A 72089-nucleotide genomic window follows, 5' to 3' on the forward strand; every position below is an offset into this window, starting at 1 on the left:
TAATTTCTTTTTGAACAAGAATCCTCCCTAAAAAATTTGTCCCTAACAAGTAACCATCGACCCTTTATGAAGGAGGATGAGTCTCCTGAGATAGCCCAGCAATAATTAGAAATAATCCTGCTCCCCCCTCATCCATTACCTGTGTTTCCTTGTCCTCATCCTTCTTGACCAAATCTGCCCCTAACATCTCACTCAAGTTCTACTCACCCCTTCCACTGTGCTTTCTGTAACACCTGCTTCATAAGAGACAAACTTGTTTTCACCTTAAACCTTTTCCTTTCTCAATCCTTCCTTCCATTTCATTGCATTCACTGAGACTGGCTCTCTTAAGGTAGAGGGGCTTGAAAGACCATCCTTTCAAGCATTTGCACTCTCACTTATGGCCCCTCCCCCAATTCATTAGTCATGGTAGAGAAGTGGGAATATTCCTTGCTTCCCATTTCTACTTCCAAGCTCTCCCCTCTCTTGCTATAATTTAGTAACCTCTCCTCCTTTGAAGTTCATTCAATCCATGTCTATCACCCAATCCAGAATCTGATACCTGTTATCTACCAACCTCTAGAATACTCTTCTTCCTTTCTCAATGAGTTCAATGACTACTTCACAGTCTTTCTCTTCTTCCCAACTGCTAATCAATATACATATTGATACTCCTTCAAACAACCTAATTTCCCAATTCCTCAATTTACTCATTTCCCATGACCTACTTTTCCACCCTATATCAGCTACACACAGAGATGGTCCCTGGATATACTTGAAGCCTTTCCAGTTTGTCAGAACTATATTAACTTCTTAGTACCCAGGATCATTTCCGCACCATAATGAGGTCTTCCATGGAGGAAATACTTATTATTCATTTGAAACTATCTTTGATAAGGAAGTATGAGCTCCAATTAGAATTTGAAGATGAAACATGATTACTGCTACCATAATTGCATACAATCAGAAGCATAATAATTATGTTAATTATGTGGTTGAAAGGTTCAAGAGGACATCATATAATTACCTCTAGGTTCACTTCCACCTTTGCAGGAGACAATGAGTGAAGAGAAATTGACTAAAGTTTAATAGAAAAATAAGTAGGATAAATAGAAATGGAAAGCAAATAAATGGAAAATCTACATACTTTGTAACATAAGTGGTCCTTCTATGGTGTCAAATAGCAAGAGTTGAGTCACTGAGTTTGACGCCTTAATTTTACAGCTAAGGAAACTGAGTCCCAGAGACATTAAATGACTAGACCAGGCAGGGTTAAGCAGCTAGTGCCTGAGGCAGAATTTGAACCCAGTTAATCAAGAGATTTAAGTTCCAACCTGCCCAGTTCCTTCTGACTGATGCCTAGTGTCAAAGATGTGTAAAACTTGAGTCCAAGCTCTTCCACTCACAAGCTATGTGACATTAGCAAAAATCACTTAACATCTCTAACAATTCCTCATCTGTAAACTGGAAATAATAATTTCTCTCCTTCCTTTTTCACAGGGTTGTTATGATAATCAACTGAAATATATGCAAAAGTACCTTATAAACTATAAAATTATATTAAAATGTAGATATTATTATATAGCTTCTTGATGTTACAATGAAGTCTGCTTTAACATAAGCACCTCAGATTTCAACATGCAATGATATATTATTTTTTAATCCTACTGCTGCATAAATAATTTAGGAGGAAATCATGCCCTGATAGTAACGCGGTAACAGCAAGTTAAAAAAAAACAAAACTTGTCAGTTTGCCTTGTAAAGTACTCCAAGGAATCTTTTTAAAGCACACAGAATCCGTGAAATATTCGTGTTTACAATTTCAGCAGTTTTCATTCTTTTCATGATTACTGCAGTGCTGATGTTATTAAAATGAGGCAAGCACATTAGTAGAATTACTATAATTTTTATTTTAAAAAAGATGTTGACTGCCATCTCTTGGATTGTGTAGGTACTGCTCTTCTTAAAAATACTCCAAATTCAGCCTCCAAATTTTATATATGTGGAGTTCTTTCAGGATAGAAAAAAAAAACTTCAATTTTAGGGAAAAATAAGACAAACATGTAAAGCTTATCTATTATAACTTGAGCACTTAGTTTAAAAATCATTAGTGTAATATAGATAAAACTATTCCAGCCTCATGCTTCTATTTAAAGCTCTTCTGGCCCTAGAGAAGGTCGCAAGGTCCAAGAAGCATGAGACACAAAAATCAGTCGCAAGTGTTCTTTTCCCAGACTCTAGTTCCCACCATATGATCCTAGAGTTATTTCCCCAGTAGATAATGGTTGTTTTGACTGCATAACTGCACACAACTGACTTAATATATAGATGTCCCAACATCTTAGGGGGCATGCATTTAGGAGAATCCAAAGTAAATAAAATTAACTATGCTCCCTAACCTCCACCACCACTCTGCCAGTTTTAATATGGAATTAAATAAGACAAGTGAGTTTAAAAGAAGTATTCCAATGGCTGTCCATTATGTAAATTATATACTGTTCCAACGGCTAACCATTATATAGATTATATATAATATAAATACATAAATTATATAAATAATCATGAAAAATTAGATATCTTAGTAAAGAATTATTTTCTAAGGCAATAAACAGGCCAGAAAAGCAGCAAGTATATTAATTTATTTGGATTACTTATGTGAAAGGACAGGTTGCTAAAACACCATTGTATTCAGGCAAATTTGTGAGATTCTCACAATAAAAATTTTAAGAAAATAAGGTTAGTGTGTATTAGTATATTTTAAGTTCAGTTTCTACTGTAAACTACTACTTAGGCCATTCTCTTTATTCAATGATTCCTCCATCACTGAGAAGAGGATGTTCTTTGTTTTTATAATGACACTGTGCTAAATAAATACTTTTACAAATCTTATCTCATTTCATCCTATAGAATCAACAAGAATGCTATACTTAATATAAATAAAAGCAACAGCCAGTAGAGTTGTCCAGACTTATTTTTATGAAAATTCTTACTTGCCTACAGATTGATATTGTGGACTATTGGCTCTAAGTTTGCTATTTTTAAAAAATACTTAATGCTAATCTTTTTATTATTATTAAGTTTCCTTCACAAATTTTCAGTAATTTTTGCTCCAATACTTGTCCAGGTATATGTAGCACAGTAACATAATCAAATCAGAACTTCGGTCCTGCCCTTAGCCAACAAGGAAGTACACCACCTTTCCAGACAATAGAGAAGAAAATGCACCTTGCGGATTCTACAAGGAACTACAGTTTATTACTGTACCATGTACTTGGAACAAAGTGAGAACAATCTAAAATACAAGACTGTACAACATAAATGAGAACCTTCATAAAAGAGATACCAGTAAAGAGGCAGCATGGTGGGTGGAAAATAAAAGAGAACAGGTCAAGAGAACTGAGTTCCAATCCAGGCCCTAACACTGACTAGCTATGTGATCTTGAAAGTGACTTAATCTCCCTAGCCTTTACTTTTCTTACTTATGAAATGAAGGAGCTGATCCCTTCCAGGATAATATTCTATGATTCTATGTTAATGAAGTTCTTTCCTTATGTTGTAGCTTTCCTGAATATTTTAGTAGCTCAGATCCTCTTACCTTAGAAATGTTTGAATCTGGTCTCACTGTTTAAAGCAGTAAAGACTAGAAAGAAGAAAATATTAAAAACCACTGTTATAGTGAAGACACTCCAATTTATAAGGAAAAAAATACTCAGAGCTAAACAAGCTCAAAACAAAAGAAAAATGTCAGAAGATTCTAAAATAAAAATGGCTTTTCTAATCTCTGTTTTTTAAATCCTATAACAATCTGCAAAAACTAAATTACAAATGAAGTGATTTCACTTTTTACAATAACATCCCATCGTGTTTTTAATAAGTGCTAATAAACTCAAACACAATAATCCCACGGCATCTCAGTGTGGGTGTGAATTGTAAATTAATATTAACAAATAATAAAACACAGTGAGGATATGAAAATAGGGCATAGCATTACCTCAGATTTGACAAGCATGATCAACTACAGTGTTTAAAACTTGATTTTTCTTGTTCCATTTGAAATTATTTGGTAAGAACAAACAGCAAAGAAAGTCTCTCATGTTATAAACATATTGATAATTCTTTTTAATCTCTAACATTAAAATAATCATTATTATATCAGTAAGTATTGATCACATAATATTGTTATTGTCTATCTCACTATATAGGTAGTCTGGGATTAGACTACAGAAATGCTATGGAATGATGAGGTGGAATATACTAGGCAACATGAAATTCCTAAGGGTAGGGTTAGAAGGGTACCCACTGATTACTTTCTAAAATGTAATTTTATGTATTTAGAAAACCCAAACCATATAGGTACAAAAAGACTTCCAAAGGCTTTTACTGAAATGAAGGAAGTAATAAGTGGTTTCAGAGTATGCCAATTGTGACATCTGGTGGCTATATTGTAAATTGCAAGAGTTAGCCTCTAAAGGTCTTGCAAGGTGAATCTAAGTGCATTTGTGAGAATGGGTAATTCCAAATGTGTGTCATTCAACTGATCATTTTTTATGCTCCTTCATTTTTGTGTTGCAATCATTTTAAGAATTTATTTAAGATTCTATTTTTATAAGTTATTGCTCAAAGATGATTTAAACTTAAGGAAACCTACGAGTAGTAAGAAATTTTTAGAAAAACCTTAGTTTAGATTAAAATCATTTCATCATATTTATCAATACCATAATGTGAAAAATAATTCACCAAGATGAGAAAAATTTTAATCATTAATGAAGTGTAATTTTTATCATATAAAATTCAAAGAAAAAATACTGGAAATCATGGAAATATGTAACATAAAAATAACATACTGCCTTAGAACTGTAAAACTATTGAAATTAGGGATTTTCTATCATAAGAGGTGCACACATCTCTTGCCTGTAGTCCTCATCCAATAGCGTAGTAAACAACAAACATACCCACCTTTCAGCACAGCTTTCCACTCAACCTTGCCTCGATTTCAATGAGTAGAATAGGAACAAAACAATAGGGGCCCAGCAGCAGGACCTAGAAGGTCTGGAATATTGGGGGGAATCCCCACTATTTCTCTTTTTAAAAGGTCATTTTTCTACTTTGAGTGATGTGAATAGGACTGTTCTTTATTTAACCTCTAGTAAATAGGTACTTTTTTTTTTGCTTTGCTCTGTTTTCCCCTATATATTCATTATATCATTGTTTTTCTAAACATTTCTTAAAGAAGATCCCTTGACCACATACTTGGTCAGAAAAGGGAGGATTTCTCTTTTACGATCTCCTTTTATTAATAATTCCAGGACCTGATTCCAGAGGAAGAGGTAAATGTTTCATCAGTGAATGGTATGAGTTCATGGCTTTAGAACATGCAGATGAGTTGTTTATTTTTAGTCCATTTGAAGTAAACATTAGTTGTGTTACTGATAGAATGGTAATTCCCAGAAGTTTATTTTAAAATAAGAAGACAAGCAGAGCCAAGATGGCAGAGGACCAGGAAGAAGTACTGAGAACTTCCCCCCGCCCCCCGCAAAAAAATCTCCCAACAAATCTATAAAGCACACCAATGAGTCAATAAACATTTAAGTGCCTACTATGTCACAGGAATTGTGCTAAGCACTGGGATAAAAAAAGGGCGAGCTAGACTACAGAGAGATAAAAAGAAAGTGAGTGGAAAGAAATGGAGGTGCCTTTTGTAAATAGCCTTCTCAAAGAGTTTAGTCCCAAAAGAGAGAAGAAATATGGGACAATAGCTAACAAGAATGAATGGATGACATGAGTTTGTCCAGAGAACGGGGGAGACATGGGTATGTTTGTTGGCAGTAGGGAACAGTCAGTAGATAAGAAGAGACTGAAGATAAGTGAGAGGGTTGGAATGATGGAAGAAAGGCAATCTGCTGGAGAAAACAGGTTAGAATGGAAACACTTGCACAAGCAGTGGGGCTTGCCTTGTAAGGAGAACCTCTTCATACAAGATGGGTGAAGGAGGAGATGCAGAAGACATCTAGGTGATTCGAGATGAGGACCAGAGAGATGGGAACTCTGGATGAATGGCCTAACCTTTTTTTAGTAAAATAGGAAGCAAGGTTCTCAGCTGAGAGGATGGGGAGAGGAGGAACCATAGTAGGTAAAGGAGGGATAAAAATGTTTAGAAGAGCTGCTGTGATGAATGGGTTAGTGAGTTAATTAAGGATATATAAAAGGATTGCTTTGCCATACTGCGGACCCAATTGAAGTTATCTGCAAAATGAATTTGTACTGGACCCAGTCAGCAGAGTTCTTTATTTTTTTTATTATTATTATTATCTCCAGCTTCATTCAGTAGTACATATGTGTAGGAGCAAATGGTGACAGTGACCGGAGGTTACAGGTTTGACCGGGCAAAATTAATGATTCTTTAAAGGGGGAACTGATTCACCAAGGAGTCAAGATGGGAAAGAGAGGAAAGTCTAGCTAATGCAGGGATAATAGCCTAGGAAAGAAAACTGAAGAGTCAAGAAACTGGAGACCACAGCAAAGATGAAGAACAGGGTTTGGGGTTGCAAGGCACAGAGGAAAATGGAATGAAAACAGGGATCAGATAGGGGAATTTCATGAACCTGGAACTGATACATTTGTGGGTGATGGCAAGTTCAACCATCCTGATAATTCTTTAGACAGGGCTTCTTAAACTTTTTCCACTTGTGACCCCTTTAAGCATTTAGGCAGCATTCGTTGGTGCTATGTGGCATAACAGCATGCACAGTGCGCATGTTTTATGTTCAGAACCAAGGTTACAGTGAAGTTGTGCGATGTACTTCCAGAAATTCCTCAAATTATTATGAATTTGATTTTTAATTAACTTTTAGTTGTTGTGCATTCAGAAACCTTTTACTGTTGCCAAATTTTTCACGATCCCAAATGGGTTCTCAACCCACAGTTTATAAAGTGGTGGTTTAGTAAATCAGAAGTTTAGACAATTATTTCACCTCACTCTCTTCCTTTTCCACTTCTTTTCCTAGCTTTCACTATCTTTCTCCCAGTGAAGCAGCAAAAGTCGGGCTCTCTGAGTCTTTTAACTTTCACCACCAGGGATGATTCTTCTCCTGGAATGTTTTCTTTTGGAGTTGACTTTGTGGTCTCAGACCAAGGTCCTGATCAGGAAATCTAAGAAAAAAATAAGTAAGACATTTTTCTGGCCCAAGTTGAAAGGAGACAGACAGAGAATTCTTTTGATCCTGGGAACAGGGAGTATTCAAACAAAGGGAGAAGCCATGAACCAGGTCAAAAAGAGGTCCCAGATCCAGGATGGAGGGATCTAAACTTGTTCAAGGTGCAAAAATTAATATTAACTGGCAGCTCTGTTGCACGCTACCCCGTTTTGTGTAATAGATACACAGCAGTTTGAGGAAAGGACCCGAACCAAGGGGTAGCATCTCCACTATTTTCTACATTTTTCTTAACCACGAGGTATGTTTAGGGTTCTCATTCTTAAGATGTGCTGAACTTGTGTTTCAGTCATGAACAACTCTGTGATTCCATTTGGGGGTCTTCTTGGCAAAGATATTGGAGTGGCTTGCCATTTCCTTGTCCAGCTCATTTTACAGATGAGGTTCCTAGTGATGGGTTATTGACCTCTGTCAGTCATGGAGAATATGGACTGCTCAGGTTTCCCATTTGAGAGATTCTATAACCTCATTTCAGTACATTACAAAGTCTCACTGTGGACCTTGTGCAGAAACCCCAGGGAAACATAGGCATATCATATGCACTTCAGATTTCCTTCTCCAAAATTTAAGTATGTAGGGCTACACAAAACATGTTGGGAATTTGGGAGAAAATCTTATTAAATCACAACTGTGCCATGATAGTATTATTCCATGAATTAACTTACTTAGCCATTCACCTCTGCCCTTTGCCACACACAGCACTGTCCACATCACAAAAGAATGGCTGTTTTGAGAAATTTTCAGACATTTTGAGAAAGGTTCATACAGCACTAAATGTAGACTAAGTTTTGTTTAAATAAATTTTCTGATTCAGGTTTTGGGAAGCTCCCAAATATCATCTCAGAGATGTTAACCCAGTTATCTTAATCAATTGCCACATACATTGCTAATACTAGTAATGCTATTTGTTGGGGGGGGGGGTGCAAATCTGTCATTTAATCGGTAGAGGAAGGTCCCAATGAGGATGCATCTTCTATCAATGCAGATCAACAACTATTCTGCAACTTGCAATATTAGTCAATTGCCTAGGACACTAAGAGATTAAATTATGTATCCAAGATCACTGTCAGTATGTTTTAGAAGTAGGATTTGAACCCAGTCTTCCTTACTCCAGTGCCAGCCCTCTATCTGCTACATTATGCTGCTTCTCTTAATGCCACTTATGGTATAATGTTGTAATATACTTTTTCTTACTGTATTCAAATATAAACCATTCTTTTCCCCACAAATTTGGCAAGTTTTAGCCTTTTTTTTTGCTCAAATCTGTTTGACTTATAATAATTGTATCATTATGCGTTATCTATTTTTTTGGTCTGGTGAGATGTAGCAGAAACTGACAGGTTACTGGTACTAAAGGCCTGCACCAAGTGATTTACATATGTTATCTGAGAGGGGGTCAGCACCATGGCCAGAGACAGTGACAAAACTGAAAATATTTTGCTGTTTCACATTGGCAGAGGGGTTATGTCCTGGCCTTTTTATGACAGTGTTTAAGACAGAACCATGAAAAAGGTGCGGCAAGGGGGAATCCTAGGAGTTAGTCATAGCAGCGCACAACAACTCTTCATTTTCCATCAGTAGCTCTGCTTGGTTTCAATTCCAAGGAACTTCTTACAAGAACGTTTTATATTAGCTGTGTTTGCCATTTTATCTGAGAGTAGCTGCCCCTGGTGACTCAACCTGCTAATTCAAGCAGAAAGTGGGGAATGCTATTATTACTATTCCTTCTTCTCCTTCTCTTTCTCCTTCTTCATCTTCTCCTTCTCCTCCTCCTTCTCTTTCTTCCTCTTCTTCTTCCTCTTTTTCCTCCTCTTCTCCTCCTTCTCCTTCTCCTTCTCCTCCTTCTCCTTCTTCTTCTTTCAAAAGCTAGGACAATTTGCTTTTGCTACATTGTTTTCATTATGATTTCTTGAAATATAACTGAAAAAAAAGACTTCTAAAGTCCACTGTATTTTAAATGCAGCTGCTTAACTACACCTTTAATCCCAAATCCCTCTGGCTTTCAATAATAGCCTCCAACCTAAGCCTCTGTGGCTCATTGTTTAGGTTCTGATGGCTTAGAATGAATATAAGCTGCAACTGTTTTCTGTTCTGGACAGAAACTCTGAGGGTTATCACTAGATTGATATCTTTGTGGTAGTAAATTGGGCTATCTTTTTTCCCAATTCTTACATAGACCTTAGTCATTGAATGGGCACGGCCTCAGACAAATTGAGCTCTGGGAAAGATGTTAATTTAGAAAAGCAAAGGTCACCCACTGCATCCTGGACCATCATCAGTTGTCTTGACTTTTGTCTTGCCACTGGACTTTGATGATTCTGAAAAAATGAGGCTGATAACTTTACACAGCTCTGCCTCACTTAAATCCAACTCATGCACAAATCAAGACATCACCTTCATGATGTCATTGGTCCTTTATGAAAATAATGGACAAACAACAGGTGAGGAACTAAGGCAAACAAGGTTAAGTGACTTGCCCAGGACCACACAGCTAGTAAATGTCTGAGGCCAGATTTGAACTCATGAAGATGAATACTCCCAACTCCAGGCTTGGTGCTTTTATCCACTGTGCCACCTAGCTGCCTTAAAAATTATTTACATTTATATTTATCAGAATTATACTTATGTCCAGAAAAGTATGCTCCTTCTTTGTGGTCATCTTGAAATTTTTTTTATTTTACCTATGACTTGTCATGTATAGTTTCACAATGAAGGAGTGCTTAGTAGTTTTAACCTAAAAAAAAATTACAATGGCATTACTTTAAAGAGTTTAGTGGAAAGTTTAACAGTGCCATATACTGTTTAGTTAAATTATTATCATACTGGTGATCTGTAATATTTATAACTTAACATCTACTTATACAAGATCATCTTTTCCTTCATATTCCCCTGTAGTTTACCACCCCAATGAAGCCAAAAGGGGACAGGAGAAGTATGGGGCTGGGAATGAACTACCAGGAATTATTAGCATAAAGGAAAGTACATGTATTAAAAGGTCATTGACCGTCATGCTGAGTAGGCATTTAAAGCCAAAGTAGTGGATTATTTTATGACAGGCACCAAGCTGGTCACATCCAACACTAAATCTCCAGCAGATTTTCCAACAGTTATAATCATAATGGGTAAAAATATTATGTGCCCTCCACACATTTTACATTCCAGGATATAATGTAGTTCCACTCCTCTTATCTATCACACTATCACCCTTGGCTTATCTCAAGCTTATACAGTTTTTCCTCCTTTATCACTTTTAAGTTTTAATTTGCAACAACAACCAACACAACACTAGTGAAATCCTTAAAAGCAAAACACTATAGCTGAAGGGATTTTGGAGTTCATCTACTCCACCCTCCAACCTCCTCATTTTACAGACTAGGAAACTAGGATCCAGAGAGATGCACTGCTTGCCATGATCACACAGCAAATTAGAGGCAAATTAGGGACTAGAACCTAGGTTCCATGACTCCTGGTCCCACATTTTTGTACCTTATCACAAAGTTATCTAAAGTCATCCCTTGGGTATAGCAAATAATAGAAACAGTCCCAACCTCTGCATTTGTGGTTGCGGGGAGGAGGGTTGGGGTTCAATTACTGAGACTTGGTGGGAGAGGAAACATGACTAGAATGTTCATATAGAATATATTCTATTCTAAAGGAAGAAAATAAACAAAACGGGCAATAGAAGCAGCTTTTTAAAAAAAATAAGAAAATATATTATTATAAGGAAAACCAAGAAATAATCAAGTAAGCAAGATAGACCATATTTGGATAAGGATGAGGGGGAGGGGGAAAGAAATGAGATAGAGTGAAAGAGAAGCAATAATGTTATAGTCGTAAAGATCGTATTATTGTATGGTTTCATATTATTGACCCCCAACAAATAGAAGGAAATAATAATGGCTATATATCGTAGGCCAGCTGTACAAAACTCAAATAGAAGTGGGGCTACTAAACTGTATATAAATATCTGTGCAGGTACTTATCAACTTATCACATATTAACATTTTTTCATATTCTATTGTATTTTTTTGTTAAATATTTCCTAATTTCATTTTAATCTTTTTCAGCCAATACTGGAACCTGAAGGCCAGATGCATGTTTGACACCTTTACTATCAGCCACCAGTAGGTTATTGCAATGGTTCAGGTGTGAGGTGATGAAGGCCTATACCAGAGGGGTGGCATTGTCAGAGGAGAAAAGGGAATGTATTCAAGAGATGTTGCAAAGGTGAAACCAACAGTCATTGACAACAGATTGGATTGGAGGTCAGCAGAGAGTTTGGGGCAGGATAAATTGATCTGAGAACTGTCAGCAGCATACAAATGGTAATTAAATCCATGGGAGTTGACAAGATCACCAAGTGAAGTAGTATGGAGGAAGAAGAAAAGCAGGTCCTAGAACAGAGCCCTGAGGAACATTTATGGTTAAAGGGCATGATCAGATGAAGATCTAGTAAAGGAGACTGGGAAGCTAGAATAAAACAGCCCTACCTGTGCTCCGAATGTGACCACAATTTCGATTTGTCAGGTCCGCAGCCAGAGTGGAGTATGGGAATAGAAGGAGAACCTGAAATGTTAGCAGAGTGGGATCTTTTGAAAATATAGCAAAATAGTGATTGAGACAGACCTAATCTACAACAGCTTTCCTGTGCTAGAAATTTAAAAGCAAAGTCCTGTGGCCTTTGTGGCATGAGTCAGATTTAAGTGAGGGTGGTACATACAACCAGATAAACTGAAGAGCAAGTCAGCAATGCGGAGGCAGTTCTTAGGAATCATAAGAGCAAGAATATTGGAGTCAGAAACCATAGCAAGCAGGGCTGGATTGGTGACTGGACCACAGTGTCTGTGACAAGGCAAGTGATTCCCAGACCATGCAGATGATACCTTTTCTGCTTTGAGGATCAAGTTCATTTCCTAACACACCAAATATATTCACCTTTCTCCATCCAGACTTGGGGCGTAAGGATGAGGTGCAGCAAAAACGAGCTTAGTGGGCTTAGGTTGGGAGATCAAAGATTGTGGTTGAGTGAATGGTTTGGGAATTGATGCTAACCCTGACTGATCTGTTTCACTTTGCTTTCACTATTTTCATTACTCAAACATTTATTTCAGCTATAATTTATTGTTGAGCAAGTGGTTAACAGTGGTGATCAGGGTGAAGGGGAAGAACTTAACCAGAATGTAGAATGAGATTAGGTCAAGTCATGGGAGAAAAACAACCCCAACCACAAAGGGGCCTAAGTACTGGAAAAGTAGTAATAACCAAATTTCTGAGAGACAGAGAGAGCTTAGTCATGACCTCAGAGCCTCCCCTGGTGCTGGGTGGTCTGTATAACAAGTCAGGCTTGATAGACAGCATCTACTCTGATACGAGGACTGGTCAAAGTCTGTTACCCTAAAAGAACTCCTGGCTTTTGTTTTCAGTCCCATCCAGGATTACATTTTCATTCCATCTCAGTTGCCATCTTTTTCATGAAACTTTCCTGATCTTCTTGGTTGAATGAAACCTCCCCCTCCTCAAAATTTGCTAGAGTATTTTGCCAGAACTCTTCTTTGCCCCCCATCACATTCTACCTTGTATCATAGTTAATCATATTTGTGATTAATTTCATCCCCTGTCCCCCCCACCCCATTAACAGATTGTAAGCTCCTTAAGAGAAGGGACTGCATTGTTTTTATCTTCATTTCTCCCAAGCCTGGCACTGTGCTTTGTATGTATGTGCCTAATAACTCTCTGAATTGAACTATCAAGGTAAGTAAAAATGTCAGTCACTATCACCTAAACAAATTTAACTAAAGTACAATATGCCTTCAACTAAGACAGCCTCACTTGAATCCAAGTTGTGAGCTAACAATTTTCAAGGAACTGTCATAGCAGAGGACAGAACCACCAACTTGCCAGAGCTGTTGACTGAAAATCCTCATTGGAAGATCAATGAACATTTGCTGGAATTCAGTGATGAAATAAACATATTAATAGTCAATAAGCTCTTCTGAAATTCATAAGGTATGGAGGCTGCTCAAGCAGCCAGGAAACTGATCAGAAAGTTCATTTTCCAAGATCTGAGGGGAACTTAATGGGGTAGGGAGAACAGTACCATGTGTAAAGGGATCTATATATAGTTCCATTTTTCTAAAGTTAACAATGAGTCCTGCATCACCCTATTTTCCTCTTGCAGTCATAATGCATCTACAACAGATGCCCCAAATAAACCAAACTGGCTAAGTTAGGCCAGACTGATGGTGCCAAGAAATTTCCTAATGAAGCAAGTCAGAGGAGACCAGACAACAGGTAATTGCAACTCAGTACTCTGGCTGAAGATTAAGGAAGGCTACAGCTATGATGGCAGAATATGGATAGAAGATTAGCAAAATATCTGCATATCAAAGCTGGTGGGAATCAGAAGTGAGAAAAAGGAGAGGGAGCAGGTGAGGTCAAGGGTAAGACAAGTAGTTCATAGAACCAATAAATCCTAAAGTTGAAATGCAACTCAGAATTAGTCTATTCTAACCCTTACCCAAAGCATGAATTCGCTCTACAATATCTACATCATTTAGCTTAAAGTAAAAGAAAGAGAGGACTTACTAACTTTCACAAGATCACATACTTAGAACTAGGAAGGACCTCCGCAGCCAACTCTCATTCTGTGTTCAAGGAAAACAACCCACAGAGGATGTGACTTTTTCTTTTTTTCTTTTTTTTTTTTGGATGTGACTGTTTCAAGGTCAGATTATAGACAGTAATTGAACCAAATTCCTCTGACTCTAAATCCCAGGTCTCTATCCACCATACCTGACTACCTCCTCAGTATGACATAACATGTTTTTACAAGCATGTAGTAATCACCTCTCCTTTATATTCTCAAATCATCCCTTGGATGGAAATTGCATCAAAGTTCACTAGCTGAAAGTTTGAAATATTCTCTTTTCCTTCTTGAAAATGAATAAGATTTGCCAACCTCCAATCTTTGGCACTTCTTACATGTGATTCTTCAAATGTCACTGATGATAGTTCAACAATCCCAACCACAAGATTCCTCAGAACTCTGGGCTATATATAACATGTCAGGGTCTGGTGACTTGAAGCCCTTTTAAGCATCTTGGTACTCTTTCACAATTTACTCACTTATAGTAGGTTTCCTTTCCCTATTAATCATTTTGTCTTTCCCAGTCTGACAATCAACTTCCTTTGTAAAGAAAAGTAAAATATAAATTGAGTGGATATACCTCTTCTCTTCATCACTCATTATCACTGTATCACTGGTCCTATCCAATGGTCCTATTCTTTTCTTGATTTTTCTTTGGCATCCAACATAACTAAAAAACAAACAAAAAAAAACCCTGTCTATTATCCTTAGTGTTTATTGAAAACCCTGGGCTTTAATCTTCCTATTTTAATAGAACTCTTTTACCTTATACTATCCATCCTATCATTTGCCCTTGCTTTCATCTTCTGTATACAAAGAGAATAGTCAATTAGTCAGATTATGACCAGATATAAACATACTACCTTAAAGTCCAACCTCAGGCTTCTGAGGAGAGCAAGTAGCTTGGAAATATCTCATTGAAGTGTGTCTATTTAACAGTGTAGCTTAACGCTTGATGGGAAGCTTTCTCCAGGTATATATAGTATGACTTGACCTTAAAAGGGTTCCCTCAAACCTTTACAAGGACTTGAGGCTTTGCAACTTCTTTGGCTTCCTCACCTCTAAAGTCAGAAGACAATAAAATGATTTCAGGTTGGACTGAGCACAGGTCTCTCTGGATACTTCACCTCTTTATGGTTCCCTGTTGAAACCTGACATAAATGCACATTATTTAACCTAGGGTTCAGTGATCTTTCAGGAGACCACTGTGGTACTAAAAAAATGAGTGCTAGATTGGGATTCAGGAGACCTAGGTTCAATTCCTATCCATGACAGCCTATTTAATTGTGGGCAAGTCGTTCAGGTCTCTTTGGGCCTGTTTCCTCATCTGTAAAAATGTGGGGTTTGAACTAGATAACCTCTAAGGTCCCATCTAACTTAAATTTGGGATCCTATAGAAGAGCTCCAGAACTGAAAGTGATAACCAAAGACCTGCCTAGAGGGCCAGCACTTAAAGATTTCACTGGTTCAAGTAGAAAGTATTAAAACAATTGCTTGAGTTGTGCTCACACTTTGGAGTAGGAGAGTTTACATTCCCAGTTTGAAGGAATAAGAGGTCTTCAAATGAAAGAAATACAAAGTTCACTTCAAAAACTTAGCAGCACTAAGAATGATGGGACTATCACTTCTTGAGTTCTGAGAACTATTTGTTTTGGCCTAGATGTGTGATTTCATCAATAGAGGGATGTCTCATACTGAGAACTCCCTCCTCTAATACAGATCAACTTATCTAACTTCAGGTCTCATGAGTTTTCTGGGACACTAAGATGTTTAATGACTCACCCCTGACCACAGAGCTGGTATGAGTCTGAGGTAAGACTTAAATACAAGTCTTCCAAGCTTCAGAACTGGTCCTATCTATATCATCCCCCTCAATACAGACTTCTGTGATTGTATCACCTGAATTATTTTTCACTGTTGAGTGTTCATCTTTAATAGCTTGGTGAACACAAGCTCTAGATGACTCAAAAAAAAAAAAAGCCAACATGATCTTCAGTTGCATAGAAAGATATACTATCCAAAAGAGGAACAGTGACAATTCCATCATGCTGCTCCGGTCAGACGTCTAAAGAACTGTATTCACTTACGGGAGACACGTTTTAGTAAGGGCACTGGCTCCTCTCCAAAAGTACCGTGTCTTAACTGTCAAGTCTAATGGCTTTTTCTCAATCCTCATCCTTTTGATCTCACCCCAGCCTTTGAAAACTATTCATCACCCTCTTCTTGACACTCTTCTCTCTAGGTTCTCATGACACTACTTTATCCTGGTCCTCCTCCAACCTAATCAATCCTCAAGCTTCTTTGCTAGATCTTCATCCAGGTCATACCCACTAATAGCTAATGTTCCTCAAGATTCTAGCCAAGGCCCTCTTTTATCTATATCATTTTGCTTGCTGATTTCATCAGCTCCCATGGATGCAATTATCATCTCTACACCAAGGATTTTTAGATTTCCTTAGTGTAGAGACTTATCCAGTCCTAACCACTCTCTTAACCTCCACTCACATCTCAAACTGCCTGTTGAAGTAGATGTGTCCTAGACATGTCAAAACAGAACTCATTTTTCTCTCAAAATCCTCTCATTTCCTTACTTCCTCCTAGTCACCCAGGCTCACAACCTAGGTGTCATCCTGAACTCGTCTCATCCTCTCCTAATCAATGAGTTGCCAAGAAGTCCTGTTGATTCTACTATCTTAACACCTCTTGAATATGACCCCTTCTCTACTCTAACACTACCCCCCACCCCGACCCAGGTCCAGTCACTTCTCATCTCATATCTTCTGGATGATCTCCCTGCCTGGTCTCTCATTACAGTCCATCCTCCACTGAGCTATAAAGTTGATCTTCCTAAAGGTCTGATTGTCACCCTACTCTATTCAATAAATTCCCATACTCAAACCCTATCTCCTGTAGGATCAAAAAGTCATTTGGCATCCAAAGCTCATCATAACTTACCCCATCCTTCCCTTTTTCACAGTCTTCTTCTGCAGAACCTCCAAGGCCTCTGTGATCGGGTGACACTGGCCTCTTTTCTATTCCTCACACAAGACACTCCACCTCCCAACTCCAAGTATTTTCACTGACTGTCCTCCACACCTGGGATGCTCTCCCTCATCTCCTACCTTCCTTCAAGTTGCAGCTAAAATTCCATCTTCTACAAGAGGCCCTCCTGATTTTAATGCTGGTAGGCTAAAGCCTTCCTTAATGCTAGCATATATTTCCTATTTATCCTGTACATAATTGGTTTGTACAGTTCTTTGCATGTATCTCTCATCAGAATGAGCTCAAGAGCAGGGACTGTCATTTGCTTTTCATTGTACCACTTAGCATAGTACCTAGCATTTAGAAAGTCTTAATAAATGGCTGTTAACTAAGTGTACAAGAGACAACCAGAATGAAGGACCTTGAGTTCATGCTATATGAGAATCAACTTAAAGAAAACAGACATTTTTCCTGGAAAAGTCTTAGGCCATAATAGGACAAGTTAAGCAAAAATAACTTTCCAAATAGATTGCATGCCATTTATAGCATAAAGGAGCATCAGTTAGGATTGAGGAAAAATGTGTAAAATGTTTTTTAAAAAATCTTTCTCCTGCATTTATGACACTTCCAGAAACTAGAAAATTCACTAATATCTATTTTAGGAACAGCTATATTGTCATTTCAATGAAGCAAATATGAAAAAAAAAATCACGTGATCAATATTGAATTCTGAGAGTAAACAAATTAAGTTGTCTTTTGGTATTTCATAATTCTAGCCTTTTATTAAGTACAATTGTTAATATTAGGCAAAAAAAAAGCTGGCATGGTTAGCAAGCTTTAATTATATTACATATCTGAAAAATGGTACATATGACATCACTTAAAAGTTACTCTGAAACCACTTTCAGATACTGGCTAACAATCAAGAGTTGGAAGAGTAAAATCTTCCTAACTACCATCAGTATGTTTTACAATTAAATGACTTAGTTATGGTATTAAAAGCATGCTTTTCCCATCAACAATTTTTTAAAGAGAAAGTCACAAATTTCAAAAATGCTATCTCATCCCTGCCTCACTAGCTCACCACCCAATGTCTGCAAATAATTTTGAGAAAAAAATAAGGGGCTTCTTGAAATATTTGCATTTTTGTTTTGCTTAGTCATGTCCAACTCTTTGTGATCCCATTTGAGTTTTATTGGCAAAGATATGGTTTGGCATTTCCTCCTCCAGATCATTTCATAAATGAGGAAACTGAAGCAAATAGGGTTAAGTGATTTGTCCAGGGTCACACAGCTATTAAGTGTGTCTGAGGCCAAATTTGATCTCAGGTCTTCCTGATTCCACGTTCCAGTGCTCACTGTGCCACCTAGCAGCCCAGTATTTACTTAGATGTCCCCCAAAGATAATAGCAGCCTTAAGATTTTTTACTAAAACATTTTAAATCTATTATTCTCATAATATAAATTATAGGCTTCAGGGAACATAGAAGATGGACAGCTGGCCTCAGGGAAAAGACTAGACCAGTCACTTAACTTCTTTGCATCCTGACCAAACCATAAAGTATTTGCATTGGGAGCTCTGGAACAAGAAGTCACAGGTCCAGCCCCTATGTGAATTCTATGATAAAGAAATTGGGGACTAATCCTTTGGATGTGACAACTCTTGAAACAAAGAAAAAAAAGTATCCATTAGCTCTGGAGGCTGAAACATTTGGTTATAGCAGCAAAGCAGCAGAAGAGGTTAAGAATCTGGTTTAGACTCATACAAATTCAACTGCTGCTAAGCTAAATGGGAAATTTTTGTCCAGCTAGTACATTCCCACAAAACAGGAGAGACTGAATCACAGTGATACTACCATTCTCATTACAAATCAAAGTAAGAAAAAGAAGGCTGCAGCTGAAATAAAGATGCCTTAATCATCTGGTAAGATCCTCTCCAGGCCTCCATTTTGGGGACGGGTCTATACTCCTACCATGCCTCAGCTTCCCTCAACCCCTGTGCACAATCTGGAATTTCCCACAAAGCTGTCTTCTCTCACTGGCCAATTCCTCTCAGAGCCTCCATTTTGGGAAGGGGCCTAGGTCTGCCATTTTTCATTCCTCCTATCTGCTTGTCTCTGGCCCTTTACCCTTATGCTCCATAGGTACCTTCCCCCCTGTCCCAGCACTACCATCCCACCCAGCTGCTTTTCAGCTCTCCTCTGCCTGTTGTCTTCCCATACTAGAATGCAAGCTCCTTAAAGACAGTGTTTTTTTCTTTTTTGATTGCTTGTATTTGTATTCCCAGTGCTTATTAGCACAGTGCCTGGCATAGAGTAAGTACTTTATCTTTTTTGATTGGTTAGTTAATAGGTGCTCTCTGAAGAAGCACAAAAAGGATCTAATAAAGTTGTGACAGAAAACATTAACAAGTATGCAGTAATTCTCATTTTATTTGAGCCTAACACAAATACTAAATTAAGGTAAGTGTAACATTGATACATGAAAAAAGACAAAAATACAATAGATGTCAACATTCCATCATCAGAATGATAAACACAATAAAGAGGTGAACAGTAAATATTTGTTGCAAACTTAAATACATTAGAATTACAAGTTATATAGAGAGAACTAAACAAGATAAACAGAGAATAAGCATTCTTTTCAAATGCATATAGAATGCTCACAAATATTAATCTCAGACTAGCCTGTAAAAGCCAACAAATTATAAAAGGCAGAAATAATATATGCTGTTTTATTAAACTAGAATAAATCAAAAGTTGACCAAGGAAATGTAAACTACTAAATAAAACCAGCCCACACAGCTATATTCCAATAAATCTGACAATACAAAGGAAACAGATAGTATCAATTACTAAAATTAACAAAAGGAAATATTTTCCATGTTATAACAACTTTATGTGATCACATATGCCATTAGTCCTCATATTCATTTATCCACTGCTCTGTTTGGCTGCCAATCTCTTATCTCTTTCTTCAGCAATGGTGAGACGGATACCTTTTCCACGGGGTAAAGAAATCCATGGCTTGTTACCTTTGCCAATAACAAAAATGTTTGAAAGCCTAGTGGCAAAGCTATTGCCATTGGCATCTTTCACATGGACAACATCAAAAGAGCCTGGATGCCTCTCCCTGTTTGTGATCACACCAATTCGACCCAAGTTAGCACCACCAGTCACCATACATAGGTTGCCAGTATCGAATTTGATGAAATCAGTGATCTTGCCAGTCTCTAAATCAATCTGGACAGTGTCATTCACTTTGATTAGAGGATCTGGATAACGGATCGTACGGGCATCATGGGTCACCAGATGAGGGATACCTTTTGTAGCTACAAAGATCTTTCTCACTTTGCACAATTTATATTTTGCCTCTTCAGCTGTGATGCGATGCACAGCAAAACGACCCTTGGTGTCATACACCAGACGGAAATGCTCTCCTGTCTTATCAATGCTGATGACATCCATGAAGCCAGCAGGGTAGGTAATGTCAGTACGGACTTTGCCATCAATCTTGATGAACCGCTGCATACAGATTTTCTTAACCTCATCTCCCGTCAGGGCATACTTAAGTCTATTTCTAAGGAAGATAATGAGGGGGAGGCACTCCCGTAGCTTATGGGGGCCTGTGGAGGGTCTAGGAGCAAAAACTCCTGTCAATTTATCAAGCATCCAATGCTTCGGGGCTGCCACACGCTTCAGGTGCTTCTTGGGACCACGAGCCATGGCTGTGCTAGGTCTAAGGAAAGGCTACAATAGGAAATTAACAATTAGACCAAGCTTGGAGAAAGAAAAAGACAAACCATCAAAGAATTACCTTCCCCCCCTCCCCACAGAGCTTAGATGGAATTCCCATGTATGTTCTTTCAAACCAAGAACAAATGTAATCCCTAAATAGCACAGGTTATTCAAAAATATCAAGATGAAGCATTACTATTAACAGAGATCTCCTTCCACTTGGGACCAGCATATGACAAATAGCAAACTCTTAATTAATGTGTGCTGATTCCTATCAATCTCCTTTCTAGTGCATCTAAAAAATCCAACTGTCTCAATCAAAAAATTTGAGACAATAAAATGAAATCAGGAAAATCACAGCATATAATAATATAAAACAAAATAACTATAAAATACAACTGAAATAAAGTTAAACCTAACAAGGACATTTAATATTCATTGATAAATTAGATTAATATAGTAAAAAATGACAACTCCCAAATTAATTTATACATTAAAAAAATACCAAAGTATCAAGGGATTTCTTAAAGAACTGGATAAAATCATCATGAAAACAGCTGGAAAAACAAACGGAAAATATTCAAGGGACATGCTGGGGTAAAAAACAAATGATTATGGTATTGCATTTTCAGACTTTAAAATAAATTACAGAAGTGGTTATCATCAAAAGCATCTGGTTGATTTTAGAGGAAAAATGAAACAAAACAAAAAAATTTATCAAAGAAATAAGATATTAGACTCCAATCAAATGTATACAAAAATATTAGTGTTTGATAAAGTTATAGAAATTTTATAGAATGAAAACTGGGAAAAGGATTTAACATGTGTTAGGGAAAACTAGTCAGGAATTGCTTTGCTATGGCTATACCTGACATCATACACACATCAATGAACTGCAACTGGACAATGGACAAAAAATATAAATATATATATATCAATTCTATATAAATATACATACAAATCTATATTGCCATAAATATATGCATATATAAAAATAAAAATATTAAGAAACTAAAATACAAAAATTTAGGAGAATAGATTTTGACTCCATTACAGAGGGGAAATTACTTTTTTCTATATAACAAATTAGAAGGATTAATGATAGAACAGCTATATTAAAATAAATTTCTATATAATAAAAATATAATCAAAAGAAAAAAGCTTAAAATATTTATGCTAAGAAAAATTAAAATATAAGCAATGGTTACAAATTCATAGAGATAGCTCCCAATTTACAATAGGTAATGGTTATGGGATAGTTAAATTTTTCAGATCGAACATAAGACTGCATCATAGGCTTATAAACTGGTAGAGACCTCAAGGGTTAGATTATTGATGATCACTTGAAAAAAGATGCTTAACCTTATTAATAATTAAAAAGATGCAAAATAAAACAACCCCAAGCTACTCCCCCCCTCAATTACCATAGATTAAAGTAAGAAAATGAGTACATTATTAGACATCGGGAGCAGAGCCAAGATGACAGAGTAAAAGCAGGGACTTTCTTGAGCTCTCCCCCAAACCCCTCCAAATACTTGTAAAAAATGACTTTAAACAAATTCTAGGGCAGCAGAACCCACAAAATGATGGAGTGAAACAAATTTCCAGCCCAAGACAACCTGGAAGGTCAACAGGAAAGGTCTGTTACACCAGGCTGGATGAGGAGCATAGTCCAGAACAAAATGCACCAGCATAGACCAGCAGGAAGCAGGCCTCAAGGGACTGAATTGCTGGCAGTTGTGTGCCAAAGACCTTATTAAGTCAGTATTAGAAATCCATCTGGCAGCTCTGCGGCAGAAGTTACAAAAATAATTATATCCTTTGACCTAATACTTCCATTGTTAAGAGTATACACCTGCTATATTTTTAAAAGTATTTTTCTCAACACATTAAAGAGTATAGGTATTTTAACAACCATTTTGCTTCAGTATTTCAAAGATCCAAAATTTCAATGGTGTCTGTACTCCCAACATCAAATGATATATACCATAGCCCTTACATACCTCAGTAGGTAGTCCTTCATGAGTATCTGTGGCTAAAAAAATTAATCATTTGGTAGCTGAGACTCTGGTGAAGAGCCTCTCTGAACTTAGCTCAGCTGATCCTCAAAAGCCAGACATTCCTCTATTACTAAATAAGTAATGACACAAAACCTTTCTAGTAGACTGCCATACTGTGCTAACTGTGAATGTCAATGTTTCTATGTAACAGAAACATCTCCAAGCACTCAGTATTATCAAACCCTATAGTTCTTTGTTCATCTACTGAGCAGATTAAAACCAGCAAAAAAAAAAAAAAATCTAGGTAGTTATCTTTATGAGCAAGTCACAAGTTTCAAATACATCAAGACCTGCCTTTGGTTTCCATACCTATGAATCCTTTCTGCCGCTATCTGTCCCACTTCTTAGCAACTTTACCCAAAGAAAACAGACCGACATTAATGACAGACTATAAAATACAAACTGAATTTTTTGTCTGAAAAAACTGCTATCTGATCACGGTGGCATGAAAAGCTGTTATATCAATTCTTTTGTCAGTGGCTATACTGACATATCCCAATTTATCTGCGATAAAACAGTGGGGTTTGGATTATATTATCTCTAAGATCAAAACTTTTATGATTTACTTGAGAATCAGGGATGTCTTAGCTTCAGAAATTGGACAAATTTAAATTAAATGAATTCAATCCAAACAACCCAACACACATTAAGCGCCTTCTGTGTGCAAAGTTCCAGGGATTACAAAAGAAAACAAAATCTAATAAAGTGGTTAGGTATGCAAATAACTATAACACAAATTAGAAAATAAGTGTCTAAGTCAAACAGAGTGGATTGAGGGCTTTAGGAAGAATCAGGAGAGGAAACAGGGAAGGGGTATAATAGTAGATGGTATAATAGTGTTGGACTTGGAGTCAGGTATGCCTGGATTTGAATTCTGAATCAGAACCTTACTAGTTGTGGGATCCTGTAGAAGCTACTTAACCCCTTAGCCTCAGTTTTCTCATCTGTGAAATAGGGATGATTACTGAATTGAAGCTACATCACAGTTATGGCATCAACTTAGTTAATACATGCAAACTTTACAAGGACTATATAAATGTTAGCTATTATTAATGGATATGGTAACCGGGACACCAGAAAAAATGATAGATTTGGGTCAAAGGACCTTGGTTCCAGTCCACAATCCGGCAATTACTACCAGTGTGAACATAGACAAATCATTTAGTCTCCAGGGGCTCTATTTTCTTCATGTACAAAAAGAGGAGGTTAGACTAGATGACCTCCAAGGTCCCCTTCAGCTCTAAAATCTATGAGATTTCAGCAGCTAGATACGTAAAGGAAATTCATTTTGTGCCAGTGGATAGTGTGCAGAAACAGACATAGGAAAGAGTCGGTCCCAGTAGATCGGGAAATGGCTACTAGTCCAATCCGGCTACAATGTAGAATGTATAAATGACGACAGCAAGAAATAAAGGCTAAAAGTTGTACTACAGTCAGATTACAAAGATCTTTGAATGCTAAAATAAAGAATGCAGATATTTAATCCAAAATGCCCACAAAGAGAGTGGCATTCATAGGATCATAGACCTACAGCTGAGAGAGAATCTTAGATCATCTAGCCCAAAGCTCCCAATTTTACAGATGAAGAAACTGAGGTCCTAAGAAGTTGTTTTGAGCAGCAAAGTAATGAGGTGAGTCCTATACATCAGGAACACAACTTTAGATACGAAATGTGAACAACATATTTAAGAGTCTAAATCTTTGAGCTTTTTGATTATACACTCCTATTGGGGGGAGGGGGGGCGCGGGACTGACGACTTTGAACATACATCCTCACTCCTTACTTATATTTACTTGGCACTGAAGTTAATACTGAGGTTCTAAATCTAGATGACTAAAAGGATGGGAAGAGGGGTGAGTTGTAGGGTATGGAAGCATTTTTAAAACCTCCTTTTTAGTTTAACTCCAAATATAAATAAATAAATATTTCTCTAGCCTAAAGTCTTTTCCAGACTTTTATCCTTTAGTAAAGTCTGTAGAAGGTCAACAAAAGTAAAAGCCCGGGAAAAGTACATTATGAATGGTAACCAAACTCAAGATGAAGAAAAAACTTTGTAATTAAAATAAACGAATTCTCTTTCGTGTTTTGAAGGGATCAGGGCAGGACCTCAGCAAAATCCCACTAACCACTGTGGGAGAGGTTTAGAATGGAGCTGAGTATTTAGAAGATATAACCTGATGTTATACTGGAGCTCTTAATTTTGTGTGTGTCACGTCACTGGTAGTGAAGTACAGCCTATGGAGACCTTCCTAGAATGTTTAAACACATAAAATAAAAGAGACAGTTATAGAAATGAATTCATTAACAAAGATCCATGAACCTCAGGATCAGAAACTGTTATATTGGATGGAGAAAAAAGTTCACTCTTTGAACATGCTGAGACGTTTTCTTTGTTCAAAATTCTTATAAACGTTTCGTCAAATTGTCTTTTAAGAATAAGATGTTCAGGGGGTAGGGGAGCATCATGTCAGTTCGGAAAGTTCTTTAAGCTAGAAGTATCTGGATTTGGAATAATGCTAATTGATACAATTTGTTTCTGGCAGACTTGTGCCTAAAAAGAGAGTACAGTATTAATATTCTGTTAGTAAAGTGTTTTCTTCAGAAAGATTTATAATCAAGTCATAAGATCAAAGGGAAGAATATGAGAAAGAAAAAAAATTAACTTTTTTTTTAGTTTTGTGAATAGTTTTATCCCAAAATATTGACTAAAAGAGTATTTTGTTCTTAAGGGCAAATAAAGTTGTAATATTCTTTGCAAAAGTTGGGGTCATAGAACATAGAGCACATGCCGTCAGACTTAAGAAAATACTTTAGTTTACTTAATTGCTTTCCCTCTTTTCAAAAATTTTTGTCATACAAGATGGCTCCACGGATCGGGGGGAATATAATACTGGAAAATGGAGGTGATGTAAAAAGATATCAATGAAATGTCAAAACTAAAAATAAAATTTCCCCCAAAATTAATACTGTTCCCCACTATCACCAAGATACATAGAATAAATATTTTTAAGTTTTCATTTAATAGGTATAATATCAAAGGTCCAAATTGGTAAGGAATGAGAAAAACATTAAAAATTTTAAAGCCTTATTTATAAGCCCTGTATATATTTAATGAAAAATACTCTGATTCTATGTTGAATATATCAAAAACCCCACCTTGAAAAAAAAAGTGCAGATGATTAAAGTGAATCTGGGGAAAATATAATGGCTTATCATTTACTGTGGTACTACATTAATTGGAATATAATTATTTTGCCTCCTATGTATAACATTATATGAGAAAATAATTTCAGTACTGTTATACATTTCTTAGTGCAGTTGCCTTTCACTGCTTTTCAATATAAGTCCAGAAAGACCTAAGTATTTATAAAATCATGAAAAGTATGGGATAAAGCAATAGGAATTATCAAGTCCAAAAATATTTTTAAAAGGACACATCTTGAAGTTCAACTAAAATAAAATCAACACTAAATGTCATATTCATTATTATTCCCATAAAATAATGCAAGCTGTCTTTTTTAAGTCCTCAAACACAGATCCGAACATACCATTCCCCTATTCAAAAGTCTTCCCTATTGCCTAAAGAACAAAATGCAGTGTTTTCTGCATAGCCTTTAAAATCCCCCATGATCGTGCTTCCATACCCATCGATTCACTTCATTTTACTCGTTTTTAGGCACCGGCCCTGCCAAAGGGGAACATCAGCCGTTCTTCCCCAAAATCTTCCATCTTCTATAGCAATGCTTCCGTGCAAAGGAGTCCAACACATCTGGACATATTCCTCACCTATCCATAAAATCCATAGCTTCCTTCAAAGCACATGGCTCAAGTGCTGGGTTCACGCACAAGGCTATCTCTTATTCTTTTTTATTTAGTGCTCTCTCCCTCAATACATTGTCTTATATATCCTGTATCTTACTTATAATCATACTATCGTACCCGCCCCCGCCCCCCATAAATATAAGTTCCTGAAGGGCTGGGGCTCCTCTAGCTTCTGTGTATTTTTCTATCCCCGAAAGCACAAAATTGGCCACTTTAAAACGTTATGTTACATTGAATTCAAAGGTCCACAGTAGGGGCAGCATAGTGAAAGGAAGCCTCGTGGGGTTCAGTCTAGAGATCAGTATTGCAAAATGAGCTCTTCCACGAACTCGTAAGCATTTTACTTCTCTGGGCCTAAATTTACATGTTGGTAAAACAAAAACATCTCAAGAAGTCGACTCCGACGGCAACACTATAGTTAAGAAATCAACGACAAGTTTTTTTTGTTTTTTTTTTTTTTTTAAGGAAGCTATAAGTTCAGGCCACGTGTCCTTATGGAGGGTGGGCAGCTAACAATCTTCCACATATCATCCGGCCTCCCAAGGTAGTATCGTCAATACAGAAAGACTAAGGTACCTGCGGACCCCAGGACCACCACACAAGCAGAGAAATACGGTCCCCCAAACCTGTTGCCCTGCAAATCAACACCTGGAATCAAGGGCACCGGCGGGACGAGTCTCGGATCTCGCGAGAAGTCCTCAATCGGAGCAGATTGGGAGCCCAAGCTGGTTCTCCACCCAAAACAGCAGCGCGACCTCGGTCTACACAATGCGCAAGGAAGGGGGTCACTCCAGAACTTGCCTGACCTGATGACAAGGGATTAAAGTTAAATTGATCGGTGGTTGTCAAACGCAAAAAAAAAAAAATAGCAATCACTCTGAAAATCAGAACCTACCTACCCGTTAATAACCACGAGGACGTCTGGGAACTTCCCCTCTCCAAGTCACGCCTTCCAGCGCATCCTTAATATACTCGCCAGACATCGCTCACGTAGGACTTCCGGAAGAGGCCTGAGGTGGCAGGACAGCGTTACGTACAGGGATTTTCTACCCTCCCCTCTCGCAACACGCTAACGTGACGCATGCGTATCCCAGCTTCCGGTTGCTTCTCCGGAGTGGGCCCCCACAATGCTCCTCGGCACCGGTTCCGACCTGTCGCAAAGGCCGCTTTTCGATCGGGCGTGAGCGACTACCCTTCCGCGCTGGGCGGCGGTGGCGGCGGTGGCGGCGGTGGCGGCGGTGGCGGCGGTGGCCTTCTTCCCTTCCCCCATTCCCCTCCAGTCGGGCCCGAGCGGTGCAGTGCCCTGAGCCTGGGCCCTCTCCGCGATGCCCCCCAAAAAACAGGCTCCGGCTGGGGGCAACAAGAAGGCGGAGCAGAAAAAGAAGGAGAAAATTATTGAGGTGAGTGAGTGGCCCCTCCCTCTTCCCTCCGGAACTGGGCCTCCCAAGCGCCCGCGCCCGGGTCCCGCAGGCCCTTAGATCTCTCCTGTCCACGTGCCTCGCCTCAGTTTCAACCCTGGTCTCTTGCAACCCGCCCTGCTTCGCGGCCTCCTCTCCACCTCTTTCCCAGCCTCATAACTTTTTTTCTCCCTAATCCCTATAGTGACGCTTCCTTTCCCATTGCTATAGTGACTATGACCAGTGGTGGCTGGGGTGAGCTGAGGATGGGGGAGGGGGAAATGGAGAGGCATGTACTGCTCTTGCTGCCCCTCCCCCTCGGACTGCTGCTGCCTTGGGCCCCCATCTTTGCAAAACACGCACTCTCACTCACTTTGTATTCTCTTTGGATTTCGCTGAAGTGTGACCATCCTCGCCCCACTTAGTGTCCTTTCCTATGCACACTGATGGCCTTTGTCCTTTCCATCCAGTATACCGGCTGCTTGAGGAGTCGAAAGGCAGTGCTGTTCTTTGGTCTGCCGGGCATCTCCTTCAGTCTAGCTATTCGCTCCAAGACTCTGGGCCTCTTCCTTCTCCCTCCCCCACACCCACACCAACAAAAAAAGAGACGTGGAGAGAAAAACTGATTGTGAGAAAGTTCTTATTTTGTCCCACTAATGTTGTCATTTCAATCTGATATCTGTAAAGGAACTGCAAAAATAACTGTAACAAGACTTTTACCCAATTTAGTTTTAGGGGCAGGGATTGGGGTAAATCAAAAATTGGGGTCTTGAAAATTTGTCCCTCCAAAGTATAAGTTGCCATAAACCACTCGATATCTGTTTATATTCATTTGGTTATTAGGTGTTAGGCCCTTGGAAATCAAGATCAAGTTTTCATATTTGGAGTTTTTCAAACTAGTGTAACATTTGTTTACATAATAGACCCATACTTGTACTTCTATAAATTAAGAAAGTCATATTGCCTTAAAGGATCATCCTAAGATTTCCATCATTCTTTACTATTAGTGTTACCCATAATTATAATTTAAAGAGAGGTAAACATTCAGCATATGTGTGTAATAGCTTTTTTTGTTACTATCTCAGAACAGCTTTTTATGAGGTGCTTATTTCTCCTAGTGCTTTTAAAAGTTTCTTTTTAATGTCAGAGAAGTTTATTACATTTTTCAATTTCTCTTAGGGGTTTAGTTGATACTATTTACTACTACTTAATAGTTAAGGAAGTCCAGTATGTGAGGGTCAAAACCATACATTCTCAATTTGAAACCTTTTTGATTTCAGTAAAATATTTATGAAATAGTCTGACCAAATAATTTGTGACAGCAGAAAAGTATTTCCACTATCAGTTTTTCTTTGTAGGAAGAGTTTGTTCCTTTTTTCAGAATGTTACAAAATAATATAATAAAGGCTCAGATCTTTTCACCTCACCTGCTGCCGTACTGTATTTCAGTTAAAAGACTTGTAGATGGAGAGTTACCTGTATTGAAAAGAATAACTCATAGACAATGAGATCTAGGTCCATTTCACTGGGAGTGGTTTTTTTTGGGGGGGGGGGGTTGTTTGGTTTTTTTCCATCTGCTTTCCCCACCTACTTCAAGCATATTACACTACACTTTACCAACTACCGTGAAGTCAGTAAAATCATTGTTTGAATAACTATACTTCAGCAAAATATCTACCAGTGCAATGTCAGCTTCATTGATAACTGACTCTAAGGACCTACATTACAAAGAAATTCTGATGCTATCATTTCATTCAACCATCTAAGTGTCTACTCTGTGTACCTATTAGCTATATAATATTCAAATTGGATTTTTTTCTAGCTTATTTGAACTTTTCTAGTTTTTAGACATTATAGTCACTTGAAATTTTCCATCTCCAACCAGTTTTTTTATGCTAGCTATGTTCTATTCAACTAACAAGCATGTTTCTCAAACCAGATTTTTATCGATTTTTAAAATCACCTTCACTTCAAAATAGCATAAAATTCTAGATTTATTTCTAGAAAGGACTTCCCAGCCCATCTAATCTAAATCTTTTTTTCCCAAATGGAAGGGCAGTTAGGATTTAACTTGTCCAAGGTCATGCACAGTGCCCAAATGTATCAAACTTGTTTTGAAAAAAAAGTTGAACTCTTTAGCTTTGTTTTGCTTAACAGAAGAGACGTCTCTGGAGGAAAATAAAAGTGATTAAAACAGCTTCATACCTAAACTCACAAGAAATATCAAAATTAAATCTAGCCAGCTGTTCACTTAAGAAAGAAGAGAATCCCTCCAAAAATACCATTTATTAAAATTAAGAAGAATAAAGTTGGTAACTGAGGTTCAAAACCTTTTTAAATTATGCCTTTTGTTTGCTTAGCCTGTTCTTTCCCCAATACCTGTTGTCTTTTGTTCAGGCAAGCTCTTAGTTCCAGAATCGTGTTTTTATCTTGATATGAAGACATTTTCATGTTAACATTTATTGTGCGGATTTTATGAAGTTTAAGAACTGGTTATGTTCAATTTTGTGTCTTAAGTAGGTGAATGAATATTTCATTCTATAGGCTAATAAATAGTATCTAATGTTGTCTATGTAAAAATAGGATTTGACAAATAACTGATATGTGAAGTGAGGTTGTTCAGTCTGTCAGTAAGCATTTATTAAGAGACTGAAAGATAGACTGAGATACTGCAAACCGTGAACTGTCTTCTAATAGATGAGGGAAAAGGAGGAGCATTTAAGTTACAAACATGGAAGATAAGAATATTGAGCCTTTGACATCAAAAGGGAATTTGAGAGAGGACAATCTTTGGGGAGAGGATATTGAGTTTGTTTTGGGGTATGTTGAGCTTGAGACATTTTAAAATGTCTAATAATTGGTGACATGGGACTGAAGATAAAGGAGATAGATTAGGGCTCTATGTGTAGATCTAAGCAATTTGCATCTAGATGATTTGAACACATGGGAATTGATAAAGTTACCAAAAGAGAGCTTAGAGGGAGAAGAGAAGAGGTCCTAGGACAGAATCTTGAGCAACACCCACAATTAGAATATATGGCAATGATAATGAACCAGCAAAGGAGATTGAAAAAAAGGAGTAGACAGGGAAGAAAATAACTAGGAAAGGAAAGGGTTTTTAGAAATGTCGAAAGGAATAGATTGGTTGTGAAGGACATGGACTGAGAAAAGACCAAGCAAATTTAATAATCTTTCCTCATTGGTAACTGAAAAGAATAGTTTTAGTAAGTAATGAGTTTAAAAATTGTTTTGAAGAGAGAAGGCAGAGGCAGCTTTTTCCAGGAGGTTTGCTGAGAAAGGAAGGAGAAATAAAGGACATTACTTTGAAAGGGATTGTAAGGGCTGATGTATTTTTGTTTGCTTTGTTTTGTTTTTTAGGATTGGGGAAAATTGGGCATGTTTTAAGGCAACAGGGAAGGAACCAGTGGATAAGGAGAGGTTGAAGATTTGAGGATGGCATGATTGGCTTTGCGTTCTGCTGGAGAAGATGGGAGGGCATGGAATCAAACACATCTGTAGAAAAGTTGTCTTGCCAGGGAGAAGAGCCACTGCCAGAGATTAGGAAAAAAGAGAGTGGGAACTAATGGGAAGAGGTTTTCAGATAAAGAGAATGGAAGACATAGCTCCATTGAATGGCATCAACTGTTTCAGTAAAATAAGAGGCAAGTTCCTTAGCTGAGAGGTGGAAGAAAAGGGAGGTATGAAAGGCTTAAGGAGGGCAAAAAAGTTTTGCAATAGCTTCTGTGAAGAGTGGGGGATTCAGTGGGGAAGATTAAAAGGACTACCTTGCTACAGAGAGGGCTTAATTAAAGTTGGATAATCCAGGACAAGTTTGGCAAGAGATAAATTGAGCATCAGGGCAGCTGAGATTAGAGAGCCAAGTACAGTGTAGAGTTAACATGGCTAATTAATGGGCAGGATTTAAAAGGAGGAAAATGAACTAAGGTAATGGCCTGAGCAGGTACTAAAAGATGAAGAATTGAAGGTCTCAAAAGCAAAGAATTGGTTAAGGAAGGGGGTGAGGCATAGGAAGAGGAAGGAATGATAGGCAGTTATCATTAGACTGTAACATACAGTGTGACTATGTGAGGCAGAGGTTTGAATACATTGGTTTGTATTCTAAATGCATGTCTATGCATTCAAATGTATCTCAAGATAAATATATACCCCCACCCCAAAATGACTGATTTAAAAAAATAATAAAATGAAACAGACATTTGAAAATTATACTTTAATCTTTGATTTTCGAAACACTTCAGGATCTTGCAAGTGCCTTGGAATCATCATTATGAAAATCAAATACGATTTATTGCCAGTGGACAGAAATGCTAGTTAATAAAGTCTAGCTAATGAAATCAGATAAGAGTTCTACTGTATTTTAAGCATTATTAGTGAAAGAAATTGTGGAAGCAGTGTCCTAGAACTGAATACGAAAAGCCAAAAATGAAAGTTTTTGCTCTTAAGGAGTTTACCTTGTATTGAAAGAACAATAAATGAGTGCATGTATCTACAAAATAAATACAAGTTAATTTGAGAGATGAGCAGCTATGGAAAGGCCTACATAGAAGATGGAACTTTGAAGGAAACTGGAGATTCTAAGAAGTAAAAGTAGGGAAGGAATATATTTCAGGCATGGGGGGAGGGAAGGAAACCTGCGCAAAAAAGGTACAGAGAGAAAAGTGGGGAACAGCAAGAAGGCCAAAATGGCTCAAACATAGAATGCCTGAAATAGAATATATAAAAGCTGGAAAGGTAATTTGAAATCCAGTTGTAAAGTTAGTGGGGAGCCTTGAATTTTAAGGAATATACATGGTCAAATGCGTTTTAGGAATAGCATCTACAAATGGTGTGGAAAGAGGAGAGATTGAAGGGAGACCAATTAGGAATCTATTGCAATGGTCCATAAGAGATGTTGAGGCCACTACTCGAATTCAGGGCCTACCCTCTTTTGGACCATTACTGCAACCTTCTATTTGCTTTTCTAGATCAGTTGGACCAAATCCTAACTTTCCCAGTGGTGAATTCACTTATTAGTGACTTTGTCTTCCCAAAGGCCCTCCAACATTTTACTTCTTTTTATCATCTTTGCCAGTTTGTTTAGTGTGAGGTATTTAATTTTCATTTCTTTTAGTAGTAGCAGTCTTGCGGTTGACTACTTGTGAGTTTTTTTCTTTCCTGAAAACTTATGTCCTTTGACTTTTGTTAATCTATTAGGAATGGCTCTTAGTCTTATATGTTGTTATTTTTTAATGCAAATTATTTTTTATGTTTACCCTTCTCTCTCGTTTGGTTAAAAATTCTCCCAGGTCATAGCCATTCTCATAACTCTTTTTATGTATAAGTTGAGTATATGTTTGAAGCTTATTATTAATTTATGATGCTGGTCTAAACCTAATCTCTGCCACTCTATACTTCCTTCTAATTGTGTTTTCTTGGCACATAGTAAGTGCATACTAAATGCAGGTTGATGGAATGCCAGACAGTTGTATTTGGTTACATTTGGGTCTTGCATATTCTAGTCTGTTCCTCATTTATACTGTATACATGTTTATGTATTTTAACCAGTGCCAAATAGTTTTGAGAATTGTTATTTTATAATTACAGTGGTTTTTGGGTTTTTTTATCCAGCTTATCTTCAGGTATTAAGAAGTACCTAGGCAATGAAATAAGTAAAACTGATATTCTTTAATAGCACTCAGCAGGTAATTAATAACTAATCCATGAGACCAGTTCTGCCAAGATTTGACTTTAAAAAAACTTACTGGTCACTTGCCTACTTTAAGTATGATTTTGGATAGGAACCTCAAGAGAAAATAAGATGTGAAAGTCAGCCCGTGGATGTAAAAGAGAAAGAGAGGAACTTAATGACTAGTTGAAGCCTGCATCTTTTTTCTTTGTGGTATTTCTCATTTAGGACAAAACTTTTGGTTTGAAGAATAAGAAAGGGGCAAAGCAACAGAAGTTCATCAAGGCTGTGACTCATCAAGTTAAATTTGGTCAACAAAATCCACGACAGGTAAGTAATTTTCATGTTAAGTTTGATCATAAAATTGATCCATAAAGAAGTATTTTATGAGATGAGTTACCATAGTGTGTCTTAATGAGCCCGCTGCATTCCTTGTTTCCCTGAGCTACCTGACTCTGAGTTGAATGGTAATGCTGTATCATAAAAGCTATTTATATTTATATTTAATCTGTAAAACTGTTATGAACAAGAGATATCTCTTAATTGGAACTTCATTCAGAAAATTGATTCACTTTTTCAGTGGGTTCTGGCAGTGCCTTCCTGTTAACCATGGACACACTTCTTACTCCAGAACGGGGAAAACCTTGTTTTTTAGGCATTAACTGTGGTAGACAGCAACACTTGCCAAAAAAATGTTTAAGTGAAGTGAATTTTTGTTTTTTGTCAAGCTCCCTCTTCCCCGAGCACCATTTTTAATAACAAAAAAATTTAAAAAGATGGAGAAAGAACAATTCAGCCAAACTAACCAACATATTTAAAAGGTCCCACACTACATATAATGTTCCATATGCCTGTTCCCCTACCTCTGCAAGGAAGTAGAAATTGATGCCTTCTCTTTTTTGAGGGGCCCAGATTGGATGTTATAATTTCACCATATGCAGTTTTAATTGTTTTGTCGTTCTCTCCATTTATATTATTGTTATTCTGTTTGTTGCTTCCCTAGTGCTGCTCATTTCATTTTGCGTCTCTATTCATCAAATTTATCATTTCTTAGATCATAGTAATATACCATTACATTTCTATGTATATGACAATTATTTCAGCCATTTCCCCAGGCCATCTATTTTGTTTGCAATTCTTTACTTACACAAAAAGTTTGCTATAAATATTTTGGTGTATATGGAGCCTTTTCATTAATGATCTTCTTGGAATATATGCCAAAAAGCATAATTTGGGGCCAAATTATATGGGCATTTTTGTTGTCACCTTTTTTGGCATAATTCCAAATTGCTTTTCAGAATAGTTGGACCAGTTCATGGCTCCACCAGTGAGGTATCAGTGGCCTTGTCTTTCACAATACCTCCCACATTGACTATTCCCAACTTTGCCAATTTTCCGGATGTGAGGTGAAACCTCAGGTTATTTGATTTGAATTTCTTTATTATTATTATTAATTTTTAGTTTTAGTTAATGGTTGGAGGTTTTTCTTTTAAGAATTCTTTGTTCATATCCTTTAACCACTTGTCAGTTGGGGAATGGCTTTTGAACTTACGTATTTCAAAAATGTATGTATGCTTAATTTAGATATAATTTTTACAGTGTAGCCTATATGTTTTCTCAGTATACAAGATAATAGAAGCAGCAAATTAGAAGGGTCAGCATAAGTTGTGTCTTGAAGGCATACTCTACTGATAGTAGCTGTAAATGATAACCAGTTGCAGATTTGGAAAGAATAAGCCTAAACTAAAAACCAGGTAGAAGAAAAAAGAACCAATGAAGAGAATTGATAAGCAGTTTTTTAAAAAAATGGAACATTGTTTGGGCAACGAGGCAGTGGAATATGACCACTTCATTTTAGAGTTTATTGTAAAAAAGGAAGGAGAATGAAGCATGCCGTAGGAATACAGATTCATAAGAAAGTATAGGTAGGACCCCATGGCCTAAACTTTTGCAAAAGAAATCATGGGGGGTTGGTAAGCACTCAAGAATGAATAAAACCACACCAAAAAAACGTCTTGATGAGAATTTAAAAAGGCAAGGGAGGGTCAGGAGGACTTGTAAAAACTACTATGTCAATGCACAAGCTCATTACCAGTTAATTTTTTAAAAAGTCTTGAAGGTGTTTTTAGAATGATATTGGAGGGGAATTATTTTTTTAAATGGTGTCAAGAACTGAGGCTGCCTAGGAATGGTAAGAACAACAAAAGTGGGTACATTTTACTCCTTTTTAAAAATTCCCTTATGTGAAACACTTCATAGTCATCACATACTGTCAAATAAGTAATGTTACACTGTTGCAATAAATAATGTAACACTAGAGTGATATTTATGTGTACATGTGCCCACACATGCACGTGCATAACTTCGTTCAACTAGATTCATACAGCTGAATTTTTAAAGTGGTATTGGCCAACTTTGTAAAACCAGCATTTAATAAGACTAGAAAGTTATTTTTCATTATATAGGTTTATGAGGAGTACACCTATACTAACTGCCCTAACTCTAGGATTCTCATCTATTATTACTTTTCTGTTGATCTGTGCGATAAGATTTTAACAAATACACCTCCTGAAAGAACTAAGTAGAAAAACAATTTTGGTTTAATTGTTTTTATCAAGAAAATATGATATTTTTTCCAGAAGATTTTTGGCAAATGGTTATATTGAAGTACTTAGAAAATAGGTATTAACCAAAATGTTTTAATAAACAGAGCAACCAGTCCCTCATAAGTTTGCTATATTGAGAAGAAATTTTTTGCAGTGTTTTCCAGTACGTATATTTACTTTAAAATAAATACAAACTAATGAAGCTTTGAAGAACTACTATAAGATCAAAAAGAAATATGACTATTTAAGAAAGTGATAATTTAGTGGTTTTATTGAATTTATTGTATGCTGATAATTTCATACATATCAGTTCCAGCTAAAGGATAAAATCCTAGAAAATTAATGTTGTGTTAAAATTCACCTTGCATCTTCTATAAGATTATTAAAAATCCTATGTTAAGTATATTTAACATGCAAAAGAGCATCATCCTAACGTTATTGTCAGAGAGACAAGGATGATGCTTTCTGTATTGCATTGTATACAAATTACTTTGTATTACAGGAGTATAGCTTATAATATAACTAATCTAGCATAGCAATGCTTCACTGTATTTTATCTTTGGAATGTAAGTGACCTAAAATTAATACTTTAAATCTTAATTTATAGGCTGCACAAAATGAAGGTGATAAAAAATTGAAGAAAGATGACAAGAAGAAAGAACTTCAGGAGTTAAATGAACTATTCAAACCAGTAGTTGCTGCTCAGAAAATAAGTAAAGGTAAAATTGGAAACTCAGTTGTTACATTTGTACTAAGCATAACTTATATAAAAACTTTTTTAATCCATTTTATTTACATTTGTGTTTTCAAAGCATACTTAATAAAAATAACTAGCTCATAATTAATGATCCTTTAGGTCAAGTCTACCATTGACTAACAGTTCCCTTCTTGCTGTTAATTATTCAGTCTGTATGTCAAACACAAGTGGGTCCACCTGTTTTACACAATATCACTATGGCACAGTTACATTCTAGTGTATCTAAATTCCAGAAAATCCATGGTGAAAAATGCTACATGCCTCCTGAAAGAGAGGTAGTGGTCCCAGGGTACAAATTTAATGTATATTTTTTGGACAAGGCCTATTTAGGAATGAGTGTTTTACTTGGCTATGTATATTTGTTACAAGGTTTTGGTTTTTGTTGTTGTGGTTTTTTTTTTCTTTTTTTTTTTCCCAGATGGAAGAAAAGCAGAGGAGAGAGAGAGAAAAGAGATTTTAATTGAAAAGATTAAATTTTAAAATCTACTATTAAAATACTTTAGACTGCATCAGAGGTGGTCATAATCAGATTTTATGATATATATTATGAATTAACATGAAGAGTTTTTGTTGCCAGTTATAAGCAGTAACCTGGTAGTGTTTGTTTATACCAGTAACTGTATAACTTTAGAGTTAACATTATTTTTTCTGTTTTTGAGTCTAATTCTTTATTCCTCACACATGGCATGATACATGGCATTTTTTAAAAATTTAAATTGAATTAATTTTTTTTTTTTAATTTTTACAGAGTACCTTAAATAACTGTAGGCAATCTGAGAGACACTGATTTTGTGGCTGCTTTTTTCCCCCAAGAACTCCCAGAATAACCAAAAGACTTGAATTACTATCATTGCTATTACTCCAGGAAATCATCTGACCTCTTCCCCAAAAGACCTATTTCTGTGCCTCGTGTTTGTATGACTATGACTCTGTGTAATTCACAGCACTAGCCTTTGAGGCCATGCCTCTAAGCTGGTGCTTTATGAGAACTTGCTATTGACCTTGAGGAGCCAGTCATCTGGGATTTAATTAGCTCCTCCACCTTATTCCAACTCTCTTCTCTTTCAAGAAAAGGGGCACTGTCAGTACCACTAACATTTCCCTCAGTTATCCCTGGACCCTAAAGGGCCAGCCCCAAGGAATTGATATTTCGCTAATCTTATAGCTAGCAAACTTCTACTTCTTGGTCCTTTAATTCTTATGATTGAGTCACAGTCTGCCAACATAAAAATTGTCTTTCCCCTAGTATCGCTTTCATTTCTATGCAACTTAGCTTTCATCTTCAGTCTCTTTCTTCAGCTTCACCCCTTTCATTTATGCTATGTGGACCCCTCATCTATTATTAACAAACTCACTTTCTTCCTAGGTCTATCTCTTTCTCTCATATTCACTCAGTTGTCCTTTTCTCAATTCTTAGGCTTTCTGCAGTTTTTGATAACTGCCAATCCAATACTCTGCCTCCTGGATATTTTCTTCCTATTACTTTTATGACATACTTTTTCCAATTTTTACTAACTTCTTTGTTGAGTAATCCCACCTCTTTAACAAAGATGTATTCCAATATGAGTCTTGTACCTTCTCTTCACCTTGTCTTCCTCCTTTGGTGAATTTATCATTTTCCATTTATTCAGTTCAGAAATATCTCTAGCCCTAATCTTCCTGAATTCCATTCCCATCCCACCAACTGCCTGTTGAACATCTCCACTTAGATTTCCCTTTGGACTCAAACTCAGTATGTTCACAAGAAAAGAATACCCTTACATCTTTTGAGAACATCAGCACCATGGTATAATTAAATACAATAATTGGAATCCAGAGACCACCCCCACCCGTTCAAATCCTCAGAAATTATGTTAATACAGGCAACATTAGCCTGCACAATATGGTTATAAGCATTTGCCTACTCTATTTTATTTTACTTCATATACGTACTACAAATTTTAAGCTTTTAAGAGTATATGCAGATGTAACTGGATTATAAATCATTGTTAGTCATGGATGTTCTTAAATATAATAGTATGTACTGGTACTATAGAAGGAGGACTGGCTCTGGAATCAAAGGACGTGGATTAAATCCTACTTCTTAATACTTAGTACCTATAAGACTATGGGTAACTCATTTAATGTCTCAAGATCTCAGGGACTAGAGGGTGTCTAAGGTCCCTTCCACTATCAAACCTATGATTCTTTACACATTCACCAAGTGGCCTGCTTGCTGTTTTCAGCGTACAACATTCCTTCTTCTATCACCATGCTTTGTTCCTGCCTGGGAATGGGTTGTCTGTTCACCTGTGTTTCAAAGAATCCTCAGCTTCCTGCAAAGCTCAGTGAAGTGCCCCTTTGTAAAACTGTCTGCATGCAAATTACATTGCATATACTTTATATATATTTTGTGTTACCTTACTGAATATATTTTATTTTTCTCAAAGTTCTTTGAGGGCATGGGTGGTTTCATTTTTGTATTTGTATGCTCAATGCCTGTATCTAAGCACCATGCTTGTCAATTAGTAGGTAAAAGGTTTGTTGAATTGGACTGTGAATAGTAAAGAAATAAACAAGTTGATCATCATGAAGTGGTCTTGCAGTAATCGGAAAGGCCTGGTACCAAATAGAGTTGTGACCACAGATAAATGTCTTAACCTCTCATTGCCCTTGATAACTCTTAATTATTTAAGTTAGGATGAGTGACTAATATTCTTCTATGGAGGAATTTCCACCATGGAAAGTATTTAACCTATGATATTACAGATCTAGGTTTTGTTTTTGCTTTTGTTTTTTAAATAAAAATAGCATTATTTACATGTAATTATAGGTCCGTCTTTTTATCAGTGCATTGAACTTACTGTTTTGTACAAAAGCTAATTATGTTCCATACTGAAACTGCTCCTCATGATTCTGCTGATGGTAATACCTGTTTCATGTATTTGGGATTTATGCCCCGCCTACTTATAAACAGGATCAATAGAAGGTTATAATGCCAAATTTTACCTTTTATTTGTCACAGGTGCAGATCCCAAATCAGTAGTATGTGCATTCTTCAAGCAGGGGCAGTGTACTAAAGGAGACAAATGTAAGTTCTCCCATGATTTATCTCTGGAAAGAAAATGTGAAAAACGAAGTGTTTATATAGATGCAAGAGATGAAGAACTTGAAAAAGGTATGTGTAGTTTCTCTATTAAATCTGAATATCAGTTTTTAGTTCATTGGTAGTAGTGTTTAATAGCTTAAAGAATTTTCATAAGCATAATTAGAATCGCTTGCCTAAATATTATCATTGTTTTCTGACTTGTAAAATCATAATTTCTTATGTATTAAAACATGTAAGGAACAATTAACTGCACCAGCAATCTTTTTGTGATATTGTCTGCCTTTAATAAAGTATCCAAATTTTTCTTAGAAGGAATATTATGTAATGGGGGAGGAGCTGTAGTCATTCATTTTAACATCTTTCATATCTAGATACCATGGATAATTGGGATGAGAAAAAGCTGGAAGAAGTGGTGAACAAGAAGCATGGTGAGGCGGAAAAGAAAAAACCAAAAACTCAAATAGTATGTCCTTTTCTTGAATTGAGTTCGCAGTATTTGTTATCATTAGGGAGAAATTAATGTGGCAAGAAGGTATTTGACTTTTTTCAATAGGTCATACCTTAAATTTAGAAATAATTCCAATTTATGATAAGTATAAGTATGCATTACAGGGAAAGAAGGTTTTATTTTTTAAAATAGATTTTAGAATATTTGATGTGCCTTTTATTTTAATGACTCAGTTATTTCATTCATTTGGCTATCCATCCACTGGTGCATATTACAATTCCTTTTGCACAATGTCATCCAATGTAGTTACTTTCCATGTTCTACCATAGATTTCCCCAGTGTCCTAGGGACCTTACTTTAGGTCATTTTATGTTTTATGAGTACCAGTAAAAACTCATGGTGCCCATCTGCTGTTATCCTTTACTCTTGTCAGGACCTCTCTTCCCCTTCCTTTTCCTGAATTAAATATGATGTACACCACCTCCTGTGTGTACGTTATCCCTGGAAATATTTTATGAACATCCTACATTCACCATGCATCCTTCCGTTGACCTTTGAGTCACTTGATTCTGGTGTTTGAGATTTATAACCGCATAACATTACTGGGAGAACTTTTGTATTTAGAAGGTGGAGCTTTATTCTAGAGAGTAGTTTTGGATCATTGAAACCACATGTAAACCTGTAAGTATGGTTAAACATGTTCTGCTTCTCTGTTCTACTCCTCCTACTCAATTCTGGGCCTCATTCATTTATGCTCATTTAAAATATCTGCCCAAGATAAATGTATTGATATATTACCTAGACCAACTGGTCTTCCAAATGCATGGCATAATCAGAACAACAGGTATTTTTCATTCATTTAGCTCCTATAGATTGTTAGGCTGATTTTTTAAGGGTTCCTGGATGGCGATATGAAAATGTCTGCAGGGATACTTGGCCAGCAGGGCTGGAGGTGTTGTCACCCTTCCCCCATTCCCCTTGCCTCTCCTGTATCCTGGACTTTGTTTCCCTAAAAGCTTTAAGTGTTAATGTCAAAGTGAGTATTGGTGTCAAAATAGTAGTTCCCCTGATGATGAAAGTGGATTGTTAGAGAATGCTTACATATCTGTTCAATTTTCCATCATTTTCTTGTATTACAGTTAGCTGTTGTCTTCCTCTATATGTATCCTTGGAATGATAAAGCTTAATTGGTTGTCAGATCAAGCTTTTTGTCAATTTAATTTAACCTTCTTTGGTTTTCACTGTTGTGGTCTTCTTATCCATGACATTCTTATCAGTTTCATCCTCATATAATCATAAATTTAGGCCTTGAAAGGGACCTTGGAAGTATTCTAGTCCACGTCCCTATTTTTACAAATGAGAAAACTGAGGTCCAAAGAGGCTTAGTGATTTATTCAAATTCACAGAGTGGAGTAGCACATGGTTAAAGAGCCAGGGTTGGAACTCAGCTCCTGTGACTCCCAATTTCAGTGCTCCTTCCAGTGAGTGGAAACAGTTCCTACTATTATTCTGTATGCATTATATCCCAGCACCTCTACTTTGTCCCTTCAGCTCATCAGCATTCTATGTCTCTTCATCTTCAAGCTGGTACACAAACATCAGTTGTCTTCATGATGTTATTTTTGTTCACAATCACCATAAGCACCACAAAACAATATAATCAAATAAGCCATGTCAGGTCAACTAAGAAAAACATTTTTAAGTACCTGCTGTGTGCCAGACATTGCTACTTGATGAGAATTCAATGAAAGAGACAAAACAGTGCCTGCTCTTAAGGTGCTCACAGTCTAATGGAAAAGACAACATGCAAACAACTGCACAAAAAATATATATAGGATAAATTGGAGATAATCTTGGGTGAAAGGCACTAGCATTAAGGAAAATTGGGAAGGGCTTCTTGCAGAAGGTAAGATTTTAACTGGAATCTCAAGGATGCTAAAAGATAGAGGAAGGAGAGGTTTTGGGGAGGGATTGGGGGGGACAGCCCGCCAAAATGTACTTAGATGATTGAGTGTCATGTGAGAAGAGTGGGAAGGAAGCCAATGTCATTGGATTGCCAAACAGCAGAGTACACGGATGGGGGAGTAAGGTGTAATAACAGTGGAAGGTAGGAAGGGTGAAGGGCTTTAAAAGCCAAAGAGGAAATGTTTTATTTGCTCCTGAACATAATAGGAAGCCACTGGAGTAAATGATATAGGAAGAGAGACTGAGTGAAAAAATGGCCTGGGGAGAAATTTGAGGCAGGGAAACCAATTAAAAAGCCCTTGCAAGAGTCTAAAAATTAGTTGATAAGAGTACATAGCAGGGTAGTGGCAGTGTCAGAGGAGAAAGAAACATACAAGAGACGTTGCAACGGTAGAATGGAAAAGACATATTGAATGGCAGAAGAGGGTGTATAAGAGAGTGAGGAGTGAAGGATGAGGGAAATTTGCAATAGAGAAGAAGGTGAGTTTTGGAGGGAAACAATGAGTTCAGGTTTTTTGGACATGCTGAGTTTAAGGTGTCTATTGGACAGTGTCCAATGGCAATTTGAGGTGAGAGACTGAAGATTGGAGAGGGTTAGGGTTAGATAAATAAATCTGAGAATCATCTGCCGTAGATGTGATAAAATTGAATGTATAGTTGCTGATGAGATCAAGTAAAATAGTATATAGAGAGATCAGAGAAAAACCCCTAAAAACAAAGCTTTGGAGGACACTCAGAGTTAGTAGGCAAGACTTGAAGGAACATCAAGCAAAGGAAGCTAGCAAAGAGCAGATGAGTGGTCAGAGACAGAAGTGTCATGAAACCTTAAAGAGAAAAGAGTGTCAAAAGAGAAAGCCATGATCAGCAGTGTCAGAGACTACAGAGAGGTTTGAAAATAAAATTTAGGAAATAGGAAGATTAAGAAAAGACTTAAATGTGGCAATTAAAAAACCTTTGGTAACTTCTGAAATGTTTCCTTTGGGATTACATTGAAACCAACTCCTTTGGCTGTGTAGAATCTGTATGCCATTTTTCCATTAAGTAGTTATTTCCTTTTTTGTTTTGAAAACAAATGATAAATTTCTACCATTTGTCCTATCTTGATTTTACTACTTGTTTAAAATTAATTTTATTTTTAGTTTTCAGCATTCGCTTCCACAAGATTTTGAGTTCCTAATTTTCTTTCCTCCCCCCACCCCAAGATTGTGTGCATTCTGATTACCCCTTCCCCCAATCTGCCCTCTCTTCTGTCACCACCACCACCTTCTCTTATCCCCTTCCCTTCTGTTTTCCTGTAGGGCAAGATGATTTCTATATCCCATTGCCTGTATATCTTATTTCCCAGTTGAATTTAAAAACAATTTTTAACATTCATTTTTAAAATTCTGAGTTCCACATTCTCTCCCTTCCTCCCTCCCCACCCACCCTCATTGAGAAGGCAAGCAATTTGATGTAGGTTATATATGTGTAGTCATGCAAAACTTATATAAGTCATGTAGTGAAAGACTATATTTACCTCCATCCTGTCCTGCCCTGATTTTACTACTTTTTAAGAACCTTAAATGATCATGATTGTTGGAGCAAATAGAAATCCCTCCCTTTTTTTTTCTTGTCCATGCACATTGGACTAGGTGGTCTTTGGAATTAAAGATCTCAGTATAATTTTTAATTACTAAAACTGGAGGAAAACATTTTTCCATTTGGAGAAATGATGACATGAAATGGCTTTAGTGTTCCAAGAAGCTGATACAATTATTAAAATTCATATGATCTGCCCTATTTCTCAGACCCTTTTCACTTAGTTATTCGTATTTATTTATATTTAGAGAATTAAAGATCTCAGTATAATCTCAGTATAATTTTTAATTACTAAAACTGGAGGAAAACATTTTTCCATTTGGAGAAATGATGACATGAAATGGCTTTAGTGTTCCAAGAAGCTGATACAATTATTAAAATTCATATGATCTGCCCTATTTCTCAGACCCTTTTCACTTAGTTATTCGTATTTATTTATATTTAGCTAACCTTTGTCCCTATACACCTCTGTGTTCCTTATGCCTTAATAATTGTCATTAAAAACTACCAATATTGACATAACTATCTCAGATTAGTGAACTTGCATTTTATAAGATAAATAAACATTAGGACTGGCTATTTTAGTATTTTCCTTAATGGCTGTTAACATGAGCTTTATAAATGTTAGCATGGAATCATATAAAAGCATTCCTTTAAGGATTCAACTGAATCAATGGTTTGTGTGTGTATAAATATAACTTATAATTAGTTGACCATTACATTATTTTATACTTTAAAAGCTCCAAAGTTTTTCTTTGCATTTTTTTGTTCCCTTGTAAAGTGATTGTTTTTAACTGAAATTTTGAAATTTTTAACTGAAAGTTTGTGTGGACAAAAATTTATCTTTTCTATTTTCTTAATATTACCACAGAAATGTTAAAGGACAGAAGAGCAATTATCAGCGAATATTGTTGTTTCTTTTTAGGTGTGCAAGCATTTTCTTGATGCTATTGAAAACAACAAATATGGCTGGTTTTGGGTTTGCCCTGGAGGTGGTGATAATTGTATGTACCGTCATGCTCTTCCTCCTGGTTTTGTATTAAAAAAAGATAAAAAGAAAGAAGAAAAAGAAGATGAAATTTCATTGGAAGATCTAATAGAAAGAGAGGTAACTAGAACAGGGTTTTTGGATTTTGGTTTGGGGTGGTTTTTTTTTTTTTTTTTTTGAGGGGGGAGGAATTGGTTTTTTTCCAACCCTAAAGAAAGTCTTTATTGTGAATTTTTAACGTTTGCCACTTGGGGGCAACAGCACTGTTTTGTTTGAAAAATATGATTGCTATAGCCTGTTTAATTGCAAAGATTTTATTGTTCTGACATTAAGCTTATGTGTTATAATTGTTTTTTATTTAGATAGCTTTCAGCTTTTGCCCACTAATATAAAATTACTCTTTTTTGAAAACTGGTTTGATGGCATTCATATGTATGTAGACATGAGCAGCTATGAGGTAACTAGGTGGCTTAATGAATAGAATGCTGGGAGTGGAATCAAGAAGACCTGAGTTCAAATGTGGCCTCAGACAGTCATTAGCTGTATGACTCTGGACAAGCCACTTAACCTTTGTTTGTCCTAATCTACTGGTGAAAGAAATGGCTGACCACTCCAGTATCTTTTCCAAGAAAACTCTATATGGGGTCACAACGAGTCAGATGTGACTGAACAACAATAAGACATGAGCAGAAAGAAACAAAATCTCAAGATAGAATCAAAATCTTTCTCTTTTGCAATTTTAATTCTAGTGAGAGATAGAAAGGAATGGAGGAACAAATTAACTTGAAAGTATTAAGTACGTACTATTTATCAAGCACTGTGCTAAGTGCCAGGAATACAAATAGAAAAATCAAAAAAGACCTACTCTCAAGGACCTCATATAGTCTTATGTGGGGGAGATAACACATAAAAGGAAGTTCACCTGCAGAGTAGGTGGCAAGGCCCTAAAATCCTAAGTTGCTAAATAAGTAGTTTAGTTGACAGTGAGGTTCTTAACCTTTTGTTTCATGGACTTCTTTGGCAGTCCAGTGAAATCTAAGGATCCCTTCTCAGAATAATGTTTTAAGTTCATAAAATACATAGGATTATAAAGGAAATCAATTATATTGAAACTGAGGGTGTATGTGTGTGTTTCTTTAGAGTTCTTGAAATTCAAATTAAGATTCCTTAGCCTACAGCATCTTTAGCAGGCACTAGTAAGGCATATAGAGCCTGATAGTCCTCCATTTTCATCAGAAAATATGGAGTTGTTGATGGCTATCTCATCTAAGTCCTGTCAGACAACCTAGCCAAAGAGGAAAGAAGAATAGGGCTTCTTAGGACTTTTGTTTGTGTATTTCAAAGTTTATCCCTTGTCTCTTGGCATGGATAACCTACAGTAGAGTAAAATTATGTAAATATGTCATTTATACTATTAGGGTTCATCAACCTAATTCCTAGACTTGCAGATTATATCATGATTCACAATCTTCAGTTAACATTTTTATTATGTATTTTTCCTTATTAATTTGAGCCAGAAAAAAATTAAATAAAACTTTTATTTCATTACCTCTTAACCATCACTTTCCTAGGAGGTAGTAAAGATTTAATTAGTTGGCTCCTGGGAACACAGTTCTATGAAGCACTTCTACACTGCTTCTAATTTTTAAAAACTGTTGACTATTCAAAGTATGGTATAATTAAGCTATAAATACACTAAGTATGGTTGAACCTCTTTTTTTTTTTTTAAGAATTTATTGGTGTTTGGGAGGGGAGTTAAATGTTACCTCATTTTGCTACCATAGAATCTTCAGAATGATTCTTAGAAGCAGGGACATTGTAAAAAAAAAAAAAGACTGTTGTTTTGATACAATATTGGAAACATGGCTTCCTAAAAAGGGTTATTAACTTTTTTTAATCTCTCCAGCGTTCTGCTTTAGGACCAAATGTTACCAAAATTACTTTAGAGTCTTTTCTTGCATGGAAGAAACGGAAAAGACAAGAAAAGATTGATAAACTTGAGCAAGATATGGAAAGAAGAAAAGCAGACTTTAAGGCAGGAAAAGCACTGGTGGTAGGTTCTAAAATAACTATCATGTCAGTACTAAAGATAGTAACTATGTGGAATGTTAGATAAGAAGCCTTCAGTAGACAAAGTTTTTCATTGTTTTTTAGTTCTGAAATTCTGACTGAGTATTTAATATAATGTGTGTATGTATATGAGTAGATCAGTGGCCGTGAAGTATTTGAATTTCGTCCTGAGCTGGTTGATGATGATGATGAAGAAGCAGATGACACCCGGTACACTCAAGGAACAGGTGGTGACGAGGTAAAAGCATTCTTATGATAACCACTTAGGTCTTAGCTGTTGTTAAAGGATTGTAGATGGAATATTAGGGCCTTGAATCCAGTCCCCTCATTTAACAGATGAGGGAGGTGAAACTGAGGGGTTTGAAGTAAGTTTCCCAACATCACACTAGTAAGTAGCAAAGCTGGATCATATCTAGGGCCTCTGACTTCAGAAACCAGTCCTCTTCCCACCATCTTGCAGAATCCAGAGCATTTTGTAGAGAACTAAATAAAATTAGTAGCAGAGCAGAATTAGTAGAAAAGGGTAAAGGGGGTAATGGGAAAAGTACGATCAACGAAACAATCATGGTCAAGTGATTGTGAGTACACTTGGCAATGATAGCAAATAGACTGACTGAATTCCTCTCCTGGAAAAGGGTGGTAAGTATGAAATGATGTTTCGGGAATGATTATTTGACCAATAAGTAGCAGTACGCAAGAGTTCAAAAAGAAAGTTTAGGCATAAATTGCTAGGATTGTCATTTAAAGCTGAACATTTTTACCTGGCATAATATAACATTTTGATTTGAGTGTTGATTTTTGGACACTTATATGAGAAGAGTTACCCAAAAAAAATGCATGAGTGATAGATTTATCTATCACAGATATATGGATATTAGATATTTTTATCTATAATAGCTATTTATAACAGAATTTTTATTTTTGTGCTTTTTTTGAAGGTTGAAGATCTAGTAAGAGTAAATGATATAGATTTGAGCCAGTATATCCCAAAGGATGTGGATGAGACTGGTATTACTGTGGCCAGTCTTGAAAGATTCAGTACATATGCTTCAGTAGAGAAGGATGGTAAGTAGGCTAATTTATCTGTATTTCCAAGAAGTCGTATTGAATCAAGTCGTTATTTTAAAAAAAAAAAATATTTCTCAGGAGTTAGAAATCACAAAAGAAATGTTTGGTTTTGTGATATACCTCTATCTCTGATAGTTAAGAAATGAGTATTAATGAATATAATAGTAAAAGACAACTACTGCATATATATCCCGTTGCTTTTATTTCTTGCTTTGTAATTAACACTTGGAAACTAAATAAAGTATATTTTCTCTATATCTTAGATAATATGCGATAGCACTTGATTTTGCAATATTCTTTTAATATTGGTATAGGCTTTTGCCTTTTTTTTTAATAATTATATTAGGATAGTTTTAAGACTTCACCATTTTTAAAATTAGGCAAACATCCAACATAGATAATTGCTAGAAAGTAAACAAGATATGCATTATATTTTAAAGCCCTATTTCAAACAGTGCTTAATAAACACATTATAGGATGTTTATTAAGTTTCTGCATACAAGTCCAAGGGATAAATAATCCACTTGCCAATTGCTAAAATTAGCCTGTAATACAGTAAGTAAATATCTGAAGTTTCTATACTGGTGTTTCTTAAATTGGATTGAAGAGGTGTCAATAAATATCCATTCTTCATTTTTGCCATGATCAGGGAAAGGAAAATGGTAAGTCAGAGGTGGGAAGCAGAAGATGTTATGCCTTGCTGCTACTGGCAATTACTGAAATTATTGTCTTATGGGAAGCCACTGGCTTAAGCACACCTAAATTACATATGGCCTTTACATACAAAAGGCCTCCTTAGCAGCTGAGCAGCACTGGGTGCTATTACTACTGCTTGGATTTTCCATTTTTTTACCTCTGACTACCTACCCCCAAATAATACATCTCACCTGCTTACAGGACTGTCTAAAATGATGGGATTATTTGTGAGGCAGTAAAGTTCATGAAACAGATTTTCTCTTAACCCTAAATACTTACACTTTCAAAGCCCTTTGACATACTTGCCTCTGGACCTCCACATCCTCGATACCCAACTTATGTATTTTATCCCAATCCCAATGATATTCTCAGGAGAACCTAAAGCTTTTTCCCTCCTGAAATGTAGGTGAGTCTTATTTCAGTCCTAACTGTTACGTAATTGGGGGAAGGGAGGATTTGTTTTTGCTTTTTCTCTGTTTTTTTGTGGGGGGGAGGGAGGGAGAACAGTGGAGGTGGATTAAAGAATATTAGAGAGAGCACTGGCCTTGTGCACTTTGCCTTCCTTTTTGCTGTTCTTTCATTCCTTTTTCTTACTGCCATCTTTCTTTCTCAATTTTGTGTCTGTGTGTAAAAACCATTCTTACTATTGGAAATGTGTGTAGTCATGACTACAGGTAGGGTACATTGGGTATTGTTAAATTTGTGGGACATTTAAGATTAACATTTCTGTTGTAGGTGAGTATACAACTTATCAGTCTGGGTAAAGTTTTGCTGATGTGTGGAGGACTAATGGCACTTACAGAAGAGTTAACCAGCTAAAAATCTCAAGGAATCGGAGTTGGTTTGGAGGCATAGCTAGAAGAAATAGGTGCCACATGAACTCAGGCAACTAACAATTTATGTCCAAATTACTGAGTATTGGGGGGTTTAAATATCAGTCATTAATATACTGTAGTTTGACAATTCAGTTCTCTATAAACTTTTTTATCCCCTTCTCCCCTCTTGAATGCTAGCAGAATCTTTTTTTTTTAATCTCACTTTTTTTTTTCCAGGTGATATAAGGAAAAGAAAGTAGGAGACATCCATGCTTAGGTTAGGCAAGGATTGGTGGCAACAGTATAGAACTATCACGCCAGTAGTTTCACATGGTCAGTAAAGTCTGAGCAATGAAAAAAAGTAGAAACTGAAGAAAACTCTAGTTGTGGATGACAGTTGGTCTGGATTCTATTTCTTGACAATCTCAAATTTAGTTACATCCACAAACATTGTTTAATACCTCCAGGAGGCACTTGGAGCCAAAGAGCTTTCTTACTTGACTTTTAGACTGCTCATTTCTTAGTCCTTTCCTTAATTATCCCACTACCATTGCATTCTCATATGTGTGTACAGTTATGTTTAGATAAGTGTTTCTTGTGGTAGGACTTTTATCTGTCTTCCCAACAACTGCTGATGGTATCCCATAAGGCAGCATGATATTTTTTGTGTTGAGTACCAGTGATTCTCTACTCTTGGTGTTTTACTTCTCTGTACCTGAATGGAGAAGGAGTTGTGTAAAGAAAATGAAATGTATTTTAACTGGCAAAATCACAGCCTTTCAAAGAATAGCCCCCAACCTAGTTCAAACTTTTTACTTCTCCCCTGGACTATTATAATAGACTCCCTACCTAAAATCAATCTCTCTCTCTCTCTTTCCAATTTTTATACGTTAGTTCCCATCATATGTATTTTAGTCCGACCAGACTGGCCTTCTTTGTTGACAGAATTTCATGCCTGAAGCATATTTTCTCCTGATGTCTGACTCTTAGAGTCCTTAGCTTCCTTCAAAGTTTATCTCAGGTGCCACTTCCTACCAGAGGTTCCCAAAGTGGGCAATACCACTTCCTTGAGGGGTGCTGGAACAATGCGGGGGTGTGGTAGTAGCCTTGGGTGCAATTGGGGGGTGTTGAATAAAAATAAGGGGGCCGTGGAAGCATAAGGAAAGAAGAGAAGAAAATTTTGTAAGACCGTACATATTTCATCTGTTGTATAACAGTTACATTATTTTCCAAATAAACACACAAAATGCAAGTTAAAACAGATCAGTGGTCAGGTCCTCTAACAGGTCTTAACAAGCAAGTGTTGGCAGGAGAGCATGTAGCTCGTTGTTGGGAAATCCAGCATGCATCAACAAGAATATGTGCATGTGATGACTTGTTACGTGATGCAGTATTTGCCTCATCAAAATTTCAGTGCAGGATAAAAATCCACAAAGTTACAAAAAAATATTGAATGAAAGATGCATCTTCTTTCTTTTAATGATGAAAATTTCAAAAAAAAAAAAAACTTAAAGAAAGTAGATTTCCAGAGGGGCACTGAGTAATTTTTTTTCAGGGGGGCAGTAGGCCTGTTTAGTTTGGGAACCTCTGTCCTAAGTGAAGCCTTTCTTAATATCCTCTAGATCCCCTAGCTGCTGTTGCCACAAATTATCTTTTATATACTTATCATGTATACATTGTTTTCTCTGAATAGACTAAACTCCTTGATTCAGATTATTAAATTTTCGTCTGTGTATCTCTAACATCTAACAATGTCTGACGCATCATAGTTACTTAATAAATGCTTATTGATAACTGGGCCCAAGCATCTTAACCCAGGCCTGAGACTTTGGATGTAAGATATTAATAGAAGAGAGTGAAAGAAACATTGAGATTTAATCATTTCTTAATTAGAGGAAAAGGTACCAGGAAGTTTAAAAGAGTACTGCAGTTATATTCAGAAGACATTAAGTATTGTACTAAAACTGGCACTTATATCATTGAAATGGCCTGGGCAGTTGCACTGCAGGGAGTAGAAGGTAGAATATCACCTTAGGTTTTTTCCTTTCCTTTTAGTAAATAAGGTTTTCTAAGCATTTTTAAATTGGGAATGGAGAGAACAAGTTTAATAGAATTGGGAAAGGAATCTTATAAAAGAGAAGTACAAAAAGCAAACAAGACAGTAGTGCACAAAATAGTGAAAAATAAGCTCAGCCCTATTCTTAGTACTACAACAGTATGGAGAGAACTTGAGGATCCTGTATTTAAAGCTGGACCACACAAATCTTAGCATCCACCCCCTGGCTTTACAGATAAGATCAAGGGAATGGTGAGAAGGTTATAAGTTGCCAAGCTGGAACCCAGGTCCACAAACTCCAAATTGCATCAGCGTGCTGAAACTGCTAGATGAATTGTTTGTTCTGTAGCAATCTTAGGTTCCTTATAATTAAAAAAAGGAATATCTCTAGCTTATTAGTCACTTCTACCCTGGCAGTAATAGGATTATAGTTGCATTGTTTTATGTTACTAGATAATTAGAACAATATTTCCTAATTCACATATAATTTGTAATCAACTTGCTAGTTTAACCTCATGCTAAAGTACAAGGTTTTAATGAAAGTAATACGTGAATACCATGGTGGATCTTAGAGCTTATCAGTGTAAGTATTCTCTCCATTGTACAGATTACACCCCATCCATCTGTGTCTCCTCCTCCTATCCGAATCTTGTCCACATTCCTGCACACGTTCTTCCCAAGAGATCCACCAAAAGTGCTAGTACCTTCCTCTGTAGTTTTTGACATTACTGTATACCAGTACCTCATACCACCTATCCTCTAATTATCCTGCGCTCTTCTTATGTTACTGGCCCTACTTCCACATTCAGTCACCTGTGATGACATCCTTTATTATATTTCTCCTTTACAGCCCCACCTACCTTGCCCTTGCTCTTTCAATGACCTGCCACTCTAATTTTTTTAAGAGAGGGTATTTCATGTCAAAATTCAGTTACATAATTTTTTTTCATGCATTGGACATACCTTTTAGAGGAAAACTTTTAAAGGAAGAATTATGCTCTGGTGAATAACATTTTTTTCTTTAATATGCAGCCAAAAAATCCCCAAAATGGTAAGTTTTTTTCTTCCTTAGGACATCTAGGTGGCACAATGAATAGAATGCTAGACTTGGAGTCAGGAAGACCCGAATTTGAATCCCATTTCAAACACTAACTAGCTGTGTGAACCTGGGCTAGTCACTGTGTGTTTCAGGTTCTTCATAAAGATATTATAGACGTGAGAAAGGCCTGTTGATTGGTAGTTACTGATAATTTCTTGGTCACCTCTTTTTGGTAGTAATTAAGGTCATTAGTTTGGTTTGTTTCTACAAACCATTGATATCCTCTTTCAGATTTCTTGAGAATCATTTCTTCAGTACCTTCAAGGTTATGTCACATCTAATACAGACCTTTACTCTATTAGCCTACTCTTTAAAAAAAAAAATAGGCTTCTAATTCAGTGAATAATAATTGACAACTACTTTGTGGAGGCCAGTATACTACATCCTTAAGGAAGATTTTAAAATGAGTAAGACGGATCTCGTCTTTCAAGGAACTTTGCTGTTGGGGAGACATGTTACTTTGTCAGTAATATCTATAATACATGGCAATGTGAAACAAATACTAAGAGCCTATTATGAATCAGTTCTCAAGTGGGAAAAAGAATATGAGTGGGATGGGACATAACAAGCCTATTTAATAGCTTAGATTTTCAGCCAAGTACTAGAATGGCTATTCTGTTTTCAGGTTTATTAAATTTTCTTTATTTTCAGATAATAAATTGAGTGAAGCTTCAGGAGGTGGGGCAGAAAATGGAGAACAAAGTGATTTGGAAGAAAATAATGAAGAAGAACAGGAAAATGGGGTTATTGGTGCTGTTCCTGTTGATGAAAACCTTTTTACTGGAGAGGATTTGGATGAACTAGAAGAAGAATTAAACACACTTGACCTAGAGGAATGACAACAAGCAAGTCAGATGGGAAAAAAAATTGTCAGCTCAACATAAATTGAAATTGACTACATTAATTTTTTTCTCCTGTCTAGAATTCTTAAACAGGATGTTTATGGTTTCTCACACTGATTTTGGGAGGGCACCTTTTTCCTCCAACCAAAAAAAAGAAAAGGAATATTCACCCTTATCACCTTTATTCTGACCTTGACTACACTTCATAGTAAGTTCAGAGTAAGTCATAAGTAATCTGAAATATAATGGTCATTACAGAAAAGATTTTGTAAATAATCAAAGTAGGAAGTATAACTGCTTTTTTCCAACTTGTGAATTTCATTGGGCATGTGTTATTACCAAGTACAACATACATATTGAAAATATCCCTCATTTAAACTGCATCTTTTTAATGAGTGATTTGATTTCCTTTGTATTTATATATTAAAAAAAAAACAAACTTCTTAAAATAAGAGCACTGTACTTCATAAATAGACTACTTATGCAGATTCAGTGTTGGGTTTCTTTGGATAATTAATCAGATGGACATTAAAGATGAAGGTTCTTTAAACTGACAGCATCATCTGGAATGCCCTCTGTAAACCGTTTTAAATTTTCCCTCTGCCTTTTTTGCCAACAAAGTTGTAAATAAAGACCATCAAACGTTAAAATCACAACATGGGCTTTTTATTTTTTATGATTTTATAATTTTTATATATTTCACAAAGTATGTTGGCCATACTGTAGATTTGTATAAAATTTTTGTCTCAGTTCCATTTTGGAAACTAAATTTCTTCTAAATAGGTTGACAGTAACTAATAGCTCACCTCAATAGATATAAACCCTCAGGACTATTCTGCTCATCTGGTATGCAGGTTTAAACATAAGCAATTCTGTTATACTAAGTAATCTATTAACAGTAGCCTCCAAGATATCTATTTACTATCTAACCTAAAGTTTATGTCTTAGTTAAATCTTATAGTAGTACACAACTGGAATACTTAAAGATTATTTACTAAGTGATATTGAGGTTCACAATTATTGACATTGGCCAATCTATTCTCACCTTTGGTTTCAAAACTTAGCATGACAAAAATAAAGCCACTAATTTTTTCTTTTAAAAGAGGCTGTGACCTTTGACATTATAAAAGTACGTGATCTAATTACACCTGACAGATAGCAAAACCATAACCGTATACCTAATTAACAAATGAAATACTAAGAGTTGGTTATATCCACAGTGTCATAAGAGAATTTGGGGATGGGACGAAATGACAAAGCTGTCTTCTTTTTTAAAAGGGTGGTGGTAATGAAATAGCTTAGTTCCTTACAAACACCCTGGTAGTTAGCCTGGTAGTCACTCTAGGACCTCAGGAGTCCTGGAATCATCTCTGGAAGGTTTTAATCTCATGGAACTAAAGCCAGACTCTTGGGCTATAGGGAAATGTAAAACCATCATCAATGTTTCTCACTGAGTGGTTTTAACTATCCAGAAACGTGATACAGACAACCTTAGTACAGAATGTTTAGAATTAAGACAATACTTCAAATATAGCAGTATCATAAATTATCATTGTTAATGATTCAGAGTGGGCATAGTCAAAAGAAATTGTATTAAAAAGATAACTGACGTATGGTAGAAGGAGCGTTGGCCCTAGAGTCAGAAAATGTAAGTTCAAATCCTACCTCTGACACATACCTGTGTGACCTTGGGCAAGTCACTTAGTTTCCACGGTGCTCATTTTCCTCATCTATGAAATGACAGAGTTGGGTTTGCATGGCCTCTGAAGACCCTTCCGTCTCTAAATCTATGATCCTGTGAATTACAATATTTGGGTTCTACTGTCTGCTTTGCCATTAACTGGCCATGCAACCTTAAGCAGACCATTTCTGCATGTTCATTTTCTGTTAAACATAGGGGATATACTAGAATAATCTCCTAAGGTCTTTTGCATCACTGAAAGTCAGATTACTAGTTGGTAAAGACGTTAATCACTCAAAAGTTGCTTCTATCTAAAAAGTGCTATCATTGGAATTTGTCAAACGTTACTTACAGCATGGACCATGCTTATAAGGACTGAATTCATTTCTTCTCACCGTAGTGAAAAAGTATATTTAAAATTCTTTACGTAGAAAAGCAAAATTTCTAAAATTTTAATGTAGGAATTATGCCTTAACTTTTGTTTATCCAGGACCCTGATAGCTTTTTGAAAATGTTTGTTACTAACATAAATTATTAAATAACATTGAATTTTTAACAGTTATTTTCAAAACTATTTAAAAATTTGATCATTGGGGGTGAGGAGAGGTCAGGTGATTTTTTTCCCCCTTCCTTTGTCCTCATTTTGTAAACTGACTAAAGATCTTTCAGATGTTAAATGAAGAGAAGTGAAAGATTACACTGACCTTGGGCTTTCGTTTTTGCTGCAATAACTTAGGCCAGTATAAATACCAAAGTAAGGTGACAGATATTTTGATGGCTTAACTCTTAAGTTTATTTTCTGGTCAAAGAAAAAGAATTTTAGTGCCTTAAAAACCAATATATGATTTTTGAAACCACCAAATAGCTACTAATAGATTATAGTATTAAAGAATTTTTTTGGTATTTTGGAAAGACACCTCTGAAATATCTGAGTAAAATAAAGGGGAAATATTTCAAGATTAAAAATTTATCCACGTGTAGCTAATCGTAACTTCTCTGCAGCAAATTAATTTATTTCACCTACTGTGCTTCTGTGTTGCTTCTATCTACAGGAGTCGTGTACATGGGAAATGCAGAGCTATCGGCACAGTGGATAGAACATTGGGCCTGGTGTCAGACCTAAATTTGAATTTTCCCTCAGATACTTAACTAACTATGACCTGGGCAAGTCTGTTTGCTTCAGTTTCCTCAATTGTAAAATGGGGATGATACACAGGGTTGTTAGCATCAAATGAGGTAGTATTCATAAAAAATGTTTAGCGCAGTGCCTGGTACATAGTAAAAACTGTAATAAATGCTTATCCTATTCACTTTCCCATTTTAATATTAACCAGAAGGGAAAAAGTCTGAAGTATTGCAATGATACCTATTAAAACCAGAGAGAAATTACTTTGGGATTATTCACACCTTCCATTTGTTCAGACCATTGTGAGTTAATGCTACTTTTCAAAACTTTTCCAGGTCACCTTAAAGCTAACTAATTTTTTCTTGCTCCCAAGTTGTTTAATGTAGTCTTATAGGTTATCTTTTTCACCTTTGACAAAGGAGCGGCTGGCTGCCTTTGATCTGAATTCAGTCATATGAACTTGGTTTACATTTTTTTAAAAATCTTTGTGATTTAGACATGCAAAAATACTTAGTCTTTATCCTTAAGACTCTTTACTGTAAAATAAGACTAGAACTATATATAACATGGAAACTTTCTTGGCATTTGGTTTCTTATGTTTATGTAAGATGCAATCTTTTTTTCAAAAGTTTGAAAACACTTAGTGTAGACTATTACATCAGTTTTATATTCTGTTTTTGGCCTCTATTTGTTGTAAAGTCACTATTCTCTACAACAGGTTTTGTGGGGGGTTTTTTATTGTTGTTTTTTGATAAATTACTTGTGAGAATGCTAGGTATTTCAAAATAGTTATTAATGGGTTTTATTCTACCTTTGCAGATGTAGTTAATTCACCATTATCAGAAGGCAAGGAATAGCTGACTCACCATTAATACATATATGCATAATTGTTTCAACTTAATTATTTGGTCATTGGATTTGTCAACCTAAGTTTATTTTATCTGTTATTAATGATGTAGAGCAGTGGTGTGAAACTCAAATAGAAATGAGGTGTGCCAATCCATACCTAAAGATTCTTATAAGTCGCATATTGCCTTAGTTTTAAAATGTAATGTAATCTATTTTTATTGTATTTTCATTTATATTGTTAAATATTTACCAATTACATTTTAATTTAGTTGAGCCCACACTGTGCCATATGATGTTTGACACTTCTCATTTAAAGTATGGTGCTAATAAGTTGAATGAAATTTAAGAATTTGTAGCTGGAAGCAGCTTCAGAAAAAATAGGTTAAGTGGCTTGTCAAATCATTTGGTGGCTAGTTAGTGACCTTAGTGAGTTTGGTTACCATTCAAGCCAATTAATTTCGCACAGAAAAACAGCCTTTTGTGGTCATATACTATGGCCAATTTGTAGCCCATGAGTTTAAGGCGGGACCTTAGCTTGCATTTTTTTTTTCTTCCATCTTTTACTCAGTTCAACACTTTGTACCTAGTAACCTCTCAACAAATACGTGTGAAGGTAGATGAATGTGGTTAGCTCAGTACATGCCCCTCACCACTATCACGAGATATATTTGGGAGATTCTTTTTCCTTTTTCAGTGACAGAAAAGTGTCTTCCTTAATAAATAATTGACTCCATTGACTACCCTCTCCTACTTAATATGCTCTTCTCTTCTCCCATTGCTCTTCCTGGTTCTCTTTCCTTTGATCTCATCCAGGCCCAAGACTTTAAGGAATCTTCATCACCTATAACATAACTGCCAAATATCTATCCTCAGGCTTTCCCCTCTGCTCAAGTTTCCTTTTTCCAGTTGGGCAATTCCACATTAAAAGATTTGGTTCAAAGTTGAATAATTAATCTGTTTCTTCCCCAAGCCTGCCTGTCCCCTGGCTTTTCAGTTTCTTTTGATACTGCTACTCTCTTCCACATCATCCAGATTCTCACTTCCCCCCTCACCCCCTTATCTAGTCAGTTGCCAAGTCTTTTCTTTCTTTGTAACCTTTCCAATTCTGTCACCCTTCTATCCAAAAACTTATGTACTCCTCATTCCAGCATTTAAAGACTTTCACAGTCTGACTTCAGTCTATATTTCTAATACTTCTCATATTACTCCCATTCATGTACATAAATCTATTCTTTTCATCATAACTTTTCCTCCAGCGGTGAAAGCTAAAAGTTACGTATTTCTCCACAAATTTCTTAGTATTCTTCCTTAACCTCTCCTTTCTTTCCCTAACCATTTTTATCATGGTTTATGCTTGTTATGTTCTCATTGTTCCCTTTCCCTTTTTGATTGTGAGGTCTATATTATACCTTCATAGACCCAAATGCTTGCTGAATTCAGTTCGATCGAATTGAAAAAAAAAAAAAAAACAAAAAAGTGATAGTTGTTAAGGCAGAAATGATCAATTCGGTTGTTGATAGACATTTTAATAAAAAATAATGGTTCGTTTTATACTCTTTAATGCATCATCCTTCATTTAAAAAAAGTAATGACCTAATAGCAGACCTTACAAATTATATAATTTGTCCAGTAGTGATTATTTCTCTGTAATGTCAACTCTGTCTCATTGGACTGAATCTGCCACCTTGGTCTTAGCCTAGTCCTATAACCAGTTGTCTCTGAATGACAATTTTAGTTAATACTGTATTGTTCCAAATGGGAGCTATACATATTTTCTCCAAATCTAGGTTGTATAAAATTTGAACACATTCTACAATTGTTTTGCTTCTTTTTCAGTATTTTCATAGGTATATTTCATTTCCAAAATCTCTGTCAAGATAGTGATTACCACCATTGGCCAATTAATTCACCTTTAGAACATTCCAGTTTTGATACTCACTTTGCTGGTGATGATCTGTGTATGTCATTTCCATTCAGTATTTCTTTTTCTTTTTTCAGCTGTATTTTCTCTCCATCTCTGTACATCCTAAGCAGCACAAAACTAAACTAGCTATCCAGTCAAGACTATTAATTCTTCATTTTATGTTGGAGCAGTATAAGGAGCTTTGAGTAATTCCGTTATAGTTGTATATGATTTGGGTAGCAGTCCTTTACCTTAATAATCCTTATTCTCTACATTTCGACAATGTATATCTATGTGCCATATCCTAAAGAAACTTGTGAAATTCCAGGTATGTGAATAGCTTAGAGCTTCTAATAATGTTACCTGCATTTACTATACAAAGTTGTCGGAATAACCACAGTTTGTAAAGATTTTGAGTAACCTGGGTTGAAGTTTATTTTCAGGTTGTGAATGATTGTAAATGCATATTTTGTTAATAAAATATTTTTTCATAGATGAGATTCATTCTACAAAGCCATTTGAGTATAAGACAAACAGAACATTTATGCATATTTGGAAGAGACTTCATCCTTGAATATTTATGTGGTAAATGGACAGGATGAAAATTGTAGATAATTGAATGTTATATCATGACTAAATGGTTCAGTAATTGTTTAACAAATTTGGAAAGTCAGCTAATGGTAGAGTTATGCATAAATGAATACATTTGTGGCAAATTGAGTTATTTGTGGCTTAATTAGCCAATCAGATACATTAGGGCTAAATCATACAGTGCACCCAAGTAACTGACTCTTCAGTATACTTCTCAGCACCATTAATCTGCCATTTCCCTTCTCCAGTAGATTACCTGCTACAAAATGGAAGCTAACAAGTAAATTGTTAGTTTCCTTATCATTTAACCAAAAAATCAAATATGTAATTGTATATTCAAGGTGAACATGTTAAACCTGACTTGAGATATAGACTTTCAGAAGCTTGAAATAGCGTCTTTGTGATAATACCAGAGACCTTATTTCATTTATCGGTGTTGTCATTGTCAATTTGTGGCTGAACATACTTTGTTTTAAATAGCAGAAAATAAAGTACAGCAGTGTAAACTTTGGCTTTCCTGAGCTCTAGCCTTCCTAAACCTGCAAAGTTCTGGTAGCTTCATCCCTAGGAATACCCTGCTCCCTATTCCCAAAGAAAGTCTTTGAATTGAATAATCAGAGGGAAGAGTTAAAGATTACACCAGGCATGTTACAGGAGATCAGTTTGTTTCAGGGAAAGAAAACTTGGTAAAATGACTTAGATAAAGCTACTGTTTCCCCATGAAAGCCAAGAAGAGGCAGAAGAAAAATTGAGGGAGAGTAAAACTAGTAGGAACTAACGGTGGAGTTTACAAGAGAGCCAATTATGAAAAGACTGAAATCGGAAAGGAAGGGGAGTGGTAGATGGCCAGTAGTCACCTGAACTTCACCCCTGTTACCTATAAGGGCAAAAAATAAATCACACTAAAAGCATAGTTAACCTGTTTAGCAGTCAGGATGGGAGAGTGGAGGAGAATGTGGACAAAGAGAAGACCTTTTAGGCTTTTGTAGTAATTCTAGACAAATGGATGTTCCTGAAGCACAGATCTGATTACATCAGCAGATTAGAAAGCTTCAGTGGCTCTCTGTCTCTAGAATAAAATAGAGCCTGGCATTTAAAGCTCTCCACAATCTGGGTCCCAACTACCTTTCCAGCCTCATTTCATTTTCTTAAACTGACTTATCAGCTTTCCTTGTAGAATACATTCCATCTGATTGACAGCCTTTGTACAAGCTCTCTCCATACTTGAAACACATCCTCCTTACCTCTGCCCTTTGGAATTCCCATCTTCTTTCAAGATTGTTCAAACACCACAAATGTGTGGCTCTCTGGTCCTCTAGTAGTTAAGCTTATAACCAGATATGAAATGACTGCAAAGGTAGATAGGAGCCAAATTATGGAAGGCTTTAAATACCAGGCTGAAAAGCTTGTATTTTATCCCAGATAAAATTGGGAGTCCCTGAATCTTCTTGAGCAGCGAAAAAAGGGCAAACCCCCTTCTCTACCCTCTCATGCCCTCTTTCTCATCCCTAACTACTTCATTGCTACTCCTTTCCCCTCTGAGTCTACATCTTTTCACTATGCCTTCTGGAATTCTCAATTTATAATTCACAACTTCATTTTAGACCTCTTCCTCATGCACTTTCTGTCCTCTGGCTCTCACTGAGACAGATCCTAGGCCTTTCCAGTACTGGTAGCAACATCTCAAACCCCACAATTCACTGGTTACAGAACTAGAGTTGAATACTTCAATGCACTTCCAAACTTCCCCTTTATTTCCATCGTTCAGCAATCTCTGCTCCTTTAAGTGTATTCAAATTTATCACTGGAAACAGTTCCTCCAAACTCTGCCCCACCCCAGCATATTTTCCCTCCTTTTTCATTGAATCCACTGCCTGACCTGGACTCCCTCTCCAACCCACCTCCTGCCTTCACAGTAGGGGACTTAGGATAAATGTTAATGTTTCCCCAAACACCCTAACTTTTACCAGTTCCTCAGTCTGCTTAGTTTCCATAAACTATTCACTCCACCATAGCTATACACAAGAAGTCATACTCTTGATCTTGCCATCACACTCAAATATTCCACTTCCCAGATTAAGAACTTAAATTCCTTTATCACCATGCCCTCTCATTTCATCTTTCTCTGCCTTACTCATCCCAAGCCTATTTGTTCTTACTGTATCCTATAATCTCTACTCCTCATTGCTTTGCCAGGTCACCATCACACATGGTTTTACTATGCTTTTCTCCCCCAATTCCAAATCTCAGCCGATTGGTCAAACAGTTCCACTCTACACTATCCTCTCTTCTTGAATCCTTTGCTCCCTAGTCCTATCTCACTCAGTTCTTGCCTTGCTAAACCCCAAATTATGCCCATCATTTGCTTCCTTTCATGCAACTGTAAAAATGGTCCACTATAATTTTGTGTTACCTAATCTAAACTGAGGTCTTTGCTGTGCAGAAAATCCTTTTACCCTTTCTTAATTGTTTCTGTCATACTGTTTCAAACCTTTTCTTCTCAAAAATGGAGTAAGGAATGGACCAAGCATTTAATGAATTCCTGCTATGTGCTAGGTGCTTACAAATTGATTCTCAACAGTGCTGAAAAGCAGGTGCTATTCTTATTTTACAGTTGGGTTAACTGAGGAAGACAGGTTAAGTGACTTTCCCAGAGCAACTAGGTGGCACAGAAGATTGAGTGCCTGGTCTGGAGTCAGGAAGACCTACGTTTAAATACAGTCTCAGACACTTAGTAGTTGTGTGACCCTGGGCAATAAGAATTCTAATTTGTTTTTTGATTGAAAAGCATGGTGAATTTTATTTTCTCAAATTCCTCACCCAGATTTTCAAATTCCAGAGCTACTGTTTTCAAAGAAAAGGAGAATTTGCATCATATTTGAGAACTAATAAAAATAGATGCTCCCCTTAGCATCACACTGTGATTAGCTCTTCAGTGTATCCATGCAGTTTTCTCCAGCAGGAAATGTAGCTATGGAGAATCACATTGAACATTTCCACCACAATACCATTTTTTCAGTCTGACAAACATCATCCCCTAGAAAGATTTGTTTATCATTTATGAGACCCAACTGATAACTAAATCAATAACTCTTCCTTAATTGAATAATGGGAAAAAATAGAATCCACTCTGGTATACCATAACCATAAGTCAGTTTCAGATAGGATTAAAGATAGGTCTTCTTGCTTTTTCCTTTTGAATATATAGCGTAAACCTTAAAAATGCTGCAAGAAGCCAGCTAAGATGTTTCCTTTTGGGGGTTGCCAAATGACAACACTTCTGTTGTATTTTGGAAAAGTTGGAAGTGGTCGAATTTTTTTTTAAATTTCATTATAGTTCTACCAAAATGCTTTGTAGTCTTAACAATCTATAATTATTCACTAAAAACTTTTAATACTATGAAAATCATGTAGTTCATTTTATACTATCAGAAAACTGGTTTCTTAAGACTAAGTTGATTTCTTAAGTTATGTGTTTCTAAATAGACTTTTCAGATCATTTCTGTAATTTTCAGTTTCAGAAATTCTTAAATTGAAAAAACTTCAGTACATATGTAATATGGAAGAAATAAATACTCAACAAAACTTTCCCCAGTTTAACCTCTTGATATAGGGAGAAGAAATAATAATAACCTTTTTTGTACATTTAACCAAAATCTTCAAACTTCAGATAGGATTATGACCAACTTTCATTAGATCTTTTATAATTTAATTTTATCAGTCTTTAACTTTTTTTTTTCTTGAGAATGGCAAGTTTTGGCATAAAGATATACTCTGAGTAAGCTACCTAGGATTCAAAGTCAGTATTTCAGGTTTAGCTACCGCTTCATTGGTAGCTGTGGACAAAGCACTCAGGTGTATTGCTATGACCACACTTACTGACTTACAAATGAGAATAAGACAAATGAGAAAAAGCTTAAATGCATGACTTCTGGATGCAGTCAGAATGCTTTCTGAAGACTAAGGTGTTGGCTAATTCAAAATCTTTTTCATCTTCCTTTTACCTTGATAAATAGAACATCAGAAAAACGAAGGCAGACACGAGCTGTCAGAACTTGTCCTGAAGCAGACAATTCAAAGCATATTGATGGATATGAGCCAGTAGCATTTCAGGGCCCTTGACAACAGGATTGCTAACAGGTTTTTTCTTGTACTAGTATTTTCATATTTATTGAATATTGTATAATGTACTACTTAAACAAAAGACGTGATAGTTATATCAAAGATTAAAGTGAGCACAGCTGTGAGACATTGTAAAGAAAAGCAATTTTAACTATTTAATTTGAATATATAGTAGGTCTTACATGATGAAGCTCTACAGTGTTCCTCATAGTTTTCTGTCTTAAAAATGAAATATTAAATCATATATAGATTTTTACAGAAAATAAGTGTTTTACAAATTTTAAAGGAAAGAACAAAATAGATAAATTTTAGGGGTTAGAAATACTTGTTATTAGTTTGTTAGATGACTCAAAATGGCTTTTTAGAGAACTTTATACTTTTCAACTATTAGCTCCAAATATTCTCTGGGAATATTTTTAAGTAGAGATCAGTTGGGGTTTGTACTGAGGCACATATGCATTAACAGGAACATTTTTAGAAAATACCTGAATGAGTCCTACTGGTCACTTTATTTCCTTGTAGAAGTTTGGGGGATTTTACAGTATGTCAAATCCTTTGTGAGTCTTTCTACAAGTCTTTTCTCAGGGGACTTACATATATGGTCTCTAGTCTAATTATATGGTGTGAAGCACCTAAGAAATGGAGCTTGGCTAATTTTGGAAGTACTTTAAAAGCTCAGTGCTGGAGAGGGACCTCAGAAGCCATCTAGTTTAGCTGGTACCAAAACAAAAATTCCCTCTGCAATATACCCAACAAATGGTCACTGAGCCTTTCTTTAAAGATCTCCAGTGATAGGGAACCCAGCACCACCCAAAGTAACCCATCAACCCTTTTCAAAGCTCTAATTGTTAGGAAATTTTTCTTTACATCAAGTGTAACTTCTGTCTCCCTGCACCTTCTCTCCACGGCACCTAATTCTGTGCTTCTGGAGCCAAACAGAACAAGCCTAACTACCCTTCCATGTAACAGTCCTTCAAATACTTAAAGATAGCTATTATATTTTCCCTAAATCTTTTTTCTAAAGGAAATGTCCCTAGTATCTCAGTGTTCACATGTCCTGACAAGGCTTTTCGTGATCTATGTTGTCTACGTTCAGTATGAGAGATTTAAGAGAGCCTAAAAATATATTATATATAACTGTGAAGAAGTATTGATGTTTCTTGATCTTAAAGTTCTTTGATGAGCAACATTTTTTCCTCTCTGACACATTTTGAGTGAGATTTGTTCTTTATATTTTAATATTGCAATAAGATGAAAACAGTTAAAATAAAGTGATCAGGGAACATTGTGGTAACAAACTAGCATCATATAAATGTCATGGGCTTCAGAGAAAAATCAGTGTTTTAATCAAGATGTTTGTTTTTTAGGATAGGGATAACCTTATCCCAACACACCGATCCAGTAAGAATGACTAATATATATTTAAAAGTACATGAAGAATGACAGGCCCAAAATAAAAATTTCCCCTTCTTTCCCAAGGATTTTGTAACTACCATAACTGTAATACCAGATAACTTCCAAATTTTTAAAGAATCTGTGATTTACATAAGCTTAACATTTTAAGTCCATCATTGGCACAAATGCACATATGTACACATGAGTTAGCATGGTATATAGTTAGGGGGTTTCTCTTAGAATATATCATTTATGTTATTTCTGGTCTGGTAATATGCTGCGGTCTGTGCCCCTATATGTCTCACCATTACCCTTTGCGGACAGCCACAATTTTGATTATTCAGAGATTAAGGTCCACAATGCAGAGCCTTGTTGTGTCATTGGAAGAAAATTAGTGCTTAAAAAAAAATGAGTTTTTATTCCACATAAAAACTTGAGGTCATTGCTACACAATTTCCCAAATGCAATCCAGCCTACTTTGTTCCACCTCTTTGGTCTAGTCATGGGAAATTCCCTCACTTAGTATAGCCTGGCAACTTGTCTAACATAGTCACAGAGAATCATCTGGGCCCTTTAGAGATTAAGTAATTTGCCCATGATCACACAGCCAGCATTTTTCAGAGGCAAATCTTCCTGAATCCTTTATTGATTATACCATGCTACCTCTCAAGCCCTATACAAGAAAATAAGATGAGAAAGGTAACCACTACAAAATGCCATAATATCTCTCTTCTCTATAATGCCATAAAGATCATTACTAAGGTCTTTTTTATAAGCTTTCTGTAGAGTATTGTCAAACCAAAGATTAGCCTTCTTATGTTGGCAGGGTAAAAAAGATTCGATATCACATTAGAAATGGCTCTTTCCAACTTATATGAAGGAAAGCCAAGGGAAGTAAACAGAACCAGGAAAACAACATACGCAACGACTATAATAACGTAATTGGAAAGAACAACAATCAAAACTGAATTCTGCAAAATTATAATGACCAAGCTTGGCCCCAAAGAAAAGACAGGAAAAGATACTTCCCTCTCCTCCTTAGCCATGGACATGGAGCACTGCATATATCATCAGGTTTTCAATATGTTGCTTAATTTTGCTGAACTATTTCTTTTTCTCTTTAAGTTCTTTATTATCAGGGTTGGCTTTCTGGAAGGGGGTGGGGAAATGGTTACAGTGCAAAATGTAAATGATGTAAAAATAAGACATGAGTAAAAATTAATTTTTGAAAAGAGTTATCTATGATGGGAAAACTGATGAACTCATTAATGATCAACTATACATATTACAAATCTCCATTAATGCCTCAAGAAAATTCATTTTCCATGATTTTGGCATAGGGTCTGAATCTGTAACTAGATACTTTTTCTCCTAAGCCAATTATTAATAACACATTTTTCAGTGGCAAGCTGCAGCTAACTTACTGTACTTGTTCTTTGACATTATTATTTAAGGTTTTGTATATACTGAAGTTGCTTGCAAAGAGTTATTCCAAGCTTCATCTTCTTTCCCTTTAAATTAAATATAACCCCAATAGACTAAGCCATTTGTGTTTGGAAGACATGTGGTCTCTTTTCAGTATTGTTTTTCATAGGGATGATTTTAGTGAAAGAAAGTATAGTTCAATAATTAGAATTATAATAAAATGAAATTATGTCTGCTACTTGTAGTTACTGAGGCATCAAATAAAAGTCAAGCCTAAACATTTACTTGTCCTGTAGTATAACTATAATTTCCTTGCCAGTGACAATTGAATGACTATTTATAGATGAAATGTTTCATGAGAATATTTATTTTAAGGAGAAAAATGTTAATTTGGTCTGTAAAATAAAAAGTGAAATTAAATTATATCTTGTATTTTTCATTAACTAAAGCAGAATTGAAAAGAGTTTTAAGATACTTTGCATTCCAAACATTTTTTCAAGCTAAAAAATTGTGCACACATTTATCAGTGCCAGTGAGTATCTATAACATGTCTATAACCTCATCTAATGCCTTTCGTATCTTAATTTATACTAAAGTAGACGGTAAGTGCTAGGTGCAAGCACTTACTAAGATTGTCAAGCTTGGAGTACATTGATAACAAAAAATAAATCACCGACATGAAAATAACTTATTTATAATTATAGGTCATTATCCTTATATCATTAGTGACATCTCTTGAACACAGCTCATTCGTTGTACAAGGTTCTTAAGGGAATTACAAAGGACTCAAGAGGCAGCTAGGTGAAGCAGTGGGTAGAGTAGTGAGCCAGGAGTCAGGAAGATCTGAGTTCACATTTGACCTCAGAAACTTATTAGCTGTGTGACTTAGGTCACTTAATTCTGTTTGCCTCAGTTTCCTCATCTGTAAAATGAGCTGGAGAAGGAAATGGCAAACCTCTTCATTATCTTTACCAAGAAAACCCCAAATGGGGTCATGAAGAATTGGATACAAATGAAATGGTTGAACAAGAACATGATACCATCCATACCCTCAAAAATTTGCAGTCTACTTAATCACCTGAGAACAAATGACTGAAACTCAGAGAAGCATTTGTGAAAATAAGAACAGGAGAAGAAAAATCAGGGCAAGTGATTTGCTCTTTTCTTGACTGTTGTGTTCAACCCCTTCTATTAAATATTACTAGCAACATAACTGTTTGCTCACAAGATGAAAATAATCATTTCCATTCTAAAAATAGTTTACAACTAAAAATTCAAATGAAAACCTAACAAACGTAGGATCAGAGAAAGACTAGAAAAAGAAGCTGCATTTCAGTCAGCTAATGAATCTATTTTAGGTTCTCAGAATGACATGTGGTAAGATAATAATGTGACTAAATTCAAGATGTCAGATACTATAAAGCTACCTGTCATCTTTACTTCACACTTCTAATACCAATGTAATCACTAAAATGTGGTCTATTCATAAACCCATTTTTTTGACAAAAGGAATAAGGACATCAGAGTGAGGTTGTTTTCTCAGCTGAACTTTCTACCTCAAAATCAGAAATAAATAAAGCAATTAAGAAAAGAAGAGGAAAAAAACCACTTCCCAACAAGGTCAAATTCTTCTGAGAAAAAAACAAGAGATGTCTGCAGTATAAACCTATTCCCCCCAGCTTTCAGCCTGACTTGCCAGGCTTGAATTTTGAGCTTTCTCTGTGGTAGGGTTTGACATTGAAAACACTGTTTTCCTATCAAAATTTCTTTGTTGCAATAACCCTGACTCCCCACATACATACACCCCCACATATGCCTTAGATCACTGAATTCACCCAACCCCAGTGATAGAGAGATCCAGTAGTATAGGAGAAAGGGGAAGGGAAGTGAATAAGCATTTATAGTGTCCAGTGTGTATCAGGCACTATGCTAAGTGCTTTTTACAAATATCGCAGTTGAGAAAGCCGAGGCAAACAGAGGTTAAGTGACTTACCCAGGGTCACACAGCTAGTAGGTATCTGAAACCAGGTTTTAACTCAGGTCTTCCCAACCTCAGGCCCAATGCTATCTAGTGCAGAATGGAATAGATCATTGTACCTATGGAAAAGGAGGGATATAAAACTAAATTTCAATCATTTTCCCATGAAGTTTCTGCGCAGCTTTGATCCAACTAGACAATCCCTTTCACTATCCTTAACACAAGGAGGCCATTGACATGAGTACTCTGGACTGGAGTAAAGAGGTGGCAATGAATAGGGAAGAGACACAACAGTGTAGAGGTCTGATATAATGCTATTTAGATCAGAAGGGATAGGAAAGGTGACAGAGGACAAAGGGAGACGCAAATAGGAAAGATAAGTCTTTATTGTCTAACACCCCTTTTGGGCCACTCCACCAAGTTACTTTAGAACTCACAAGTTGGTTCTCCAAAGGGCTGTTGCAATTTCAAGTTCTAGGTTAGTTCTTGCTACCTCAGGCTACTGGAATCACAAAGACCTGAGTTCAAATTCAGGCTCAGATAATTCCTAGCTATGTGAGTCGCTCAGCCTCTCTCTCGGTCTCCCTTTCCTCAACTGTAAAATGTGGATAATTACAGCATCTCCCTTACAAGGTGGTTTTGAGGATCAAATGAGATGAGGTTTGTAAAAAGTGCTTAGCAAGTACCTCTATACTGAAGGTGCTTAATAAATGCTTATTTCCTTCCCTTTTCCCTAGTGTAGCTAGGTGGCATAATGGATAGAGTGCCAGGCCTGGAGTTAAGACCTGGGTTCAAATCTGGCCTTAGACACTAACTGTACGACCCTGGGCAAGTCATTTAATCCTGTTTGCTTCAATTCCTTCATCTATAAAATAAGCTGGAGAAGGAAATGACAAACCACTCCAGCATCTTTCCCCAGAAAACCCCAAAAGGGGTCACAAAGAGTCAGACCCAACTAAAAACAACTAAACAACAACATTCCCCAGGGTACCATCTGAATCCTGGCTCCTACTAGAGCTCATCACCACAAATGTGCCTCATATTAAAAATGAGGTAATAGACACAATTATCTGTCACCAAAGGTGTTTAATAAAGTGTAACAGTAAGAAAAGCAACCATAAAAACCTCTCTGTAAACCTGGGTCACAGTCTCTCGCAAGTACAGATTTGAGAGTCTGTGGGAAGAATAGACACAAAGTACAATATGATGTAATGAGGCAAGTGTGATAGCAAGTGTGACCATGGTAGCTCACGGCTCTAATACCGCAGGGACTTGATTTCCTTTCTCTCCTATGGAGTCCTCCCAACACTTCCCTTTGGACAGCTCAGGTAGGCTCCCAGTCAGTTTCTCCCTGAAGTTCTACTGCTAGGGATAGTTCTTAAGACCATAAATCACTTCTGGAGTTGCTGCTAGAGGTCCCCACTCATCAAAGCTACTGCTGGCCATCTGCATCAGGGTCTGTCTGGGGAGCCTCTGCCTCTGCTCAATCAACTGACTGTACTTTGAGCTTAAACTGACTACAAGTGCTGCATGTGGGGTCTTCTGGGTGAGCGATTCCACTGCTAGATGCCATAGCCAAGGGAGTGAGGAGAGAAATATTCTGTCTTCCCCAGACATGCAGAGGTCTTCTCTACAGATTGCACCTAGCCTGGGCCCTAGGTCTTTAGGTCCCCAGGGCTTAGCTATTTAAATTTCTTTTCTCATTCACTATCCAGGTTTGTTAAATTCCAGCAGATTAAGGGGTTCATACTTTATAAAGGAATCATCAATCAACAAGCATTTGTTAAGACTTACCGTGTTACAATAGAAATAATAACTAACATTTATAAAGCACCTACTGGGTGCCAGGCACTGTTACACACTTAGAAATATTCTTTCATTTGATCTTCACAACAACCCTGGGAGGTAGGTTCTGTTATTATCCCCATTTTACAGTTGTGGAAACTTGTCCAATGGCACAGAGCTGTTAAGTATCTGGCTGGATTCGATCTCATGTCTTACTGACCCCAAGCCCAACATTCATGGAACCATCTAGAAGCCTAGGCCCACAGAGCTCAATTATCTTCATTAATTCAAGTGAGATGTGTTACAAGAAATATACTCTGGTTTGTCACATCTATAGAAAAAAGGTAATAATGTCTTCTCTCTTCCCTGGCCCCCATCTCATAAAAATCTGATCCATAGACTGCAAACTGGGGGAAAGGAGTATGGTCAATAATATAGCAGAGGAGGAAGAGAAATAAAATCAGGAAGTATGCATGGTTCCTTACTCCTCATTATCCTCCCAAGATGTGTCATGTTCACTCTATGCTTAGGAGCCCCATCTCCTCTCCATAACACTTAATATGTTTTGCCTATGCATCTTACATTGAAAACAAGGGTATAGTCTACACTGGAAAATATACAAGAGGAAATACAAGTGCTAAAAGGACTCCCAGCTATATTACCAAATACCTAACATAACATTCAAGATAAGAATGACAATACTCATGTACCCATTTGGAAATAGATGTGTTTTTAAAATTCTTGGAAAAACAGAAAAATAAGATGAACCATTTCTCGAATAAAATAAACCATTTGCACATTACTATGACCAGCCATAATCATAAAACAAAAAGAATGATCTGGGGAAGGCTAGGAGATAGGGATAAAAGGGTAGCAGAAGGGAATAAAATTGAAAAAAAGGGAAATGGGAAAAAAAAAGATCTACAACAATAACTATCTAAAAGCATAACACGTTCCTAGAGAGTTAATAATTTGTCCTTCATAGAGGAGATATTGAACAGAAAGCCGGGATAATGGCTCTTTCATTTCACACAATTGAATTATTGAGACTCATAGATTGCTAAGAGATCTTATTTCCAGAGTACAAGTAATGAATTTGGAATAAATGCTTGGGAAAACAATAAAAAAAAATTCTGACCTAGAGAGATGAATCCAGAAGTAAGTATTTAAAAACTAAATAATTTGGTTATACAATGAATCAAAAAATGCAAAAAACAAAACGCTGGCATTTACTGCCCTACGGAGGTGGTGAGTTGGTGAATATAAACATTCCTATCAGGATATGGTTCAGCTAATCCTAGATAGCCTTTGTAAGTTCAGAAGTGGGGAGCCCTCAGGGTACATGACAACAGGGTTTCTGGGGCATTGGACTGGAGTGAATATATCACAATTGCTTCATACATAATACCTTGCACTGTTCTGAGCATGAAAAGCACTTAAAAATTTAGCTATTATGAAATAATTAGTTCTTTTGTAGCTTAGTTCTATTTCTTCAGACAAAGATTAAATTCCCATTCCTCAGTTTATAGTGCTTAGAATGTGATCTATTTATAACTACATCTCACTAACGGCGAAAGCATCATTTCATATACCATTCTGTAGCATACATCCATGGAGAAGCAATCTCCAAAAGCTTTT

The 72089-nt window shown here is 36.3% G+C and overlaps 2 protein-coding genes across 7 annotated transcripts; one reads left to right on the forward strand and one right to left on the reverse strand.

Annotated features, from left to right (window-relative positions):
* Positions 1–19229: 19229 nt before the first annotated feature.
* On the reverse strand, positions 19230–27513 carry LOC118835945 (40S ribosomal protein S4-like). Of its 6 annotated transcripts, none has more exons than XM_036743239.1 (3): positions 27337–27513; positions 27086–27243; positions 19230–20566 (listed from the first exon to the last, which is right to left on the reverse strand). In XM_036743239.1, the coding sequence occupies exon 3, from the start codon at positions 20540–20542 to the stop codon at positions 19751–19753; it is 792 nt and encodes a 263-aa protein (XP_036599134.1). In that variant the 5' UTR covers positions 20543–20566; positions 27086–27243; positions 27337–27513; the 3' UTR covers positions 19230–19750. The 6 variants fall into 6 exon arrangements, with proteins under 6 accessions (XP_036599134.1, XP_036599138.1, XP_036599133.1 ...); XM_036743243.1 differs by having other exon boundaries at positions 27064–27243; positions 27337–27461; XM_036743238.1 differs by having other exon boundaries at positions 27014–27243; positions 27337–27461.
* On the forward strand, positions 27486–54249 carry ZC3H15 (zinc finger CCCH-type containing 15). The gene is made up of 10 exons (XM_036743237.1): positions 27486–27837; positions 33749–33850; positions 36734–36845; positions 39888–40040; positions 40343–40434; positions 44888–45070; positions 46857–47003; positions 47157–47258; positions 47959–48085; positions 53406–54249. The coding sequence occupies exons 1-10, from the start codon at positions 27763–27765 to the stop codon at positions 53591–53593; spliced, it is 1281 nt and encodes a 426-aa protein (XP_036599132.1). The 5' UTR covers positions 27486–27762; the 3' UTR covers positions 53594–54249.
* The last annotated feature ends 17840 nt before the right edge of the window (positions 54250–72089 follow it).

Source organism: Trichosurus vulpecula, chromosome 2 (assembly GCF_011100635.1).
Source record: "Trichosurus vulpecula isolate mTriVul1 chromosome 2, mTriVul1.pri, whole genome shotgun sequence".
Classification (NCBI taxonomy): domain Eukaryota; kingdom Metazoa; phylum Chordata; class Mammalia; order Diprotodontia; family Phalangeridae; genus Trichosurus; species Trichosurus vulpecula.

What these genes read in the sequence shown, in the direction of transcription:
- LOC118835945 (XM_036743239.1), bottom strand. Translation starts at nt 20,542, where the DNA reads ATGGCTCGTGGTCCCAAGAAGCACCTGAAGCGTGTGGCAGCCCCGAAG.
- ZC3H15 (XM_036743237.1), top strand. Translation starts at nt 27,763, where the DNA reads ATGCCCCCCAAAAAACAGGCTCCGGCTGGGGGCAACAAGAAGGCGGAG. An exon ending in AGATGAAGAACTTGAAAAAG is followed by an intron (nt 40,041 to 40,342) that starts GTATGTGTAGTT and finishes TTTCATATCTAG; the next exon opens with ATACCATGGATAATTGGGAT. An exon ending in AAGGAACAGGTGGTGACGAG is followed by an intron (nt 47,259 to 47,958) that starts GTAAAAGCATTC and finishes CTTTTTTTGAAG; the next exon opens with GTTGAAGATCTAGTAAGAGT.